Source organism: Schistocerca cancellata, chromosome 2, assembly GCF_023864275.1.
Source record: "Schistocerca cancellata isolate TAMUIC-IGC-003103 chromosome 2, iqSchCanc2.1, whole genome shotgun sequence".
NCBI classification, from domain to species: domain Eukaryota; kingdom Metazoa; phylum Arthropoda; class Insecta; order Orthoptera; family Acrididae; genus Schistocerca; species Schistocerca cancellata.
In genome coordinates, this window is record NC_064627.1 from 191,983,321 (window position 1) to 192,055,409 (window position 72,089).

The following is a 72,089-nucleotide window of genomic DNA, read 5'->3' on the forward strand; positions in this document are numbered from 1 at the left end:
AAACATATTGTTCAGTATGTGAAGAGAGATTATTTCATTCTAAATGAAAGACGTGTAGTCTCTGGATGCACTGCAGATCCACTTAGTTTGTGGCACTGAAATTTACAGGTAATCAAAGTGCTCAAGCTCACAACTTTCTTGTGGAAAGTTCAGTTAAAAAATAGTATCAATTGTATATCAATACCTGTTGTAGTCTTATGACAGTAAGGGAGAAGTGGTAGTTGAGGAAAACCGAGGACTCGTAAATTAACAATGCAAAGGATCCACCACACGCATTCATGAGCAATGGATACATTAAGAGGCAACATCTTGCGTTTCTCATAATACATCAGCTTAAAGGATAAGAAAATCACTATAATGACTACACCTACTATTTACACACGTGTGGTTCTGTCTCACAAAAAAAGACAATTGTTACATACGTATTCAACAACACTCGAAATAAGGTATTTCCTCATCCACGAGATTCTGTAGTTCAAATCCCTTCGCAAAACATCTAGTTCTGATTGACGTAAGCCGCAAATAAATTGTGTGTATCACTCATACATATAAGAAGCATCGAAGTAGAGCGAGACTGTGCGGCTGGTCCCGGCGGAGGTTCGAGTTCTCCCTCGGGCATGTGTGTGTGTCTTTGTCCTTAGCATAATTTAGGTTAAGTAGTGTGTAAGCTTAGGGACTGATGATCTTAGCAGTTAAGTCCCATACGATTTCACATACATTTCAACAAGTAGAATGAAGACAAATGCAGAAAATTTGAAAAGGGTTGCTTTCCCTAAGCGCTAACGTATTGTGCGATCTCATCGATTACAGCATCACGGGTCTTTGACCAAGTCTGCCTGCTCTCAGTACCGTGGATTTGCCACGAGATTTAAGAGAATAAACAGCCCATTCAATCTTTCGAGTGGTCGAGGAATTACTGGCCGCCGCTCTGTAGCCCTGACGCGCATCATCACAAAGGTAGTCGTGTAAGGTGTACCCTCCAACAATATATGCAGGCATCTTTGGGACTCATTGCGTATGCCAACTTGCACTAAGCAAGGAAAGGAGGCGAAATGGCAGCCACGTTCCGGATGTGTTTTTGTCACATCTACATTCCTTTACTACGTTTCCTTTCTTGTTGATGTTTTAAGGTAAGAATTCCTCATTTATGTTTTGTCCATAGTCAATCTCACTCTTAATATATATCGAGCAAAACATTCACGATCCTGTCATGTCTCGCTATTGCAAAACGTTTTGAGAAATACAGTGCCTGACAAAAAATGTGATGCACCCTGAAGGGCAGCAGGAAATGCAAAGAATCATTACACGCTGAGAGTGTATTTCAGCGATTGGAAAGTCGACTGAAATTTACAAAGAACTTGGCTGTGTGAGTCCGCTTTGACGTTGCACCCACTATGGTGTGGATGAATGCACTGATTCGGTTGTGAATGATATCATAAGGCCGTTCTATCCTCTCTTGAGGAAAGCTGAAGTAGAACTGTGACTGGTCTTCTTTATCCTGGATACTGGCAGTGGGGCGGTATGAAGATCCGAGCTGGTCCCACAGATGTTCTGTTGGGTACAGATCTGGAGATCTTGCTACCACTGGAGTTGCTCAACATCACGCAGACAGTACATAGACACTTGCCGTGTATGGATGAGCGTTGTCCTGCTAAAAATGGCCCCAAGATACCGTCATATCATAGGTAACACATGAGGACGCAGGATATATGCAACGTATCGTTGTGCAATCAGAGTTCGCATACTCACTTGCCAAAGTGATCTGAAGTCATAACCGATGGCTCCCCATCAATACTGGAAGAATGAGACCTCTTCCCAGGTCGCCGCCATTTTTGCCGACAGTGGTCATGCGGGGTAGTCCCAAAGCGGAATTAATCGCTGAACACAATGCGACGCCATTCATCAGAAAAGCATGCTTCCTAGTCACGGCAGAACCGTTTGTGTCGTGCTGTTAACGGCAGCTTACACGTGGGACTATTATTCCCTAAGCCAGCTGCTGCTAGTCTCCGACCAACAGTGCGGGAAGACACAGAAACTTGCGGGAAGTACATTAGTTTTTCTCGAACGGCAGGCGCAGATATGAAGGGGGTTCCATATGCCTGGTGAACAATACGGCGATCCTCCGTTGCCGTGATCAAACATAGTTGAACAGAACCTTGTCGACTAGTTTGTCTGTCCTCACGTTCCCACACAGTCCAACATCGGACCACTATCACATCCGAATCCCCCACAAATCTGGATATTGCACGATTCGACCAGCCGGCAAAATATTGGCTCAAAGTGAGACCTCCTTTCAAACGATGTCAGGTGCCGATAACGCTGTCTCAAACGAGTACGCGGCATCACCTCCTCCAGTGACCACTCATCACCAGAACGTGTTCATGCCCCTTACATTCCTATCAAGCCTGCTGACATCGCTAAACACGAACGACGTTAATGTACTCTAGCGGACGTTCAAGCCTGTCACAGTGAATTGTAACTCTGATCCGTTACATACCCGCTGATGGTGTGTAAGTATACGAAGTTGCGTTCGCGTCCATCAATGTCTTCTGGATGCTTGGTACTTTTTGTCAGGCAGGGTGTTTCACGTGTGACGCAACCGCTGTCTCCTGCACTGCACGGGAGCCATCACTGCTGTAGGCATTTTCTTTTAATGTTGAGTAGATGGGTCTAGTGGAAACGAAAGCAATATGGCAGCACTATTATCTACATCTACATACCTACACCGCAATCTACCATACGGTGCGTGGCGGAGGGTACCTCGTACCACAACTAGCATCTTCTCCCCCTGTTCCACTCACGAACAGAACGAGGGAAAAATGACTGTCTATATGCCTCTGTACGAGCCCTAATCTCTCTTATCTTATCTTTGTGGTCTTTCCGCGAAATATAAGTTGGCGGCAGCAAAATTGTACTGCAGTCAGTCTCAAATACTGATTCTCTAAATTTCCTCAATAGCGATTCACGAAAAGAACGCCTCCCTTCCTCCAGAGACTCCCACCCGAGTTCCTGAAGCATTTCCGTAACACTCGCGTGATGATCAAACCTACCAGTAACAAATCTAGCAGCCCGCCTCTGAATTGCTTCTATGTCCCTCAATCCGACCTGATAGGGATCCCAAACGCTCGAGCAGTACTCAAGAATAGGTCGTATTAGTGTTTTATAAACGGTCTCCTTTGCAGATGAACCACATCTTCCCAAAATTCTACCAATGAACCGAAGACGACTATCCGCCTTCCCCACAACTGCTATTACATGCTTGTCCCACTTCATATCGCTCTTCAATATTTAATCCACGTGACTGTGTCAAGCGCTACTCTGCTAATGGAGTATTCAAACATTACTGGATTCTTTTTCCTATTCATCTGCATTAATTTACATTTAGCTATATTTAGAGTTAGCTGCCATTCTTTACACCAATCACAAATCCTGTCCAAGATATCTTGTATCCTCCTACAGTCACTCAACGACGACACCTTCCCGTACACCACAGCATCATCAGCAAACAGCCGCACATTGCTATCCACCCTATCCAAAAGATCATTTATGTAGACAGAAAACAACAGCTGACCTACCACACTTCCCTGGGGCACTCCAGATGATACCCTCATCTCCGATGAACACTCACCATCGAGGACAACGTACTGGGTTCTATTACTTAAGAACAAGGAACGTATGTTTTCACCATTTTTAGCAACACTTGTATTGATACGACACTAACTACCTATGTTCTCGTGCGTATGTTCTCCTAGCTGCTTGATTGTTTACGTTGTGTGACTTTCCGTACCATTTGGAATGATGAAGGAAGTGTCTAAGTTCTGATTACCTTATCGCCTACAGTATGCCGTGACCTAGAAGTCCTAGAAATATACTGCTATAGAATATAAACATTAACCGTGTAAATTTTGACAAATATGTGATATTCAACAACATCAAACTGAGTTGGACAGTATTTCAATGATTAATAATTGAATATAAAGAGTAACTATCTGTGATATACTGAATAACTTCCTCATGAACAATCAGGGCTACAGTAGTTACTTGGCGCGTATTAAATCTGTATGCCGTTAGAAAATGCAGATGGGTTTTATGAAAAATGTACAAATCTAAACAGTTTCCTAATGCTTCCTCACGAAGTTCGTCTTGGCCCTACGGTTGATTCTTAACCTTCGAAACAGGAAACGCTGCTCTGTTCCGCTTTCATGAGTGAATTAAAACGCTAAGCAGCATGTACCTGAAAGAAACCACTTTGCAGCTGATAGCCTTAGAATTTATTGTAGTTGCTTCCAAATAAGGATTGATACCTAGCCAAGAATGCATCGTGAAGTTTCACTTTCAAACAGAGGGTGACGGGGGGGGGGGGGGGGGGAGTTGGGGTGGTTTGTATAGAACACTGCTGTCGAACTTCTTGCCGCGTTTAATGTTTCAGTTGCTCCAGACGAAGACGCTGGAGATAATCTTCGAAAGCTTGACATTTCACCATGAACTGTCCCGGCAAGAAGTCCGAGAAGGATTTATACAAATGAAAAGGTTGTTTCAAACTGAAATTGTATTTCGACTTCGAAACACACAGAATTTGAATCACATTAACATTGGGACTGTAACGTTCTTCACGCTTTATAAGAACAATGAAGCTGATTCACATTGAAACTAAAGAACACTTCGTACATAAAATTTTCTCTTTTCTTCCTTTTTCTCGTGCTCTTAAAGGTGAAAGATGAGAATAGTTTATCAGTACGCTCAACATATGATTGATAATTTAGAAATTAATACCAAAGTATGGCTTGCTGATCAGAATTTCGTGTTTATTTTATCTTAGTGGTTTGCAGAATGAATACTGATACTTTAGCAGCTTAGCGCACCTTAGCTCTCGCAGCAAATAAGAACTTTTCCCATATTACCTCATTCCAAACGAACAGTCACATCAGAAAGCATGTCAAAAAATTATCCTCTGTCTGCCATGTCCACCATCCACGCTGCTCTCTCATCGATCATCGACAACAAACTCCCGCGTGAGGCAAAATGACAGTTACGTCATCTGCTCCTAACACAAACTCTGGTAAGCATAATATCAGGCATGTGTTTAGGTATCCAAAGAAGCTATCTGTGGTAAATATGACAAATAAAACTGCCATTTATCATAATGTAGAAACCTTATAAATAGAAGATTCAGTGTCTATCTCGTTCAGTTTATATAAGATAAAACAAGTATGAAAACTTGAACCACACGAGAAAGCTGATAAAATAAATGTAAGCTAATAGCACGGTATGGAAAGGGGCGGATAATTTCAAGCAGTTTTTTTGTAGTGGCTGGAAGTGTCTGTTATATTACATCAGAACCAATTTATTAGGTAGCATTTAGGTTATAATGAACAAAGCAGTTTTCGTCTGCAGCAGTCGATTTCGAATAGATTGGTTGGTCGCAATCGTCCTCGGGTGAATGAAAAGAGGAATAGAATTCTATCACAATACCTATCTTCTGGAGCACGCTGCGAGCTCGGACACTCCCAAACATCTGCTGCATTTCTCATCTCCTTACAATAGTCTTAATAGACGTCAGTATACCACATGCTGCGGGGTGTAATGAATGCCTAACCCACGGTTTCATCTAATATAAACCCCCTGAGGTGTATAGCTACTTGAAACCGTGCCAGCAGAAACCAATGTTGACTGTGTGAGATGATATATGATACCTGGGAACATCAGAAGATTCAAAATGGTTCAAATGGCTCTGAGCACTATAGGACTTAACTTCTGAGGTCATCAGTCCCCTAGAACTTAGAACTACTTAAACCTAACTAACCTAAGGACACCACTCACGTCCATGCCCGAGGCAGGATTCGAACCTGCGACCGTAGCGGTCGCGCTGTTACAGACTGTAGCGCCTAGAACCGCTCGGCCACTCCGGCCGGCCGAACATCAGAAGAGATCTTTTTTAGGTTTCCTGGTGAAATTTAAGTACTATGTAGATAGACGAAAATCGCCGATGAATTGTGAAGAAATAATAATTTTGAAAGATGAGTAACAGCTTCCATCATCACTGGAATAAAATATTATTTGTTACAGATGGCATAATATGGAGAAAACAGGCCTCCGAGAAGCTAAAGAAGAGGAGAGCTCAAACAAAATGGCTGTACGCACGAAAAGTTATCATATTACAAGTACGATGACACTAATCACTTGTCTGCAGATTGTTCTGTCAGTTGGTCTTATGATACGTCTCGATTCATATTGCCAACATATGATCCTCGCCAGCTAACTGTAACGCCAAGTGGACTCTGATTCAGTACCTAACTTATTTGCGACCTCCGCGAAGAAGTTGATTATACGCGCCTGCATCATAATTGTCTCCATTTTCACTGGGGCTAACTACTCCGAGAGCGACGACTATTTGTAATGTGTTTATCGTCACATGCAGCTTCGTCCAGTGGGCCACATGCAATAATTAACGTATTGTTATTCTTCCCACTCAGGCAAAGAATTGTGATACACAAACTGATGCACCAAAATGTCATGAACACATTGAATAAAAACAATTAAAATGTCTTTACACCGATCTTCTTCAGGGCGACAGGAATCGAATCTGGATAATGCTAACTAGTGAAAAAACTCCAGATTCGAATATTGGTCCAGCAGAGCACCTGGAAAATAACTCCTATACTTTTATTATAGACATACATGATGCACTGTGTATCTCATCGTATATGACTGAGAAACATTTCAATAGATCGTATGTTTATAGTCTTAATGTGTAAACAAATACAAAGACATAATCTCTTCCTCCAATCCTGCTACTGTCTTCATGTTGTGAGCGTTACTGACGGTGAACGAAACCATCCCACTATGTTATCACAGAAAATTGCAGCGTTGCTACTACCAACATTCGACTAATAAAATTCATCAGGCACAAGGAACTGTTTCTATGGAATGACACTGTCTATAGAAGGTGCAATGAAAAAATAAAAATAACAAAAAACACAGTTTTATTTAATATGGAAATATATTTCGAAACAAAATTTGTTTTCCATTTGTCAATTAACATTTTCGTCAAATAAATAGAGGAAATATATTGCATTCAAATTTATAAAAATATGGCTACTATTTTTCAAAACATTAAAATCGGAACGTAACAATCTAATTTTCACACACAATACAGAAGTATTGAAAACTTTCTTACAATTGGAATGCTTCGACTAAAAGTGATAAATAACATCAGTCACACCCTAAGGATAACAGTCGATATTTAAAACAAATTTTGTGTTGAACTTATTTGAAGCATATCAGGAAACGAATAACTGGCAGTGTTCCTGTGATTCGGAGGAAGGTTAAAGTTCTACAAAATAATAATTAGGTAAATATACAGTAGTCTAAAGCTGTAAGTTTGGTTTTAGTACCTGTATACCAAAATTGTTTAGCACTGTGGTACAATGTCATCTACATTAACAAAATTACCCATGTAGTATACGGCGTTTGAGTTAATTCCGAAGCTGAGCATGCGTGTAATAAGTAAACGAGGAAACAAGTAGAGCATAAGAAGTCCGGAAATGTGAGTGATTAAAAGAAAATAGTGTTAGTGCATAGGAGACACTCAGGTTTTGCCGTTAGTTTGAAAAGGCTCAGTAACTATCAGCGCCTATCACATAGTTATCTGGGGTGTTGTAAGGTAGGCTGATTTTGTGTTCTATGGCTAAATGTATTAAAATTTCTGCACCAACTCCATAATGAAAAAGACAGATACATTGTAAGTTATGGCAAGTATACCTTTCAGTTATGTTATTCATTAAATAATGAACACAGCCGAGACATATGGAGATAGAAATATCGAAAATGCAAGGTTTTTTTTGCTACTACTATTTGGTGTACAGAATAAGCGTAGGAAAACTTTCCAGACTGCAATAACAGGACACACTTTACATGTTTAAACTACTGAAGTAGATCGTTCACTGGATATCGAACGGATGTGGGAGTATAGTAGTAAAGTTACAGTAAGAAAGTCCTTGAAAGGAATTTGCAGAAAAAGTTGTTTTATAGGCTTTGAACCGTGGAAGAGGTTATTCCATGCCAATGAACGTAGCACATAAGTACCTAAGAATAGTTAACTTTGCCGTATGAAAAGAAATTAGTCCTATCTTAATTTGTGTCAACGACGGAAATTAATTTTTAGTAGTGTGTTAAATGGGTACAGTAGCTCTATTGTCTATAGCTGTAACAAAACGAAGAGTATAACGCCCATCAAGAAAAGGACAGAAATATTTTAAGTTTTGTAAGTTAAAGTACACATAAGTTTCATCTACCGAAATGCAGTATATACTAAACCCATATCAGAAAGACAGAGACACGAATATCATAAATGTATGGTACGCCCTATCACCAAGAATAATAAAGAACAAGCATAAGAAAACTTTCCATGGCCCAATATGAAGAACCCGTTTTATACGTTTAAACTATTAAGTAGCTTGTGAATATCCGTGAAAACAAATCTAGAAAAGGTTTTTGGAGTCGAAGAACCAGGAGAACTGATTATTGCATTTCAGGAGACATAAGGCAAAGAGCAAGCAGGTGATTAACGTTGCTGCTTGTTACAAAATAACGTTTACGTATCTTGGGATTAGCTTCAGAAACTATTTTCAGTAAACTGCAACATATTAGTGGTTAATTCATGTGGAGAGAACGAAAAGAAATTCAAGAACGACTTTAGCATTATATAATGTCAACAGAGAAAGTTCACAGAAATCACAGACACACTGCCATTCGTTCTTTGCTGCTCCTTAGGAAACTCGGGTGTTTGTAGGAAACGGAAGGCTATAGGAACATTCAGATATAATTACATTAAATGTGTAAGAGAAGGTGAATAGATAGATTAGGAATTTATTGTGCGTCTTATTGTTCGCACAGCCCTCTGTTGAAATACAGGGCGAAAAGTGTATATGAGGACTGTGAAGTCTTTCCTTAAGCTCGCCTTTCAAATTGTACTACGGAAAAGTGTCTATAGAGTAAATCGTAGAAAGCGGAGATGTTGAAATGTCTGTACAAAAGAAAGGAGGAGAGGTTTGAGTACTGTACAAAGGTGGCACACGCCCATAAGGGGGCGGCGCACTGCACTAGTAGAAGGAGGAGAAGCTGATGTCTGTGAGCGGCGCGCTGTTGCTCTGCGGCAGAGCGTAGTCCTTGGCCAGCTGGTCCAGGATGCCGCCTCCGGTTCCAGCTTGCCTCACCTGGGGGGAGGGCCTCGGGGGCGGCGGCGGGGGCGGGCTGTGGTACACCGGGGCGGGGCTGCGGTGCTGGATGGGTTGCGGCTGCGGCTGCGGCTGCGGCTGAGAACATATGGTTCACGTAATAAAATATCATATTCTACCTTGAGATGACAAAAGTCACGGGATAGCGATACACACATAAACAGATGGCAGTAGTAGCGAGGAAACAAGGTACACTACTGGCCATTAAAATTGCTACACAACGAAGTTGACTTGCTACAGACGAGAAATTTAACCGACAGGAAGAAGTTGCTGTGATATGCAAAAAAATAGCTTTTCAGAGCATTGACACAAGGTTGGCGCCGGTGGCGACACCTACAACGTGCTGACATGAGGAAAGTTTCCAACCAATTTCTCATACACAAACAGCACTTGACCGGCGCTGGCTGATGAAACGCCGTTGTGATGCCTAGTGTAATGAGAAGAAATGCGTACCATCACGTTTCCGACTTTGATAAAGGTCGGATTGTAGCCTATCGCGATTGCGGTTTATCGTATCGCGATATTGCTGCTAGCGTTGGTCGAGATCCGATGACTGTTGGCAGAATATGGAATCGGTGGGTTCAGGAGAGTAATACGGAACGCCGTGCTGGATCCCAACGGCCTCGTATCACTAGCAGTCGAGATGACAGGCATCTCATCTGCATGGCTGTAACGGATCGTGCAGCCACGTCTCGATCCGTGAGTCAACAGATGGGGACGTTTGCAAGACAACAACCATCTGCACGAACATTTCGACGACGTTTGTAGCAGCATGGACTATCAGCTCGGAGACCACGGCTGCGGTTACTCTTGACGCTGCATCACAGACAGGAGCGCCTACGATAGTGTTCAAATGGTTCAAATGGCTCGGAGCGCTATGGGACTTAACATCTGTGGTCATCAGTCCCCTAGAACTCAGAACTACTTAAACCTAACTAACCTAAGGACATCACACACATCCATCCCCGACGCAGGATTCGAACCTCCGACCGTAGCGGTCACGCGGTTCCAAACTGAAGCGCCTAGAACTGCACGACCACACCGGCCGGCTAGGATAGTGTACTCAACGACGAACCTGGGTGCACGAATGGCAAAACGTCATTTTTTCGGATGAATCCAGGTTCTGTTTACAGCATCATCATGGTCGCATCCGTGTTTGGCGACATCGCGGTGAACACACATCGGAAGCGTGTATTCATCATCGCCATACTGGCGTATCACCCGGCATGATGGTACGGGGTGCCATTGGTTACACGTCTCGGTTACCTATTGTTCGCATTGACGGAAATTTGAACAGTGGACGTTACATTTCAGATGTGTTACGACCCGTGGCTCTACCCTTCATTCGATCCCTGCGAAACCCTACATTTCAGCAGGATAATGCACGACCGCATGTTGCGGGTCCTGTACGGGTCTTTTCAGGATACAGAAAATGTTCGACTGCTGCCCTGGCCAGCACATTCTCCAGATCTCTCACCAACTGAAAACGTCTGGTCAATGGTGGCCGAGCAACTGGCACGTCTCAATACGCCAGTCGCTACTGTTGATGAACTGTGGTATCGTGTTGAAGCTGCATGGGCAGCTGTACCTGTACACGCCATCCAAGCTCTGTTGACTCAATGCCCAGGCGTATCAAGGCCGTTATTACGGGCAGACGTGGTTGTTCTGGGTACTGATTTTCAAGATCTATGCACCCAAATTGCGTGAAAATGTAATCACATGTCAGTTCTAGTATAATATATTTGTCCAATGAATACCCGTTTATCATCTGCATTTCTTGTTGGTGTAGCAATTTTAATGGCCAGTAGTGTAGTTTGGTGGCTGGATGGTAGTGACCGAGTAGGTACCTGTGGGCGCGGCGGCCTCGGCTGCTCGGAGTAGACGACGCCGCCGACGGGGACAGCGCCGGGCACTTGGGCGCGGGGCGGCGCCGGTCCCAGGCTGGGTCCGTGGCTGTGGCTGCGGCTGGGCGACGGCGGGCCGGCGGAGAAGCGCTGCGCAGGAGCCGGCGCGGGCGACTCGTAGAACTGTACAGCAGCACGTAGGTCAGTGGTACAGTCTCATTGTCTAATGAAGAATCCAATGCACATACTTCATTCACTTCGTGATCCAATAACATTTTTCACCCAATACTGTTTTTACTTTTAATTACATTCATACAGTTATTATCGTATTATATGCTTATCTACTAATATAAAATGGATATAAAATGTTATATTTAGTGAAACATCTTAGTTTTAAAATCAGGAGATACGTTTGGTGTGTCCATGTAGCTAAGACATTGATTATTATTATTATTATTATTGTTCTTATTAATGATTATTATCAGAATTAGACTTTTCCTGCAGCTTCACGTGTGTACGCGTTCGACGCATACACTGAACACACCTCCCCCTCTTTGTGTCTAACTCTTCCTCACTTGTTCACCTCATCCTCCAACCACAATCTCCTCTTCCCCACTCACTCTCTTTGTCTCTTTGTCTCCTCCTCCCCTCTCTTTGCCAATTTCCTGCACCTCTCCCTCTGATCATATCTTCCTCCTTCCCTACCTCTGACCATATCTTGTTCCCTTCTCTCTTTCCATCTCTGTCTCCCCCTCTTTCTTTACCACCTGAGCACTACGCCTTTACACCTTCCCTCTGCCTTATGCATCTTCCCCTCCTCCCCTCTCTCTGTGCATATCCTCCTCCTGTCACTCTGTCCATACCCTCCTCTACCTAGGTCCAACTGTTCCCAGTCATGCTTGTCAGCGCATGTAGCCCCTGCAATATAATTCAGTAAAGCAGCAGTTACCACTTCCATAACATATATGTCATGCAGTGCAGGGTGGAGATCAGGAGCTTGAAAAATCATTTATTTGCCCCTGATGTACACACTGCCATGCAAAGCAACTCAATGAAGTCTGCTGATACTACTTCAACACTACATGTCTGTCAAGCAGGACAACCTATATGTCATGGCCTGGAAAACAATTTTTTGCCCCTGGCATGTAGGCTGCCCCACTTAGTGGGTTTATTTGGCATGCTGATACAGTTCCCTAACATGTCTGTAATGCAGGGCAGGCTGTATGCCGAGGGTGGGAAGAAACATGTTTTTGCCCATGTCTCTGTTTCTGTTAGAACTGGGATGTTATAACACCATAGTGCTGATCCTCTTGACACCTGCTGTCTCTGTGCGTATTTTGGCTGGAATTGACCCAGGGATTCTGGAGAAGATCCTGAAGTGAATACTGAATATTAAAATATTACCCCACAGGGTGTCGTGTACCTCTTGAGTAGTGAGTGACAATAAGTTGTGGTCGGCACATGGCATCTCTCATACCGGTCACTCCAGCGGTGTCAAGTGACCCTGCCCCTCCTCCAAATTGGGTAAAGTCGCCTAACACATGGCTTCATTTTCCACTGAGCTCTTGCTGCGATGCCTCTGGCGTACAATTCACTATACGCCACGTTGTGACTGAGTCAAAGTTGAATAACAAACGTGGAGGTTCTGGATCAGATTTGGGAGACAAGAAATTTATGGTACAATTTGAGTGAACGAATCTACTGTCGATAGGGCACATCCCGAGACATCAAGGAATAGTTAGTCTGGTAATGGAAGTGCGTAGGGTAGAAACTGTAGTGGGAGACAAATGCTTGATTACATTAAGCAAGTTCAAATGGATGTAGGTTACAGTTGTCACGCAGAGGTGAAGAGTCTTCTACAGGATAGATTAGAGTGGAGACGTGCATCAAACCAGTTTCCAGGCTCAAGACCACAACAACAGCAGTGTCCAGATGGCGCAGTAAGGAGAACGCACGTACCTGCTCGAAGGACTGCGGCTGCCTTATGGGAGCAGGCCTAGGAGGCGGCGGCGGCGGTGGGGGCGGTGCGGCTCGCACCGGCGCGGGCTGGGGGCGGGGAGGCGCCGGCCTGGGGGCGGGCCTCGGGGGCGGCTGTGGCTCGTAGTACTGGCCGTCGTCGTACTCGGGCTGGTCGCTGCTCAGCGCCGACAGGCGGCCGCCGAGACCGCCCCCGCCTCCGGGCTGCTGCTTGCGCGTTGTCTCGTCCACCAGCGTGGGCGGCGCCACAGTGATGCCCTCTCCAGATGGCTGGAAGCCGAACCTGCACCAAGCGGCACCAATGAAAACAGCGATGTTTTGTATTATCACGTAATACGATACGCGAGTTGGAATGGGAGTCATTAAAGCAAAGACGTTTTTCGTCGCGGAGAGATCTATTTACGAAATATCAGTCACCAACTTTCTCTTCCGAATGCGAAAATATTTTGTTGAGCCCAACCTACATAGATAGGAATGATCATCAAAATAAAATAAGAGAAATCAGAGCTCGAACAGAAAGGTTTAGGTGTTCATTTTTCCCGCGCGCTTTTCGGGAGTGGAATGGTAGAGAGATAGTATGATTGTGGTTCGATGAACCCTCTGCCAAGCACTTAAATGTGAATTGCAGAGTAATCATGTAGATGTAGATGTAGATGTTGGGGCTTACACCTCCATAGGACAAGTCAGGCAGGCTGCGTACATGAAGTCGTTACACACGGCGTCTGCAGAAATTTTCCAGGAGGGGGAAAGATACGGAAATTACCATTTTTTATATAAACTGTTAGGTCTATAACTTTTCTTCCACCGCTTTTTATACAGTTCTAGACTTCATTGTGAAAATCTTACAAAAAATTTACAATCGGAAGTACTGGTCGTCTCTGACCAATACTTTCATCTTTCGGGCAGAAAAACGAATCCGAGGGCGGAAGAATTAAGCGTCTTTTGAGGAGATCTATGAATCGATTCAATTTTGTAGTTGTTTATATGACTGGAAGTGCTGGCCAGCCTTGCCGTGTGCCATTGACCGGAAAAGTTGTAGTCACAGTTTCTGGAAAACACGGCGGGTGGTGTAGGACATTCCACTTCAACATATCCAAGTATATTTTGACAGGTATTGCGACACAGTCGAGCACTGTCATGCTCCAAAATCACCTTTTAAAGACGGTCGCTGTTTTGTGGCGGTTTATCTATCAGTGCTTGGCTCAATCGTATGGTTCGATTTCGGTAACGATCTCCTGTGATTTTTTCCATCGGTTTCAGTAGCTTCAAAAATCTGGGCTCATAAGTTGACATATCCAGTAGAGAATACCTTTATGGCGCAATCACAAATCGACTAATGTTTTGATGGCATTATGTTAACAAATGCTTAAGTTTACTATATGACCACATGCACACCACTTGCCGATACTGCCAGCTATTGCAAAACGGCTGAAGCAAAGTTGTCGACCTAATATACTGTTTTTCGGTTAGCTAAAGTTGGCAAAAGCAGTTACACATTCAATGTTTGAAAGATAGATTTCTTTGATACCTAAGTGGTAAGTATTTCTATTACTGTATGCAAATACGTATTATGATAATGAATTTTTACTGTAATGCTCAGGAGCTACATCTTGTTATGATTACTTCCAGGGTATCCAACGAGTTATTCATAAAAACATTTTAATTCACATGCTGATAGTGTTAGGTTGGCAATGAACAATAAAAGTATGGAATGCAAATGAAGTCTGGACGAACTGCAAAAAGAAAAAAAAAACGTTTCACAAGACAAAAATATCAAGAAAGAATCACCACAAAATATTCATAAACTGGAATAACAGGACATAAACATTAAAAACGGTTACTCAATTGTGTGTCCATTCATAAAACTTCACCCTTGCATTATTTTCATGCATTCTATTGTCTAATGTTGATTAGCATAATTAAAGGTAAACTTAATGTGCTTAGAAAGCTATATGTTTTTGGGTTGTTTCGGTAAGACGGAATTAGATGAATGTAGGAGAATCTCCCAAAACCACCTTCATATTCTCCGGTAAAATCGCCTTTTAATGGCCTTGGATTGAAGCAAGGCAGTCCTCATCTCCCCAGTTTGATACGTCATGTTCAGCCTTGTCAACTGAACTGCACGATTCGTCACTATGACTATAAGTTGCTCTGTGACACACGCCTTAGAGTTTGACAAGCTCCCAATAAGAATGTGACAAGATGCGTAGGTAACCGATCTCAGATCCACAACCTGTGTCAGACTGTTACGTAATATTATTTTCCCTTAGCTAGACTTCGAAATAATAACTTACCATTGTCAACATAGACTCACTCATAACTTAAAAGGGTAAAGGAAACTATCAACAATAGTTTTCTGTGACCGTAATTCTGCGAATTAAAATCAGTCTCACGTTCAGTGATTATAACTCTGTTAAATCTGTGCAGGTGTTCCGCCCATAAAGATCACGTTTTCAACATCAAGTGTGAAATACTTACAGTATGAACAATGTCTGCTCCCAAAACATCCGAAGAAAATCTTTATGATTTTTATTTGACGAACAAATAACTGTCACGACTGCTACCCTATTTTACTAATTTAATTATTACAGTGAATCGTAATTTCAACATCATTATATTCAGAGGAAACCTAGTGCGTGTGATTCTTCTCTTCCGCCTTAATACTCATCTGTACTGAAAGACGTCACTTTACTCAACAAACACAGACTAAGCAGCGCTCTGTTTATATGTCTCCGATTTCATTAAATTCCATCCATGAGTTTAGTAAAGACAGGTTGCAAATAATTTCAGTTTCAGATGAAATCACAAGTGAAGAAATTACCGTAGTTACAAAGAGAGAGGAATGATGTGAGAAAAATGAAGACAACAATAAAGACAGTGACATATCGATCTAAAAGCTATGTATAGTTAATCAACATAATTCCGAATAGTAGGTGGATAAACGATCTTGTAAATGTAACAAGTACAGGGTGGGCAAAATAAAACTGCCTGAGAAAATATTTCACGCGCCTTAAGGTAGACAGTCCAACTTACATCATCCGCTCGTGGGGTAGATGATGTAAGTTGGTTTGCCTATCTTAAGGTAAGTGAAATATTTTCTGAGACAGTTTTCTTTTGCACACCTTGCATATGAGGCAGCTCACCTGTTGGCGCCGTATTCCACAACTCGCACCTTGCCGTTGTCGTCGACGTAGCCGTACTTGCCCATTACCTCGCCTGTCGTTAGTTTGGTCTCAATCTTAAAGGAGCCGTCGGCTCCCTCGTAACCGTACGTGTATGAACCATCCTCGTTGTGCCTGAAACGTTATAGTAAGATGTCTCTATAGATGTATCTTTACGGTTTTACCTAACTAATATTCGCCTTTGTAAAGTGATGCAGTGTATTTACAATCCACTAATACTATGTTGGTGAACACTACAGGGACAACGAAGAGGGAATAATAAGAATGTAGAACCAAAAAAGAAGTACACTGATTAAAGAGAACGTACTGTTGGGACACAGTCCTTCTGCTCTGCCCTTCAACCTTTATACTGCAGAAGCAGTGAAGGAAATAAAAGGAGTTTTCAGATACGGTTTAAAATTCAGGGTGAAATGATATCAATAATAAGATAGGCTGATTACGTTGCTATCCTTAGTATTATCTTTAGTAAGTATATAAAACACAGATGCTGTCGAATGTAGAGAACAGAATATGACCACATAATATGGACTGACAGGAAACCGAAGAAAAAGTATCGAAAAACAGTGAAAATGAAATTATCGATAATTGTAACATAAAACTGGGGACTCTGTAGCGGCCGAAGTGAAGGAATTCCACTACTGCTCCTGGGAAGAAAACTAAATCGTGACGTACGAAGCAAGGAGAATATAATAAGCAGCTTAGTATAGGCAAAACAGTCTATCAGTATATTAAATAGGGTTCATCTCGAAAAAGAAATTTGTGTGAATTTACGTGTGAATGACAGCTTTTTAGGGAAGTGAATCATTAACTGTGGGAAATCTGGGAAGGAAGAGGTTTGAAAAGTTTGAGGTGTGGTGTTACAGAAGGATGATGAAAAGTGAGCTTATAAGCAATAAGAAAGTTGAAACTTCCTGGCAGATTAAAACTGTGTGCCGGACCGAGACTCGAACTCGGGACCCCTGCCTTTAGCGGGCAAGTGCTCTACCATCTGAGCTACCGAAGCACGACTCACGCCCCACCCTCACAAGTTCACTTCTGCCAGTATCTCGTCTCCTACCTTCCAAACTTTACAGAAGCTCTCTGCGAACCTTGCAGAACTAGCACTCCTGAAAGAAAGGATATAGCAGAGACATGGCTTAGCAACAGCTTGGGGATGTTTCCAGAACGAGATTTTCATTCTGCAGCGGAGTGTGCGCTGATATGAAACTTCCTGGCAGATATAACTGTGTGCCGGACCGAGACTCGAGCTCGGGACCCCTCCCTTTGGCGGCCAAGTGCTCTACCATCTGAGCTACCCAAGCACGACTCACGCCCCGCCCTCACAGGTTCACTTCTGCCAGTACCTCGCCTCCTACTTTCCAAACTTTACAGAAGCTCTCCTGCGAACCTTGCAGGACTAGCACTCCTGAAAGAAAGGATATTGCGGAGACATGGCTTAGCCACAGCCTGGGGGATGTTTCCAGAATGAGTCTCGGTCCGGCACACAGTTTTAATCTGCCAGGAAGTTTCATATCAGCGCACACACCGCTGCAGTGTGAAAATCTCTTTCTGGAATAAGAAAGTTCTCCACAAAATCGGCGACGAAGGGAAAATTGATTATAAGAAGGGATGGGATGACAGGACGTAGGTAAGGCATCAGAGACTGGCTTCATTGGTATTAGGGGCATCGATTGAGGAAGAAAATTGCAGGTGAAGACAGAATTTGGAATGTGTACAACAAGTAAGTGAGGACGCTGGGTGCAACTCCGAGACAAAGAAATTTGTAGAGATCAGGAGGAAGGGTGATAACTCACACATATGGGAAAAAGATAATTGTCATGTAAAGTGTCAAATGGTCAGGCTTGACAGGGATGCTGGGAAGATGATATTAAAGCTATATGTGCCTTCAGAGAGCGACAGAGCGCCTCCCTTTGACGGGAGTGTGTACCTGTTGATCTGCTTGAGGATGGGCACTGGCGTGGGGCGCGCGGCGTTGGCGGCCGAGCTGGAGAAGGAGGAGCGCACCGGCGAGGACTGCTGAGGCGGCCGGCTGTACGAGCGCTGCGGGGGCGGCGGGGGTGGCGCGGGCCGGCTGGGCGCCGGCTCCTGGTAGTCCTGGTAGTCGCTGTCCAGGTAGTTGCCGTTGTACTGCGCCAGCGACGCCGTCGCCAGCAACAGCACCTGCAACGCAACCGATTGTTTGGCACTCCTCTGGTGCACTCACTGCGACTGACAGCTGGAAGGCTGATTAACGGACCTTGAACGTAGTTATTCCACTACCATGTCAATGCTGACTTGTGTGCATTATCAAAATGAGAAAAGTTAATGCTCAATTCATCCCAAACCCAAGCGCTCCAAGATGGTACTATAGATCATTTCGGGTATTCCTATCGCTTTTGACCATAAATGGAACCGATAAATTTGTATGCCTCTACAAAGGAGTCTAGGAGTAATAACAGACGAAAACCTAAATTGAGCTGAGCACAAGACTACAGTTTCCGAGCAGGCATTAACATACACTACTGGCCATTGAAATTGCTACATCAAGAAGAAATGCAGATGATAAACGGGTATTCATTGGACCAAATATATTATACTAGAACTGACTTGTGATTACATTTTCACGCAATTTGGGTGCATAGATCCTGAGAAATCTGCACCCAGAACACCCACCTCTGGCCGTAATAACGGCCTTGATACGCGTTGGCACTGAGCCCAACACAGCTTGGATGGCGTGTACAGGCACAACTGCCCATGCAGCTTCAACACGATACCACAGTTCATCACGAGTAGTGACTGGCGTATTGTGACGAACCAGATGCTCGTCCACCATTGATCAGACGGTTTCAATTGGTGAGAGATCTGGAGAATGTGCTGGCCAGGGCAGCAGTCGAACATTTTTTGTATCCAGAAAGGCCCGTACAGGACCTGCAACATGCGGTCGTGCATTATCCTTCTGAAATGTAGGGTTTCGCAGGGATCGAATGCAGGGTAGAGCTACGTATCGTAACACATCTGAAATGTAACGTCCACTATTCAAAGTGCCGTTAGTGCGAACAAGAGGTGACCGAGACGTGCAACCAATGGCACCCCCTACCATCACGCCGGGTGATACGCCAGTATGGCGATGACGAATACACGCTTCCAATATGCGTTTGCCGCGATGGTGCCAAACACGGATGCGGCCATCGTGGTGCTGTAAACAGAACCTTGATTCATGAGAAAAAGTGATGTTTTGCCATTCGTGCACCCAGATTCGTCGTTGAGTACACCATCGTAGGCGCTCCTGTCTGTGATACAGTGTCAAGGGTAACCACAGACATGGTCTCCGAGTTAATAGTCCATGCTGCTGCAAACGTCGTCTAATTGTTCGTGCAAATGGTTGTTGTTCTGCAAACGTCCCCATCTGTTGACTCAGGGATCGAGACGTGGCTGCACGATCCGTTACAACCATGCGGATAAAATGCCTGTCATGTCGACTGCTAGTGATACCAGGCCGTTGGGATCCAGCACGGCGTTCAGTATTACCCTCCTGATCCCACCGATTCCATATTCTGCTAACAGTCATTGGATCTCGACCGACGCGAGCAGCAATGTCGCGATACGATGAACCGCAATCGCGATAGGCTACAATCCGACCTTTATCAAAGTCGGAAACGTGAAGGTACGCATTTCTCCTCCTTACACGAGGCATCACAACAACGTTTCACCAGGAAACGCCGGTCAACTGCTGTTTGTGTATGAGAAATCGGTTGGAAAGTTTCCTCATGTCAACACTTTGTAGGTGTCGCCACCGGCACCAACCTTGTGTAAATGCTATGAAAAGCTTATCATTTGCATATCACAGCATTTTCTTCCTGTCGGTTAAATTTCGCGTCTGTAGCGCGTCATCTTCGTGGTGTAACAATTTTAATTGCCAGTAGTTTATCTTCATACTCTACAAAAACATAAAAAAATGATCATTCCCTTTGATTTTATAAAGAGACTTGTGGAAACACATGTACTTTCAGTTGTTGGTTACAGCGATGTTATCACACAGCATTAACACACTTTTCCTTTGGGGCAAAATCCTTTCTGTACCATGTGGAGAACAAAACAGTCTTGGTTATGCTGTTGAAATTACTGTTTCTTTATTCATCAATGACTTCCGTTTCGCCTAACTCAAGTCATCTTCAGACTGACCAGTGCGTAGGTTGTCGCAGGATGTAGAACGTCGCTTGCAGCATGTTTATCATTTGACAGATTGTACAGGACTGTTCCTGCCTTGTATTCACTAGACCACGCTACGCGTCCCGGCAAGGTTATCGGACGTTAAGCTTCTAACACAGAAGGGAAGCATATATTTACTTCGACTATTTTCTTTGCACATGACAAGGGCAATTTATTTTTGCGGATGTTGTATCATCAGTATCCATAACTTGCTTATCAACATTTGTCGGCCAATCTAAAGACGCGTTGAAGTGGGTGAAACACGTGTCATTGATGAATAAACATATAGTAATTTCAACATCGTAACTATGACTGTTTTTTTCTCCTCATTCTACCTACTGGTTGCTGTATCACCATGCCATTGAGTGGAAAACCTTTCTCTGCTCTTTCTATCACTTAACAACTTGTATCTCATTCATCGTAGCGAGAACCCTATTCTGGAACGATCTGCCTCACTTCGTCAAAGAACTAAATGACATCTCCACCTTCGAAAGAGAGTTAATGGCATATATACTAAAACAATAATGTTAACCTTTACAACGTAGCGTTATGTCCCATCGCGCCTTCCTCTTTTCCCTAATTCGTTAGCTGGTGCTCTCTATTTCAATTACTCTCGCTCATATCTCACTTCCTTACAGCTGTAAATACATTATGTATCTATTACTGTCACTATTGTTATTATTCTTGTTAGCAGCAGCAGAAGTAATAAAATCGCTTCCATTATTTGCGATAGGTCTTAGTCAGTACTATCACTCCAAATAGCGTTAAATAAATTCATATCTTGTTTCAAATGGTTGTCGTTTCATTACTGTCTATTATATGATAATTATTATCATTAACTACTAGCGAATGTATTGCGTGTAAGAAACTTTTGTCCAATGTAAGGCAGGGCCTTGTGAACATTGCATCATCGGGTTAAATAACGAAATTAATGTCCTCAAGTTCCTTTGAATGTATGTATCTATAGAAACTTATTTCCCCAGATCTGAAAAAGAAATCAACAACGTGTAGCAATAGGAAAATGGGTACTTATGAGAACCGTAATAACCATGGCTGTATCAACTATTTTGCACGGTGAGAAAATGATCGTAAAGGAAATAACAGTGACGAAAAACCGAAAGTACTTACGAAGGATTTCGCAGATGTCTTACTGTACAATTGAAGCCGATATCAGTTTACTTGTGCTTGTTTCCAACAATCACTTTAAATCACGTTTATTCCTAATTTCATTACTGTTGCTGTTGGAGCTAATTTTTATAGTTTCAAGTATGAAATGTGCACTTGCTCTGGAACACACATGGGTAAAAACTTGTGTTTCTGAGAAAAGAGATACCTTCTACCCTGGTAAGCTCTACCTTCACTTGCTTTTCGTACAGTAACACGTTTCAGAATTGAGTATTGTTTATTCACGTGAACGGCCTTCACGAGGACATAGCTAGACGTAGATAAAAATGTAATGTCACGACATGCAGGCAGTTGAAGGTATAGATTTCCCGCAGTATAGGAATGATGAATGGGTTGCATGCACCGCAGGGGAAATTTGTGCTGCCTCAGAACGTCCTGGTTTCCTACAAGACTGACATCTGTAGAAGGAACTGTACCGATACGATATGAGAAGTTTCATCTAAATCTGTCAGAAACGCGACACTCTTTGCTGAAATTTCTTCTGTCAGTCCTACCTGCTAAGAGTCTCAGGCTGATGGACAAGGTTCAAGAATCGGTACAACAGCCTGCCTGTAAACCACTTTTTTAGTGGATGAATTATTAAATTTCCTTGAGATTGTACCTATGAATCTCATCTCCTTTTCCTATTATTTGTTTTATTTGGTGATTCCACTTAAGGCCGCTCTGGATAGATACTTTACGATGGATGATGTTTCCAGTAATTTATCATCTATAGTGTAGTTGCAGGGTAGCGGATTTCTTTTCCTCTGTATGCTCAAAATGTTTCATTTACATATGTTACAGCCTCGAATTTTTTACCCATGGACTAACGAAAGAGTCAAAACCATCTGTTTTCCTTGTTCAGATTATTTACCCATGGTCTAACGAAACAGTCAAAACCAAGTATTTTCCTTTTATTATTTTGTGGGGCTGTAACCAAGGTAATATTGAAAAGGTTTCAAATTATGTTAAAAGCTTGTTGGAAGCAGCTATCTGCTCTTATTATCAAAGACAGGATGAGTATAATCTGACTAGTTTGCACTCTGTTTCAAGAAAAGCTAGTTTTTCAGGCTCCTTTGTGATTATGATGCCATGTCTCCTGCACTACTGTGTCAAACTGTGATATAATTTTGTAGGTCCATTCAGCGGCATGTGTGGACACTACCTGGAAAATGTGTTGCGAATAGAGTTGGTACTAAAGAAGTAATAAACTAAAGTGTCATACTTGAGGCTGAAGTTTTAGTACTGGAAATGTAGTAAGCGATAAACATTTTTCCTTTCATTATTTTGAGGAGAGTGTCAGCAAGAACACGTTTTGAAAAATGTGGAATTTATATGTAAAGTTTTTTGGAAGTCGCTATGTGTTATCATTATCATTATCATTATCATTATATGAATGAATCCTGGGAATTTGAGCGCCGTAAGCTATGCAGCCTTACGATATATACTTGGTGTTTACAAAAGAAGTGTCGAATGTTTTGATAGGTGGTAGACCCTTCCGAACAAGAAAAAAATGTCTAGTATACATGGGCTCTAAAATGCATACCTTAAGAGATTTGAGCAGTTACTCACCTTCGAAACTGTAAAACGCGTATCTTCGGTTCAACAAGTGAACACATCTCTTAACGTATGCATTCTAGAGCCTGTGTTCTCTAGAGTTCTGTCTTGTTGTTTTGGTGGGTGCTACCATCCCGCAAAATATTCGACACTTCTTTTTAACAGCCTGAGTAGACAGTTTCTAACTTTACTACTGTTGTTATTGTGTTAAACCTTTAAGGTAAGGTTATACCTTTTAATGATAAGACTATGACAGCAAAATTTCGGTTTGTTATTACACTGAAGAGCCAAAGAAACTGATACGCCTCCCTAATATCGTGTAGAACCCCCGCGCCTACGCATAAGTGCCGCAGGACGACGTGGCAGCTCATTGCAAAGCATCGCAGAGAAGTTCAATAATGTTCATGTCTGGGGAGTTCGGAAGCAAGCGGAAGTGTTTAAACTCAGAAGGGTGTTCCTGGACGTGTGGGGTGCCGTGTTGTCCTGAAGGAATCACCCAAGTCCGACGGAATGCACAATGGACATGAATTGATGGAGGTGATCAGACCGGATACGTACGTGTCACCTGTCAGAGTCGTATATAGACATATCAGGGGTCCTAATCACTCCGACTGCACACGCCCCACACCATTACAGAGTGTCCATGAGCTTGAACAGTCTCCTGTTGACAAGCAGGGTCCATGGATTCATGACGTTGTCTGTACACCCGTACTCGTCCATCCGAATGATACAATTTGACACGAAATTCGTCCGACCAGGCAACATGTTTCCGGTCAGCAACAGTCCAGCAGGTGTTTACGGGCCTAGGCGAGGCTCAAATGGCTCTGAGCACTATGGGACTCAACTGCTGAGGTCATTAGTCCCCTAGAACTTAGAACTAGTTAAACCTAACTAACCTAACTAACCTAAGGACATCACAAACATCCATGCCCGAGGCAGGATTCGAACCTGCGACCGTAGCGGTCTTGCGGTTCCAGACTGCAGCGCCTTTAACCGCACGGCCACTGCGGCCGGCTGTAGGCGAGGCCTAAAGCTTTGTGTCGTGCAGTTATCAAGGGTACGCGAGCGGTCCTTCGGCTCCGAAAGCCCATATCGATGATGTTTCGTTGAATGTTTCGCAGACTGACACTTATTAATGGCCCGAATTGAATCTGCAGCTATTTGCGGATGGTTTGCTCTTCTGTCACGCTGAACGATTCTCTACAGTCGTCGTTGGTCTGATTCTTGCAGGATCTTTTTCCGGCCGCAGCGATGTCGGAGATTTGATTGTTTACCGGATTCCCGGTATTCACGGTACTCTGGTGAACTGGTCGTACGGGAAAATCTCCAGTTCATCGCTACCACGGAGATGCTTTGTCCCATCTCTCGTGCGCGGACTATAACACCATGTTCAAACTAACTTAAATCTTGATAACATGCCGTTGTAGCAGCAGTAACTGATGTAACAAGTGCATCAGACACTTGTCTTATATAGGCGTTCCTGACCGCAGTGCCGTATTCTGCCTATTTCATATTTCTGTATTTGAATACGCATGACTATACCAGTTTCTTTGGTAGCTCAGCGTATTTGAAACACGTGCAGTGAAAATGAAACTTCTACATCTACATGTAAATCTATATTTATGCTCTGCAAGCCACCCAACGGTGTGTGGTGGAGGGAACTTTACGTGCCACTGTCATTAGCCCCCTTTCCTGTTCCAGTCGCGTATCGTTCGCGGGGAGAACGATTGCCGGAAAGCCTCCGTGCGCGCTCGAATCTCTCTAATTTTACATTCGTGATCTCCTCGGGAGTTATAAATAGGGGGAAGCAATATATTCGATACCTCATCCAGAAACGCACCCTCTCGAAACCTGGACAGCAAGCTACACCGCGATGCACAGCGCCTCTCTTGCAGAGTCTGCCACTTGAGTTTGCTACACGTCTCCGTAGCGCTATCACACTTACCAAATAACCCTGTGACGAAACGCGTCGCTCTTCTCTGGATCTTCTCTATCTCCTCTGTCAACCCGATCTGGTACGGATCCCACACTGATGAGCAATACTCAAGTAGAGGTCGAACGAGTGTTTTGTAAGCCACCTCCCTTGTTGATGGACTACATTTTCTAAGGACTCTCCCAATGAATCTCAACCTGGTACCTGCCTTACCAACAATTAATTCCGTACGCACTCCAAGATATTTTAGAAGTAAAAACGTTAGTTTGGCAAGCTGCGAGAGACAGAGTGGCTTTTATGTTTGTGTTGACATTTGTTCAGTGCCTGTGTTATTAATTACGTGACACGCCGCAGGTTTTTGAGAGTGCCATCTTCAATCAACTCGGTCGGCAGCGAAAGTAGCTGAACGCGTTCCGCCAGCGCCAGCGGCAGCGGCAGCCGCGCCCGCACGCCGTCATCCTTGGCGGCGGACAGCGGACTGCCACAATTGCTGTCCGGCTGGCCTCTAACGGGACCGGCACCGGTCTCGACGGCCTTGGGGCCTCCGTGGTCGCCGCGCCCCGCCTCGCCTAGCCTGCAGGGCGTCAAGGGCCGGCGGCGGCGTAACCAGCGGCAAGTTGCAACTTCCAGTTAGAGTACTCGCTAACCACAGTGCGTATTTACTGTTCCTGGACTTTTCACCTAGCTTACACGCAACAGAGTATTACAGCGGCGATTACACTACTGGGCATTAAAATTGCTACACCAAGAAGAAATGCAGATGATAAACGGGTATTCATTGGACAAATACATAATACTAGAACTGACTTGTGATTACATTTTCACGCAATTTGGGTGCATAGATACTGAGAAATCAGGACCCAGAACAACCACCTGTGGCCGTAATAGCGGCCTTGATACGCCTGGGCATTGAGTCAAACAGAGCTTGGATGGCATGTACAGGTACAGCTGCCCATGAAGCTTCAACACGATATCACAGTTCATCAAGAGTAGTTCAAATGGCTCTGAGCGTTAAGGGACTTAGCATCTTAGGTCATCAGTCCCCTAGAACTTAGAACTACTTAAACCTAACTAACCTAAGGACATCACACACATCCATGCTCGAGGCAGGATTCGAACCTGCGACCGTAGCAGTCCCGCGGTTCCGGACTCCAGCGCCTAGAACCACACGGCCACCGGGGCCGGCTCAAGAGTAGTGAATGGCGTATTGTGACGAGCCAGTTGCTCGGCCACCATTGACCAGACGTTTTCAGTTGGTGAGAGATCTGGAGAATGTGCTGGCCAGGGCAGCAGTCGAACATTTTCTGTAGCCAGAAAGGCCCGTACAGGACCTACAACATGCTGTCGTGCAGTATCCTGTTGAACAGTAGGGTTTCGCAGGGATCGAATGAAGGGTAGAGCCACGGGTCGTAACACATCTGAAATGTAACGTCCACTGTTCGAAGAGCCGTCAATGCGAACAAGAGGTGACCGAGACGTATAACCAATGGCACCCCATACCATCACACCGGGTGATACCCCAGCGTGGCGATGACGAATACACGCTTCCGATGTGCGTTCAGCGCGACGTCGGCAAATACGGATGCGACCATCATGATGCTGTAAGCAGAACCTGGATTCGTCCAAAAAAATGACGTTTAGCCATTCGTACACCCAGGTTCGACGTTGAGTACACCATCGCAGGCGCTGCTGTCTGTGATGCAGCGTCAAGGGTAGCCGCAGCCACGGTCTCTCCGAGCTGATAGTCCATGCTGCTGCAAACGTCGTCGAACTGTTCGTGCAGATGGTTGTTGTCTTGCAAACGTCCCCTTCTGTTGACTCAGGGATCGAGACGTGGCTGCACAACCCATTACAGCCATGCGGATAAGGTGCCTGTCATTTCGACTGCTAGTGATACGAGGCCGTTGGGATCCAGCACGGCGTTCCGTATTATCCTCCTGAACCCACCGATTCCGTATTCTGCTAACCGTCATCGGATCTCGACCAACGCGAGCAGCAATGTCGCGATACGATAAACCAGAACCGCAATAGGCTACTAATCCTACCTTTATCAAAGTTGGAAACGTGATGGTACGCATTTCTCCTCCTTACACGAGGCATCACAGCAACGTTTCACCCGGCAACGCCGGTCAACTGCTGTTTGTGTATGAGAAATCGGTTGGAAACTTTCCTCATGTCAGCACGTTGTAGGTGTCGCCACCGGCGCCAACCTTGTATGAATATTCTGAAAAGCTAATCATTTGCATATCACAGCATCTTCTTCCTGTTGGTGTAGCAATTTTAATGCTCAGTAGTGTAAAAGATGGTCGCCGCGCGAGTCTCAGTAGGAAGAAATAAAACTAATGTTAATGAATATACCTCCTGTTTTCAACTGGATGAATAGCTTATTATTCAACTGCACTCATATTTTTTTTACCAATGTGCGAGGGGCGTTCAATAAGTAATGCATCAAATTTTCTCTCGACCAATTTTGGTTGAAAAAAATGCGGAATTTATTGTGGGACATCGTGGTATTCCCGCTTCAGACCCGATAGTTTCATGAACTTCCGATAGTCGGCTTCGCCATACGTGGCCTTCAAATTGCGGCCTGTAACGGAAGTGCGACCCAAGCAGGTAGCTGTCACTGAAACACTTTTGGTGGGAAAACAGAGAGTCGCATATATTCACAGGTGCTTGCAGAAGTCTTTGGAGAGCTGGTAGTGAACAAAAGCACGGTGAGTAGTTGGGCGAAGAGTCTGTCATCATCGCAACAAGGTCGCCCAAACCCGTGCGATCTCCATCGTGACGGCCGGCCGCGCACAGTTGTGACTCCTGCCATGATAGAATGTGCGGACACTCTCATTCGAGGTGATTGATGGAACACAATCAAACACCTCGCTGCACAACTTGGCGTCTCTGTTGACAGTGTTGACACACTTGTCCATTAGTTGGGGTACGCAATGATGTGTGACCGCTAGGTTCCTCGCCTTCTAATAGAAGAGCAGAAAGAGCAACAAAAGACCATCTGTGCGGAAGTGCTTGCACATTTTGAGGCTGATAGTGACAGGTTTTCGCCTAATATCGTCACAGGCAAAGAAACATGGGTTCATGCCATGGGGTGGCCTACAACTACTCTCTTCCGAAGAAAAAGTTGAAAAATGTATAACTCAGCCGGTAAAGTCATGGCGACTGTCTTCTGGGACCTTGAAGTGGTTATCCTGTTTGATTTCTTCACTCATGGTGAACGATCAACTCGGAAGTGTGTTGAGCTACCCTCAGTAAATTGAATAAACTTCAGCGTATCTGTCGCCATAAAATTGACATCGCAAGGCCTCACGAAAGTCTGCACACCTGAGAGGATCTCACATAACTTCTTTTTACTTTTCTCCCTCACCCACCCTACAGGCCGGGTCTCGCACCTTCCACCTTCTATCTGTCTGGCCCAATGAACGATGCACTCTTCGGGAAGCAGAATGCAGATGATTGGTGTGTGTGTGTGTGGGCGGGAGGAGGCTTATCGATGCAGCTCATCGTCGGCTCAGACGTCGACTAGTAGAGTGGTACCATGTGGGAATCCAAGCCCTCTCAGGTAAGTGGCGTAATGCGGTCGCATTGAACGGAGATGATGCTGAAAAATGTGGTTTAGTAGACAAGAGGATTGGGAATAATATGCTGTATTGGAATGTCGAATAAGACCAGCCTGCTTTCAGAAAAAAATGTGTTGCGTAACTTATTGAACGACCCTCATATATATAGAGTGATTTTGCTGAACGGGGACTAGCTGCAAGAAATGATCCCTGAACGCAAAAGATGTGACAAGCACATGGCTAGAAATGCTTTCAACGCATGTGTACTCTCTTGAAGATGGAGATAAATGTTTGGCTTTGTAGGTTTCAACGGAAGCACACATGAAAACACACCAGACAGCTGAGATTGTTATGTGTCTACTGGTGTTTTAGTTCCACACTCTAGAGGATAGTGAACTGGAGCATCATAATGTAGTAGCCAAATTGCCCTTCATACCACCAAAACGACATCTTCCAGCTAGGGAGACAGCGTTTCCCGCAGGAAGTGCAGATATGCCTCGCCTATGAGACGTTGTGGAAGGATGACTGCGGATGACTGCACCTGTGATACGATACGCCCCAACACTGAGGTTGAACGGGTGCAGATGGTTCGCTAACACCATGCTATGGGGACTCTCCTTGGTCCACAGTTGGGTGCTGTGAAGGTTCACGATGCCACCCTTTCTAAAGATAGCCTCATCTGTCAACATTAATGCATGACAGCAATCCCAGCAGCACGGTGCCATGTGCGACGAACCAGAGACAAGCAAGCAGAGGGAAGTCCATAGGTAATAACCTCTGGAGGTGTTGTGTGTGATAAGGATAGCGGCAGTTATGAAGAACGTTGTATACTGATGAGTAGCTTACCACATCCTGGCGGGCCACCTGCGTAGTGCTCACACTGGGGCCACTGTCAAAGATGTTTTATCTCCACTTTCGAGTCGGTGTATCTCCCTTGGAACCTACTTATGGCCATATGTGGCAAGGTTGGCCCTCGACAAGAGTGCCGGTACAGAGTACACAAAGGGTTATCGAAGAATTTAACAATTAACTCGGAGAGGTATGTGAGTTCTCATACAACTAGTGCTCTTATCTTCAGCGTACTAGAAGAAGTTCTTCCCTCAGACAGCGACTGTAATCGGACGCTGTTGTCACAGTGTCGTTTTTGCACTGTAATTTTGCATAAGCAGTTCATTATCGAGCAGACGTCTGTCTCTAAGGTAGTTTATGCGACAGCACTGCTGTTCATTCTCACAGCTACCGTCCACAACTACACAGTTCGCTCATCTTCTACAATAGTGTTCTTGAGTCTTCTCGCAGGTACAGTACTTCTCAACGGTATTGTAGGATCTCAGAACTGGACGAGTTTGTAACAAAACTTTCTAATGCCAATATCGCGTAAATAGTTCTTTATTTTCAACAACGAGTTTCGATAGGCTTTTCTCTCATCTTCAGGTCTTCCAAATTTTTGTTAACAAACGTGTTCATTATATGTTGGAACCTCACGCCAGATTGTCATGTTAATGTCTAAAATGTAACAACTAACCACTAACATGACAATTTTGGCACTTTGAACCTCAATTTCTCTGAAACGCTTGAGATGCGTGTCGTGCTGAAGTAGCATCTGGTACATCCGTGTATATATTAAAATCACTTATAAGAGCAAAGCTATAAATCGTTGTAGAAAATGCTAATGTTACGCTGACAGGAAGTATGGTGTTGTTGACTGGCATACGTTGAGGGGCAGGTTCAGCCACTTGATCGGTTTTTCTCCGCCGCGTGCAGTGGCTGTAATGATGATCAGGTAAGTAGAGAGTGAAACTCAATGCTAACGTATAGCCGACTCCTTTCGAATAGCACCAAGAGGACCTCAGGGCTTCAAGTAACGTATTCGATGGACGGATCCCCGTAACTAGCGCCTCATACACTCACTTCATGAAACACTACGGAGGGGTTTGTAATTTAATGCTAGACGATGGCACGAGCTATGGTGATTAGGAACTTTCCGGCGCCAATTTATTTCTCCTGCAAGGGAAATATTCGTGGTGAAAATTTGTTCCATCGCCAGGACTGGAACCGGCTACCTCCGAGTCCAACGCCATTACACCAGAGTTCGTAAGTGATTGAGGCTGGTATGCTACGGTAATGTCTTCAAGAAAAGAGTTTTACTCTCGACTACTGTTTCCGATTATTTCTGAGCGGCACGATTCAGAATTCAGTGTTTGTTAAGTACAGCCACTTACATAAAGTATCAGAACCAATCAGTATCGAACTACGAAAATTGTTTTAGATCCAGTTTCTTGCCATGTCACTTCAAGAGTCATCAGATCCATTTAACATTGACAGTGATGGGTATGAACCTGGTTCTAATCCTACTCCCTCCGAAACTATGTTTTATTAAGTATTGTTGATGGAGAATGCAACCAGCCACAGATACATATACAGGGTGTTAAGGAAACAAGGAAACAAGTGTAGATAATGCGGTCATTAGTATCTTAGTGTGTACCCACTGCAGTGTGTTGCTTGTTTTATCTCTGCAGTCTTCTCATATACAAGTCACATAATTTACTACCTGATATTTTCTGCACAGTCATAATTGCACTACTAAGTGGACTATGCCTGTCAGTATAGACTAAGGTTTTGTACCCACGTGCCCACACTTCAACTCCTGACGTACTACCCAGGGTAAAATAAGCATTAATGGCTTGCTCTTTCCGCATGCACCTGGAGGTACTACACAACCTAAAATAATACTACACCGCATTTTTTCAATTTCTGATGCATTCAAAGAGCACACAATCACTTCCATATCCAACAATAAAACGCACGAAATCAATAAATGTAACTGATGTATTTCAGTGTGTTCTTGTCATTGAGCCACTAAAGATATGTTATATGAAAATTTCCTTGACCAGTATTTATTTTGATTTCAATGTTATCACGATGAATTTGTAAGTCACTATCAGGTGAGATGAAGTTTTGTATTTCAGTATCAGATTTACTGAAATTACTACTATGATTGCTATTGTGCTGTGAAGTATTCATCTCACTGTAATAATAGGATAATTTAACATAATACACTAATGGCACTACAAAATTTTCAACGAGAAAGCTTTATACTGTCACGAGATTAGTTGTGATATCTGAAGTCAATTGACATTTACATGCACGTTTACAGATGACTCACGATGCTCGCCGCTCTAGACGCTCAGTAGATTAAAATAATGCATGAACATATAACAGATTAAATTCATGTTCTGATGAATGAAGGCAATTTTATACTGTCGTAGACACGAAATACTATAACAGGGAAAATATGGACGAGAGCCACGAAACGGGAACTAATCGCTGGCATTCTCAACTCTCAGTAAATCACTTGGAAGAATGCTTCCACTACTCACTTATTTCTTGGCGGACATAGATGGAAAATGTCATCAAGTGATGGCACCTTCGGATAATAAGTTCAGTTTACGTACACTAGGAATAGGATTACCATTTAAGCGTGGTGCAGAGATCGGTGTAATGGTTACACGTATTTACATATATGAGTAACTAAAGTTCAAGAGGTGATAATTGTTTGTAAATGTGGGGATAATAAGACACTTGATTATTTATTTAGTTTTTTCTTTGGTATGTTTACAGTGCCCAAAACATCATAACGTTAAATTCGTGTGGTTTAGGGGCAGCTGGCAATAAACAATGTGGCAGGGTTACCAAGGATATTCTAGTAACTCTCGATGCTAATCAGCGCTACCCGACAACCACAATGATAACTGGGATTTACATTTTTTATGAAATTGACCGTGATTGTTGTGGTGTCACCACCAGACACCACACTTGCTAGGTGGTAGCCTTTAAATCGGCCGCGGTCCGTTAGTATACGTCGGACCCGCGTGTCGCCACTATTAGTGATTGCAGACCGAGCGCCGCCACACGGCAGGTCTAATCTAGAGAGACTCCCTAGCACTCGCCCCAGTTGTACAGCCGACTTTGCTAGTGATGGTTCACTGACTACATACGCTCTCATTTGCAGAGACGACAGTTTAGCATAGCCTTCAGCTACGTCATTTGCTACGACCTAGCAAGGCGCCATATTCAGTTACTATAATCTGAACAGATAATATTGTGAAACATGTACCGTCAAGAGCGGCGTTCATCATTAACGGATTAAAGTTAAGTATCAAACTAATTACGTTCGCTTTCTGAATTCTAATCCCTTGTCATGTTACAGACCTCACGTCAGTATAGTTCTTCCCTTCTCACGCCAGCCTGCGTGAGCTAAAGCGCGCGCATTTCGGCCTCCATTAGGAACACGATGTTGGCTCTTTTGCCAACGCAACAATTGTCTACTTTCCCCGTATCTCAAATCACTCACTCCTCGATGGCAGATCCATAAGGATATGATAAAAAACTGTTATTGGCTGATGCTGGTTAAACAGAGAGATTAGTATTACGATAGTGATAGTCAGCATCTGCCCCATAGCTTCAACTGCTTCTGTAGTGAAAGAAACTGTGTACAGGCGTAAGGAAGGGTTGTATTTGTGTGCGCAATAAACAAAAAGACTATTGCTGTCACTATTAATGCTTTCCTTCTTATCAATATTTGCTTTGTGAAAGGTACTTGTAAGAAAACAATTATACTGGAGTTCTACAGGCACGGTTTCTTTAAATCATCAACTAAAGCGATAAAAAACCGCTATAAACAAAGCGAAACGTTTTGTGTGATATTTTCTTCTTTTTAAGGAGTCTCTGCCAGGCACAAAACAGAATAACGGGGTTAGCAGCAAACAAGGCTGTTACCGCGAGCGCTGGTGCGTGCAGTATGGGACATGTGTAACAGCAGTCGTGCGCCGTGAAGGATCATAAAACGCGGTAGAAACTGCGGACGGAAAGGGAAAGAATGCCGCCGGCCGTGGCCAGCACGCCGCTGCACGCGTGCGCGATGGCTGCAGCGATACGCCAGACACTGGACGGCCGCCAGGCACTTGCAGACAACGGACAGTGTGGCTGGAGGGCGGATATCCGGACGAGAGAGAAGGGCTGCGCAGTGTAAACACATCTGTGACGTCTGTTCCTTTAGTAACCACGACGAAGTGTTCTGCTGCTTTTTGTGCATTTCAGCTGCTGCACGCTGAAATAAATACTGAAGCTCTGACGCAGCATCGAGGTTTGCAGTAGAACGAGATGGTACGTTTTTGAAATTCCCCTCTACATTAAGTTAAAACTCAGTTGTCTATCCTCCCGAACGGCCTGACGCCGTTTTCTAGCTTTTTTTATACTGTGCCAATTTCCTCCTATCAGCATACACTCTACACTCAGTGACAACAGGAGTCTATAACACATAAACTGCTGTTTGTCATACTCCTTATTTTTTCCCGTTAGCCGGCCGGTGTGGCCCAGCGGTTCTAGGGGCTACAGTCTGGAACCGCGCGACCGCTACGGTCGCAGGTTAGAATCCTGCCTCGGGCATGGATGTATGTGATGTCGTTGGTTAGTTAGGTTTAAGTACTTTAAATTCTACTGGACTGATGACCTTAGATGTTAAGTCCCACGGTGCTCAGAGCCATTTTTGAACCAATAACGGGAAAAAAGGTTCAAATGGCTCTGAGCACTATGGGACTTAACATCTAAGGTCATCAGTCCCCTAGACTTATAAATACTTAAACCTAACTAACCTAAGGACATCACACACATCCATGTTCGAGGCAGGGTTCGAACCTGCGACCGTAGCAGTCGCGTGGTTCCCGAATGAAGCGCCTAGAACCCGTTATTCTTCGTTGCCAAACTACCTACTCCTGCCCGGCATTGGTCACATATGTACCATGCTTGGTGAATTTATCCCACCTGTTCTTCAATAACGCTCCGTATGTCGACCCTCACCGTTCCCCCTTCCTCGAAGACTTCCATATTTGTTGTCAGCTGATCAACCACGAATACTTTCTACGCGACACAGAAAAGTGTCCTTTACATTTATTTTTACCTCTTCCGCTTTTGTACACTAACCCCACAACACCACTAGGGGTAAAATGTCAACATAAGTGACACCAGTGAGCCTAAAGCTAACAGTTGTGCGTCTGACACTAATGTCAGTTCATTTTGGTTATTTTTACGCCTCACGCTTTCCCACCAACACGTCCGCTCCCATCAGCGGTAGGAATGTCTCAAATGTTTCAAATGGCTCTGAGCACTATGGGACTTAACATCTGAGGTCATCAGTCCCCTAGAACTTAGAACTACTTAAACCTAACTAACCTAAGGACATCACACGCATCCATGCCTGAGGCAGGATTCGAACCTGCGACCGTAGCGGTCTCGCGGTTCCAGACTGAAGCGCCTAGAACCGCACGGCCGCACCGGCCGGCAGGAATGTCTCACTCCCACAGTATGTTTCCCTAGGGAGTAGGCTGTATGGTTGTGCTCCTTACATCTAACTTCTAAACGATAAAATCATTTTAACACTCTGCCGTCCGGCGACACCACAGTGGTGTCGTGAGCATAGCATCGCGCAGTGGCCGGCGACAGCACTTTAGTATCTTTTGCGTTCTGTTGGTGTTTCGTTTAGGTAACAATAAGTTACACACGTGAACAAGTTTTTGTTTTTATCGTGGGAGACGAAAGAGACGATACGATTATTTACGACGAATACGCGGATGTCTTGTCTGACGTTCCGGACGACTTGGCCGATTGGGAAGAAGACATTGGGTATCAAAGAAATGGAAGTGTAGCAGAATCGTCGGAAGCTAAGGAAATACGTTCAAGAAGAATTCGGCGAGCGCTACTGTTGCCAAGTGATTCGGATGAATCAGACGAAAAAGACAGTGGACAGTGGTCATACTTTGATTTACCGAGGACCAATAATAAATTGGAAGGATTTCCCACAGGTACACAGAGCGTCGGAGATATCGTAGAATTATATATTGCGAACGATCTATTTCAATATATTAGCAACGAAACCACAAGTACTACAGTCAGAATTGCAATAGAAGGAAACTGGATAAAAAATGCCAAATTTGTCGGCTTTAGGGGACCGAAACGTAGAAAATGGTTTAGGCTTGTTGTCCTTATGGGAATTGTAAAATAACTATGGATCGATGACTATTGGTCAACGAATCCGTTGATACACAAACCGATGTTTCGTAAAACGATTTCCCGCAACCGATTCAGACAAATATTTTCATTTTTTCTTTTTCCCGACAAAAACAATGAACCGAATAATGCCGACCGACTTTACAAAGTGCAATTCGCAACTGATTATTTTTCCAAAAAGTTTAAAGAAACTCTTAATCTAAGTCAAAACATCACAATTGATGAAGGACGGTTAAATTTTAAAGTTTAAAATCCGTCGAAAACTACGAAATTGTAACGTCTTCACCGAAGTTGCGTGGGTGGCACAGAGGGTGTCGCCGACCTGAGGGGTATTACAGAAATCCTTTGCCGATTTATTCACGCACATATTAAGGTTGCACTCCTACACGATCACGCCACTGGAGGGTGGAAAACAGGAGGATTGAAAAAGCATAAATACCCTTTGTAGCTTCGGATCGCGATCAAATTTTGCTGAACGGTTTTGAACCATCTCTTGTGGCTCCATCCTGTAGAACAGAACAATCACTGAGGTCTCGCTGCACTCCAAAGTGGTGCCATCACTTTCAATAGGGGTGCGGCCCCACAATGTCCTTATAGAAGCGTTGGAAGGTTCGAGAGTGACAGCAGTGTCAAAGGTTGTCAAGAATATCTTCTTGTTGCCCATCGCACTACGAAATGTCGAAGCAACGCCCCAGGGAGAGTGTTGGTTCCGTTGACGCCCTTTATGCAACCCCCTAAGGCCTTTTCGTGTCGATCCTGATCGACGATGTGTCCGAATTGTTTTCCTCCGCCACCCATAAGAAAACTGCGTGATTTCAACTCCAGGCGTCACGGCTCTGACCCCCTTGGCAGAGACGTCAAAAGGAGTGAAATGTGGGTAAGAGAGGCTGTGACAACCTTCTAATCATGTGACACGTCCGCGGCAGCGTTGGGCGGTATTATGGCAAAATTTGGTGCCAATATTACATCGTTAACCCACCTTACATCTCACATGAACTACTGAGCTCTGAGCTTTTTTTTTACGTGTGTCGACTCCTCGCTGCTTGAAATGATTCCAAGCCCGAGGATTACGTCACAGGAGGTCGTGCTTGTGCACCGTCACAGAGGAAGGTCATTGGCACCTTTGACACAGATTTTAAACTTATGTGTCATCATGGGATACAATTAAGGAATATGAAAAAGTGAGCATTTAATTCTGCTGCGCAATGTAGTTCCACTTAAAAAAGTGGGTGTCATAATTCGGATGCTAGAAGCATTAAACACTACTCGCAGATCTCATATCCGTCACCTCATCAAACGGACGCTTTACTCTTAGTTGGAGGTGATGAACGCGGTTGGTTGACGGAGGAAAGTGTTCAAATGTGTGTGAATTCCTAAGGGACCAATCTGCTGAGGTCATCGGTCCCTAGACTTACACACTACTTAAACTAACTTATGCTAAGATCAGCACATACACCCATGCCAGAGGGAGGGCTCGAAGTGATGTAGGATGTAAGACGGTAAGGGGTGTGTGTGTGGGGGGGGGGGGGGAGCCTGCTGCTGGGCTAGCCGGTAAGCTGCCGGCACAGAGAATGAGTTAGCTAATGTTGACGTAGCGCTCTACGAATTTTGTGACGTCACTTCCTGCTATTTAAAGGTGAGGAGTCAGTTCATTACGCGAAACATAAAAGTAGTTCTGCGATATTTCGTCAACATACCGCGTAAAGTAGAACGAATACGAAGCAAGAGCGCTCCCTATGTCACAAGCTCTAGTGCCGCAAAATGTAAGACGCCATATAGTATTTGTCCTGTTCAATTGAGGCCCATATTCGGTGGGTCTTACGTTGTACCTTAGATCCCATGAATATATGCTATTTCCTAGCCACCAGCACATTGAACGTCTCGAGAATGAATTGTTATTACTACGATTTGTAGCAATCAAACGACGGGAAATATCATACTGGTGGTTAAAGAATTTTCGTATTTAGTTATTATCGTGTTATAAGTAGGAATTTTACGCGTATCCATCTTCGTGAACAAACTGTATTATTTGCTAGCCAAAGAGCGAAAAATTACGTTAATCGTTCATCCCGTGTGCCGAAGGCACTGTTTCTCGTGACGTTGGACATCCCGTTTGCGTGTACGTCAATGTTAGTTGCCTCGTCCAATATGCCGACGGCTGTAGGCAGCAACACGAAACAATAAGCTGGCAGACCGACTTTTAGATGGCATCGAGTGCATCCACACCTGTCACGACGATACTGTAGAGACTGTTAAAGGCAGTCACCCCAAAGAATAGAAATTCAGACCATACACGAATTTCGATACGTAAATATTGACACTTCCGTTACATATCAGAATAACGACAGTTACTTCACGAGGTTTCTGTTCGTAGAAAAAGCGTTCGACAGTGACAAATGGTTCCAGATCGTTGAAATTCGGAGGAAAATAGGAGTAAGCTATAGGTGAATACGGGTACATGAACAGGTACAAAAACCTAGAGGGAACGGTAAAAATAGGATACCAAGGACCAAGTGTTCGGATTAAAAGGGTGTAAGTCAGAGATGCAGTCTTTCGCGTCTACTGTTTAATCTCTACATCGAAGAAGCAGTGACGGAAATAAAAGAAAAATTCTCAGTTGTGGGATTAAAATTCAAGGTGATAGGATATCAGTGATTCAATTCCCTGATGACACTTATATCCTGATGAAAGTAAAGAACAGTCTAATGAGTACAGAATATGGATAGCGGGTGAGCCGAAAAAAGATGGAAGTGACGAGGAGCAACAGCAATGAGATTAGCAATAAATATAACACCAAGATGGGTGACTCCGAATTAGACTGCGTCTGGCTCAATGGTCGGGTTCGTCTGTCAACTGGACACCACTTAGGCGACTTGAGTTTATCTAATCTACCACAGTTCTGCTACGAAGAGTGACCTACAGTTTACGTGGAATTCGAACCATGTGACGTTGCTGGGACTTCGTACATCGTCGGCAGGTAAGGGCTAGATCGAAGGCAGATTAAGAATAGTGTATTGTGGCCGATATTCGATCCCATGACCATTCTGTTTCCAGGCACAAGTTTTGCCTCTAGACCACAAGAGCCGACATCGATTAAATGAAGTGAAGGAGTGCTGTTAACTTTGAGCACATGAGAAGATGAGATTCCTGCCGAAAAGAAGTCTGTTAGTGTCGACCGCCGGCCTTAATTTGAGGAAGAAATTTCAGAGCATATACGTCTGGAGCAAATCATTGTATGGAAGCGAATAATGGACTGTAGGAAAACGGAAAAGAAGGGAATCGAAGTGTCTGAGATGTACTGCTACAGAACGATGTCCAAACTTAGGTGGGCTGATAAGATAAGAAATGTGGATTTCCGAAGAGTTGGTGGGGAAAGGAACGTACGGAGAATAATGACAGAAGGAAGAGAGAGGATGAAAGGACATCTGTTAAGACATCAGCGATTAACTTCCATCGTACTAGATGGAGCTGAAGAGCGTATAAAAACTGGAAAAAAAACGGAGACTGGACTAAACCTAACAATTAATTGTGGACGTATGGTGCAAGTGGTACTCCGACATGGAGAGGTTTGCACAGGTAAGGAAGTCATGGTGGGTTACATTAAACCAGTCAGAAGACAGATGACAAAGTATTTGCATTATACGTCTAGGGGTGATAGATTAAGTCGTGAGGAACAACTTTTGTTAGAAGCAAAATGTCCGTTGACGCTTTCCACCCACACTAGACATACCTTTGTACAGGTTGTGCCCCTGAGAGGCGGCGGAATACAGGCACTCGGCTGTGTGTGTACACAGTGTGTGTTGCCTATAAAGCAGTCATCTGATCCAAATGAAAGTGGCTGGGCTGAGCCACATTAAAGTTCCCGGATCGCTTCTCAAATATATTTTCACCCACTTACAGGCACTCATTCTTACGGTTTTCTTGCTAAAAATCTTTCTATAATTTTTTCTGGGGTGGGTAGTAGGCAGCAGAGGGTTATCAGAAGCTGCTAGTTGGCAGAAATTTCGTCGTCCCATGGCGAAAAAGCCTACAAAAGAACGCCTACCCTCGCTGGGAAGCGTCAGCGAACATTTTGTCTGTAACTGGACGTTTGATACAAAGATTTTGGAACACCCAATATACCAGTAATAGCGCGTCCAAAAACAGTCTGAGAAGCTTGCGAGGGTATTGCAGACGAGGTTGTGCAGAGAAATAATTGTTAAAAAATATCGATACTTCTCGCCGTTTCGAGTTGTTTAGCACTGGCGTTAGCCAGTCATGTCGTTGTGCGCGCAAATTAAAGCACTTGGATAGGCTACAATGCGGTAATGCACAGACATCTGCGAGTCTATGAGTTACCACTTGTTGCAATGATCAGTTAAAATGTGCCTCTTTCGAAAGTGATAAACGTAACTCAAAAGAACACATTTGGCGACACTGGCTCTGGCAGGCTGCTTGAATTTGCGCACACGACGTTATGACAAGCTAACGTCAACGCTAAATATCATGGACAGGGAGAAATGTTTCTAATGTTCTCATTAAAAAATATTTCTCAGTGAAAGCTTCCCAGCAACACAATTACGAGCTCTTCAGACTGTTTCAGAACATCCTATACATACGCCTGTCGATACACTGTCGTGTAGCTAGAGTCGCTGGAGGCAGATTCCCGTACGTCTGACAAAACCGGCTCGCCATCCCCGTTCGGCCGGCGCGTGTCGGACGGGTGCCCCGGCGTTGCGAAACGCGCGGTGTGAAGGCCGCGGTCTGACCTTTGCTGGGAGTGTCCGCTAGCGGGCCGACCTCGCCGGCCAGGGCGTGGCTGCCCGCCATTGTGGCCACGGACTCGCGGAACTGCCAGCGATCTCCGCCGGATCACCTTATTCCCCCAGTCGGCACTTTTAATAGTCTATTCTCGCCGCTCCGAGATAACGCCTGAGCCAGCGTCTCAGCGGTCTGTAAAACAATTGGAAGTTTGCGGGGTCTCAACACTTCAGATGTATACCAGAATACGGCATTTCGGTTCCGCAATTTCACGCCCTTTTCGACGCTGATGCCCTTTCTAAAACTGCATTCTGCAGCGGAGCAGTGAACTGTAGCCGCGTGATTCACCGAGTGCATCGGCCACGCCTTGTGCCTCCGTGAGAAAGGAGCTAAGTTAAAACTTCCTGGCAGATTAAAACTGTGTGTCAGACCGAGACTCGAACTCGGGACCTTTTCCTTTCGCGGGCAAGTGCTCTACCATCTGAGCTACCCAAACACGTACTGGCAGAAGTAAAGCTGTGAGGACAAGGCGTGAGTCGTGTTTGGGTAGCTCAGATGGTAGAGCACTTGCCCGCGAAAGGCAAAGGTCCCGGGTTCGAGTCTCGGTCCGGCACACAGTTTTAATCTGCCAGGAAGTTTCACATCAGCGCATACTCCACTGCAGAGTGAAAATCACATTCAGGAGCTAAGTTGTTAATAGATTATCCTGTTTCCCGCAGTGCAAGAATCGAGGACAGTACCAAAACATCACGCTGAAACACGAAGGCACAGCTGTGAAAGCATTATTGGCGGGGAGGTGCTTTCTCGGATTGATCGGCGACCCGGCGCAACTCTTTCTGTTTGACGCCCTTTCGGCGACTTGCGCCTCGACGCAGATGAAATGAAATGATGAGGGCAACACCAACACACAGTCCTCGAGCAAAGAAGATCTCCGATCCAGCTAGGAATCGAACCTCGGACCTCCCGATTCAGAGGCAGCGACGCTAACAACTTTCTTCCCCTTTTAATTTTATTCGTTATTGTTCTTGACATTTGGTCTGGGTCTGGGTGGACAACACATGGCACCTCTTCCAGTTCATCGTTGAATACTTCACTCAGTTTTTTTTGTTTTGTTACAGACGACAGCCAGCCCTCTGACCAAACACGCTGATCTACCGCTAGACCACGATCTGTGGACTTCCACTCTGTCACTGGAAGATATTATGATTCCTAATATTTCTTTAAGGCCGGCCGCGGTGGCCGTGCGGTTCTGGCGCTGCAGTCCGGAACCGCGGGACTGCTACGGCCGCAGGTTCGAATCCTGCCTCGGGCATGGGTGTGTGTGATGTCCTTAGGTTAGTTAGGTTTAAGTAGTTCTAAGTTCTAGGGGACTTATGACCTAAGTTGTTGAGTCCCATAGTGCTCAGAGCCGTTTGAACCATTTCTTTAAGAATGTATCATCGTGCTACCATACAGGTGAACTGACTACAAGCGAATGTACCATCCAGAATGGACCGATCGAGGTGGCGCTGTGGTTAGCACACTGGACTCACATTCGGGAGGATGAAGATTCAAACACGCGTCCGCCCATCCCGATTTAGATTTTTGTTTGACTTCCCTAAATCGCTTCAGGCAAATACCGGTATGATTTCTTTGAAAGGACACGGCCGACTTTCTTCCCCATCATCCCCGAATCCGATGGGACCGATGACCTCGCTGTTTGCTCCCCTCCCACGAATTAACCAACCAACCGATAAGCAATGCAACGAGCACGTAAGGACGGTAGTAAGAAACGCCACTGGTCGATTTTGGTTTATTGGGAGAATTTCAGGAAAAGTGTGGTTCATCTGTAAAGGAGACCACGTATGGAACACTAGTGCGACCCATTCTTGAGTATTTCCCTAGTGTTTGGGATCCCCATCAGGTCAGACTGAAGGGAGTCATCGAAGCAATTCAAAGGCGGGCCGTTACATTTGTTAATGGTAGGTTCGATCAATACGCAAGTATTACGGAAAGGCTCTGTGAACTTAGGTAGGAATCCCTGGGTGCAAGACTACGTTCTTTTCGCGGAAGACTATTGGGGAAATATAGGGAACCGGTATACAAAGCCGACTGCAGAACGGTTGCATTGCCGCCAATATACATTTCACGCAAAGACCAGGAAGGTAAAAGAAGTTAGGGTCGTACAGAGGCTTATAGGCAGGCGTTTATCCCTCGTTCTGTTTGCGACTATACCAACTTCTCTGAACATTTTCATTTTTTATTGGCTTTGCCAAACGTTCTATTCGTAAGACATGAGTTCATATGAATTCCAGCTTACTTACGGAAATTTCGTATATGGAAACGTGCATCGTAACACAATTCATCTTTTTATTAAACTTACATAAATTTCCGGAAATGAGATATGTTTTTCAATTTAAAGGTACAAGAAAGGAAATGTCTACATATTATGCTTTTATAAAGTCATAAATCTATAGCTATTAAAACCATTTTTCTTAATATATTGCAGATCAGTCAGAACTGCTTCAATAACTACCCTGCTGAAAAAAATTCAGCTGAAGTAACAGATCGAAATGGTACAGAGGTACTCCGGCGGTAGGGATCAGGAGATAATGATGAAGAAAGACCGATCATGCATGAGATTTGCTAGCCGAGAAATGGATTCCAGGCCTCGAAGAAGTTCTCTTCATATACTGAATCCGAGAAAAAAGATACTCACAAATGATGAGGTGGGAATTACAAGATAGAGAGAAGTGATAAAAGAAATTCTCATTTCTAGTTCCTGAGCATTACGTTAGGTAAAAATAAAACAATAATGATAATAATAATAATAGCAGAAGTACTACTTATATTCAGAAAGCTGCAAATCTCAAAAACATCCACATCCGCGAGTCTCACAAACCAAGCTAAATTTGGGAGTATTGTTTTACAGACTGCGTGGTTCCTTTTTCAAATTTCTACTTTTATTTTTCGAATATAGACACTGTTCCGAATAAGACTCGCTGCAACACTTGTGCAAAATGCATTGTTCCTGGACGCACTTGACGAGCTGTCTGCATGTCGAGTCCTTTGTCCAGGGCACGGCCACTCTGGCTGGCTACTCTAGGAGGCGAACCACTTTTCCTTTCACTCGATGGCTCGGTTCCACGTCCTCGTTCATAACGGTAGCCGCCGACCGATGAGGGCGGTTGACGATAACTCAGCAACGCAGCAAATGCACCGTTACTTGTAGCAAATGTTTTTTCTTTTACTCGGAGAAAATGTTTTTTCTTCCTCCTTTTACCTATGATGCGTGACCTGAGAAATTGATTGCATGCAAGGAACCTGTATACTCAAGCTATTTAGATTCATTTTCTGCTAGCCGGTATTCGTTGTGGGCTGGAGACAGAGAGGGCGGGGGGGGGGGGGGGGGGAGAGAGAGGGAGTATAGGAGTCTAAGAGAGAGGCAACAGATTTCTTCGCTTAAATTCTCACGAGCTCCAGTGTGCAAGATGCCCAAACAAAGTATTTTGTAAAATTCTTTCAACACTTTTTGTTCAAAATTGTCTTTACCCCACTGGATGGACTTACAACACTTAACAGGTTTCTGCTCTTACAAGTCATCATCAGAACCAATATCTTGATAGAAAAGTAACACATCAAACATAATGCCCATCTTGGTCATTTGAGATCAACTAATTAGTCAATGTTAAGTGACCTATATGGACGCCAGATGAGGTCAAGTTACCCAGATGGGTACTAGGCGACAGTACTACGTGTGATCAAGACCAGTGTGATCAAGGCCAGTCCTGGCGCAACTGACCACTGTGCAGTGCTCTGCCAATGATGTCATTTGGGGATTGAGCACCTAGCACTCGATCAAGTAGCTTCTCAGCCGACATCACGAGGCTGAGTGCAACCCATTCCAGTTCTCCCACTAACGAAACATCCCTGGCTGCACCAGGAACGAGTCCCCCGAATGGCAGTCTGCCACCATGATAACTCAGCTAGGGAAGTGGACATGCTTGAACATGACAGTGACATATTTCTTTGAACTTCTCTTGTTTTTTTATATTTTGTCTGTTGTAGTTAACTGAAGAGTAGTGATGATCTACTTAACACTGGAAAATAATTGCAGTTGCTCCTACATCTTTCCTCCCCAAGTGCCATCTTCCCTATGAAATGTGCTTGTGTCACAGTCGACCACAATATAGCATCCAACAAATGCCGCACATTCGTGCCTTACTTGTGTGTAGCTAGAGTTTACGTACGTCTGCGGTGTTAATACTGACGGAGTTGACCTTACATTGACTGCTCATGTTGCTTCGAGTGATACGCCGAGTTATTTTGCAATTAGATTTACAGTTTTAGCAAAATAATGCGAATAACTCGTAACTTATCTACAGTAGACTTTCTGCCTGAGGGGACGCAGTGATCGTCTTGTAACAGAATATTTTAATTCCCTATTTCAACCTCAGTCACACACATGATTACATAACCGGTTTTGACTCCTTAGCAAGTCATCATCTGATGATTTGAATCCATTACGTACTAATTCGCTAAAGTTGCACTCTGGCGAATTACTATGCACCGTATTCAGATCATCTGATGATGTATTTTTAAGAATTCGAAAGCGGATATGAAACCATTTGAACGACATGAGGTTGATTAAATAATAATATAATATTTCATACTGTAATTGTTTCACCCAGCCCCAGTATCAAAGACTTGAATTGTCTCTCGCTCATAACAACACATTTTCAGTGGAAAAATGCATTTGCCTAACTAAGTGCAATCGAGATATATAACAACACTACCAATAAAACACAAAACTTAATGAATGAGTTCTCCAAGTATTTCAAATAAAACTATCTTTAGATACTGTGAATTGCGATACACATTTGCCACTTGTTTGTGGGACAAAAGCACACTAGGGCTGCCAAGACGGTTCGAGAGATGTTATCTGATGGCGCTCGAGTTTGCTTTTCGGGTCTGTCTTCCATGATCGCGGGAGGTGGCGCAGTGGTTCACACACTGGACTTGCACTCTGGATGGTCTCGGTTCAAATCCGCGTCCATCCATTCTGATTTACGTTTTCCGTGGTTTCCCTAAATCATTTTACGCAAATGACGGAATGGTTCGTTTGAAAAGGACAGATCCTTCCCCATTCTTCATCATTCCGAGCTTGAGTCTTTGATGACCCTGTAGTCGACGAGACGTCAAATATTAGTCTTTGTTCTTCTAATTTTTGTTTTCTTCGGGCATCCCTCTTCAAATATCAACAAGTTTTTCCACTGATAAACTGACCAGGAAAATAATTTAATTGTAAGTAGATAAATCGCATCTGAATGCATATACGATTTGTTTGTGTATAAATTTCAACAGGATGGTAAGGATAACAGGAAGTAACGTGAAATAGTCGTTAACACATTGAAATTTAGAAAACGAATCCAGTAGCTTCATAAATATTAAGTACCAAGAAACCAAAAGAGGAATCTGAACGTTTCATTTCGAAAATTCAGGTACAGTTACTATCTGTACATGGAGCCAGGATTATCATTGGGAAAGCTGTTGTCATGCAGAAAATCTGCTCTAAAGGAACCTTGTGAAACTCAGCTCGTTCTATTCGAGCATATGATCCATACGGCTGTAGATAATGAGCCCCCAGTTGACAGCGTATTTGTTGACTTCCGCAAGGCATTCGATACGTAATAAATGGTTCAAATGGCTCTGAGCACTATGGGACTCAACTGCTGAGGTCACCAGTCCCATAGACCTTAGAACTACTTAAACCTAACTAACCTAAGGACATCACACATATCCATCCCCGAGGCAGGATTCGAACCTGCGACCGTAGCGGTCGCGCGGTTCCAGACTGTAGCGCCTAGAACCGCTCGGCTACAACGTCCGGCGATACGTAATAGAAGAGAGTACGCTTTCGCAGGAGAAGCCATTTTTAATAAATTCATTCTGGCTATGTGACAATGTCAAGGTCTAATAACGCTACCAACGTTCCGGACGCTATGGCAGAAAGCCACCATCAGGGTGATGACTTGTGTAGCCATATCATGACGAAGACTGTCGATGGTTTTATCACACCCTGCCGTCATCACACAACCAGATGGATTTTATTGGAAAAAAGAAAAGCCTTCCATACAGTTCCGCACTGTTACGTACTGGATAAAATAGAGCTTATGGAATATCGGAGTAGCTATGTATTCAGTACATATTACCATGCAGAACACTTCGTTCGTATGGGGGGCGAAGAAGCAGGTAGCCCTTTCCACACTTTCTTCCTCACTACAGTCCACGACTGTAAACACGGCTCCAGAATCTTACACATAATAGTACTACTCTTCCCACGTGACTTCGCACTTATCAATAATCGGTTTGCGATTGTTTTTACAACCTTGCAATGTGGTTTGTACCGGTGATACATGTTCTTCTATTACAAACAGTAACTGAATTTTCTATGTTGCTTTGCAGAACAGGAACCATCTGTCGGCTTCCCAGGCCACCATCAATAATGGCTGAAGCATACGACCGTCGCTATAGTCGTTTGGTCAACTACTCTGTCTCTGTTTTGGAAAATCTTCGGGAGCTTTAGGTGAGAATATTACGCAGAATGACGTGTAGTAACAACAATTCTGTTCCCTTTAAGAAATCACTGCAGTGGGTACTCACCAGAGCCAGGGTCCTCATGTCTGTAGCGGTGGGTGTCCGGTGGCTCTGCTTGGCGGAGCCGGTCGGTAACTTGACAGAGCAACTACTGGGCCGGCTGGCGCGGCCTCCAGCCAGTTTTATACGGGGCGCCGCCGCCGCGGCTGGGAAAAAGCAAAATGCCACCGCGGCCAGTGGGAGGGGTGCAGCCGTCCGTGTGTGTCTGTGTGCGGGTCAGACAAGGTCCGCCACTGGAGGAGAACACAAGGTCCTCTGCCGGACCGCCGACAGGCGCCGCACCGAGACCTGCTGGAGGAAGAACTGTGGGGCCGTCACGTGACTGTCCACAGTTCACACTATTCTATATCTGTAATAAATAGGGTCGTGTATCAGATACTACAATACTGTTTTAGTCCGTGTATCAGATACTACACTACTTTATTTCACGATCAAACGTTAGCAAATAAAACCGATAGACAAGTGACTACACGTCCGAATGGTTTCCTCGATATTTATGCTTATACAATTTTCTAATTTTCACTTTGTATTCTCGTAGACTGATGAAGAAAGAAAGGTTTCTGACGATCAGTAATTGCAGCCATGTTGGCGAACGTCTACGTGTCTAAAAGTAATATCTTGAGGAACAATTCGTTCTCGTCACTATATAATTCACTTCGTCAATGACCACCTATTCTGTAAAACACCGAAAAGCGAAAAAAAAGTAAGGTATACAAATTGATACGTGGCCTAGTGAAACAGTTGGCTTCAAAAATTTCTTATTTTTGGGAAGTTATTACCTTTCGATAATTTATATCTCAGTGAAAAGATTAAAGCACAAAGTTAGTAAAATGCGTTTTAGATTATTTCAAATATGTCCAGTTGGAATAAAAATCAAGTATTACACTACAGGCCATAAAAATTGCTACACCAAGAAGAACTGTAGATGATACACGGCTATTGATTGGACAAATATATTATACTACAACTGACATGTGATTACATTTTCACGCAATTTGCTGCCCATGCAACTTCAACACGATACTACAGTTCATCAAGAGTAGTGACTGGCGTATTATGACGAGCCAGTTGCTCGGCCACCATTGACCAGACGTTTTCAATTCGTGAGAGATCTGGAAAACGTGCTGGACAGGGCAGCAGTCGAACGTTTTCTGTATCCAGAAAGGCCAGTACAGGACCTGCAACATGCGGTCGTGCATTATCCTGCTGAAATGTAGGATTTCGCAGGGATCGAATGAAGGGTAAAGTCACGGGTCGTAACGTATCTGAAATGTAACGTCCACCGTTCAAAGTGCCGTCAATGCGAACAAGAGGTGACAGAGACGTGTAACGCATGGCACCCCATACTATTACGCCGGGTGATACGCCAGTATGGTGATGACGAATACACGCTTCCAATGTGCGTTCACCGCGATGTTGCCAAACACGGATGCGACCATCGTGATGCTTTAAACAGAACCTGGATTCATCCGAAGAAATGACGTTTTGCCATTCGTGCACCCAGGTTCGTCGTTGAGTACACCATCGCAGGCGCTCCTGTCTGTGCTGCAGCGTCAAGGGTAACCGCAGACATGGTCTCCGAGCTGATAGTCCATGCAGCTGCAAACGTCGTCGAACTGTTCGTGCTGATGGTTGTCGTCTTGAAAACGTCCCCATCTGTTGACTCAGGAATCGAGACGTGGCTGCACAATCCGTTACAGCCATGTGGATAAGATGCCTGTCATCTCGACTGCTAGTGATACGAATCCGTTGGGATCCAGCACGGCGTTCCGTATTACCCTCATGAACCCACCGATTCCATATTCTGCTAACAGTCATTGGATCTCGACCAACGCTAGCAGCAATGTCGCGATACGACAAACCGCAATCGCGATAAGCTACAATCCGACCTTTATCAAAGTCGGAAACGTGATGGTACGCATTTCTCCTCCTTACACGAGGCATCACAACAACGTTTCACCAGGCAACGCCGGTCAACTGCTGTATGTGGTTGAGAAATCGGTTGGATACTTTCGTCATATCAGCACGTTGTTGGTGTCGCCACCGGCGCCAACCTTGTGTGAATGTTCTGAAAAGCTAATCATTTGCATATAACACCTTCTTCTTCCTGTCGGTTAAATTTCGCGTTTGTAGCACGTCATCTTCGTCTTGTAGCAATTTTAATCGCCAGTAGTGTAGTTACTTAAACTGCGTTTCAAATCGAAATTCTAAAACACGCTTAATTCGCACAATTACTGGTACTAACGTTGTATTTGGATTTTTCGTAACACTGAAACAATATTTAAAACTTGAGGAATCGTCTTTATAAAATAGACAACATTAAATTGTAAGTCTGACTTTATGGGTATCCACAATATCTACCGTAACCAAGTTCCAGGAACTGTTGAAAATAGGAATGCTAAATTATATTTGTTCAGACTATGATCACCGTGGGGCAACGGCCTTGCTGCAGTGGATACACCGGTTCCCGTCAGAACACCGAAGCTAAGCGCTGCCGGGCGTGTCCGGCACTTGGATAGGTAACCATCCTGGTCACCATGCTCTGTCGCCATTTGTCGCGTTGCACTCAGCCTCGTAATGCCAATTGAGGAGCTACTCGACCGAATAGTAGCGGCTCCAGTCACAGAAAACCACCAGAAAGACCAGGAGAGCGGTCTGCTGACCACACGCACCCCCTATCCGCATCCTCAGTTGAGTGTGACACGGCGATCGGATGGTCCCGATGGACCACTTGGGGCCTGAAGACGGAGTGAAATGATCACTGCACGAAAACAGAGATGTTAGATTGAAGTTGCCAGCATCTGTTTAATATTTAAGCCTATTATAAACAGTTATCCATCTACACCAGGTGGGATTAAAGAAAGACATGGAAGCAATTCGGAGGCAGGTTGCTGGAGTTTATAGCCGTAGGTTCGAACAACATGCAAGTATTACGGAGATTCTCCTGGAACTCAAATGTGAGTCCACGGAGGGAAGGCATATTCATCTCGAGAACTATGTTGAGAAAATATAGAGAAGCGACGTTTGAAGCTGCCTGCAAAATGATTCTACTGCAGCCATATATTTTGCTTGAGGATCACGAAGATAAGAGAAATTAGGGACTGTACAGAGGCATACAGACAGTCGTTTTTCCCTCGCTCTATTTGCGAATGGAACAGGAAAAGAAATGACTGGTAGTGATACAGGGTACCATTCGCCATGCAGCTATGTGGCTTGCGGAGTATGTACGTAGATGCACATTGAGAAGTAGATGTAGACATATGGAAGGATTGTACTGACTTTGGAGAGGTATCTCATGTTTGGCACGGAAAAGAGGAACAGGGAGTCGCTTGTCAGTTGAGTTATGTTCTATTTGTGTCTTGTGAATTATAGATATTTTATAGTGTTGCGCAATGTTAGCGCTTACGTTGAAACTTCAATAAGTTTGATACATAAGTGGACCCAGAAGTACCAATAAAGCATGAAGATTATTTAAACTAGCGGCCGTTTCTTAATTTTTTTCAACTATCAAAAAAATGGTTCAAATGGCTCTGAGCACTATGGGACTTAACATCTGTGGTCATCAGTCCCCTAGAACTTAGAACTACTTAAACCTAACTAACCTAAGGACATCACACACATCCATGCCCGAGACAGGATTCGAACCTGCCACCGAGGCAGCCGCGCGGTTTCAACTATCATCACTAAATCCATCATGTATTTTCTTGCATAGCTGCGACTATGGAGCTGGAGATATTAACTACTCAAGTTCGACGTCTACGAGATAAGCAAGAACAAAGGTACGTGTGTTGTGTTCCCTCTTTTCCTGGGCAGAAAACGAGTCTGCAGTGATGAACTCACGTCATGCGTGACAGCACATGCGATCTGCACCGAGAATTGGAGAGGAGATCACAGTCATCAACTATAATCTGGGAACTCGCTTATTGCGTGAGCCGAGCTAACGCAGAAAAGAGAACTGCTGACAAAACCAGGCAGTTTTCTGAGTTATATTTATATTCTGGTACAAAATTTTAATATGCCAGGAAGTTTCAGAGCGTACTCTGCGCCACAGAGTGAAGGATTCGTTCTGGAAACAATCCCCTACGCTCTGGAAAAGCCATTTCTGTGTCCTTTATTAAGTCGGTGAGAGCACTGCTTATGATAGATAAGGTTCCAGGTTCAAGTCCCTGTTGGGTACATAGTTTTAACACATTAACATAGTTCCTCAGGGTGGCATCTTACAAAAAATTCTGTTCTTGATACACATAAATAACCTTTCAGATAAGTTAGGTAATAACTCTTCACTGATGATAGGAACATTACAACACAGATGTAATAACAGAGCTACTGGCAAAGAAAACAAATGATATATCCAACAGTGTTTACATTATGATAACATGCAATTAATTTACAATGAAAATAAACAAAGGAACAACATGAACTGTATATTAAAGATGGGATGTAATGCTTTATAATGTATTCTGTTGAACTGTTATGAGCTAGCAAATAGTTATAAACTAATCTGAGTTGACTACTTTTGAACACGGATTCATACTGACTCAAGAGACAACTATGCAATTCTAAAACAGCTAATGCACTGAAGATATGTCAACATGATGAACACTGACTGGAATACTAGAAATTTTTGAATAAAAGTGTAATTTCTGGAGTTGTGGAAAATGGATTAAAGTTTTGCTGAGTCACATCCTTCTGGTACATGCAGCATATTGGGAGACTGTTACATAAAACACCGCTGTCATTAAAAAGTCTGAGAGTTTAGTGTCAGTATCAAGTAGTGTATGCATTGTCCATTATAACAAGCATAGTGATGCAGATGTTTAGGCTGTAATATGAATAGAATGAATGATGTGTTTATAGAACAAAGTGCATTACAGATTTCATAAATGTGTAAATTACTGATACATGTCACATGAGTGTAAAGTAAATCCTGCTAGAATCCATTGTTACTCAGAAAATTTTGAGAAGAGCACAAAAAGATCCACAGATATGCTCAGAAGCTTGCAGTCATGAGTGGGAAGCAGATCAGTGGTAAGGAAAACACTTGTGTGATATTTCAGTTTTAGGTCAGCTGGAACTAATTTCATTTATCAATTACTGAAAAAGTAAAATAGGGTGTTAAAATACACTCCTGGAAATTGAAATAAGAACACCGTGAATTCATTGTCCCAGGAAGGGGAAACTTTATTGACACATTCCTGGGGTCAGATACATCACATGATCACACTGACAGAACCACAGGCACATAGACACAGGCAACAGAGCATGCACAATGTCGGCACTAGTACAGTGTATATCCACCTTTCGCAGCAATGCAGGCTGCTATTCTCCCATGGAGACGATCGTAGAGATGCTGGATGTAGTCCTGTGGAACGGCTTGCCATGCCATTTCCACCTGGCGCCTCAGTTGGACCAGCGTTCGTGCTGGACGTGCAGACCGCGTGAGACGACGCTTCATCCAGTCCCAAACATGCTCAATGGGGGACAGATCCGGAGATCTTGCTGGCCAGGGTAGTTGACTTACACCTTCTAGAGCACGTTGGGTGGCACGGGATACATGCGGACGTGCATTGTCCTGTTGGAACAGCAAGTTCCCTTGCCGGTCTAGGAATGGTAGAACGATGGGTTCGATGACGGTTTGGATGTACCGTGCACTATTCAGTGTCCCCTCGACGATCACCAGTGGTGTATGGCCAGTGTAGGAGATCGCTCCCCACACCATGATGCCGGGTGTTGGCCCTGTGTGCCTCGGTCGTATGCAGTCCTGATTGTGGCGCTCACCTGCACGGCGCCAAACACGCATACGACCATCATTGGCACCAAGGCAGAAGCGACTCTCATCGCTGAAGACGACACGTCTCCATTCGTCCCTCCATTCACGCCTGTCGCGACACCACTGGAGGCGGGCTGCACGATGTTGGGGCGTGAGCGGAAGACGGCCTAACGGTGTGCGGGACCGTAGCCCAGCTTCATGGAGACGGTTGCGAATGGTCCTCGCCGATACCCCAGGAGCAACAGTGTCCCTAATTTGCTGGGAAGTGGCGGTGAGGTCCCCTACGGCACTGCGTAGGATCCTACGGTCTTGGCGTGCATCCGTGCGTCGCTGCGGTCCGGTCCCAGGTCGACGGGCACGTGCACCTTCCGCCGACCACTGGCGACAACATCGATGTACTGTGGAGACCTCACGCCCCACGTGTTGAGCAATTCGGCGGTACGTCCACCCGGCCTCCCGCATGCCCACTATACGCCCTCGCTCAAAGTCAGTCAACTGCACATACGGTTCACGTCCACGCTGTCGCGGCATGCTACCAGTGTGAAAGACTGCGATGGAGCTCCGTATGCCACGGCAAACTGGCTGACACTGACGGCGGCGGTGCACAAATGCTGCGCAGCTAGCGCCATTCGACGGCCAACACCGCGGTTCCTGGTGTGTCCGCTGTGCCGTGCGTGTGATCATTGCTTGTACAGCCCTCTCGCAATGTCCGGAGCAAGTATGGTGGGTCTGACACACCGGTGTCAATGTGTTCTTTTTTCCATTTCCAGGAGTGTAGTTCTTCCAATCACATACCTGAAAATACTGTTTCCACAATGTATATATTCACTGATGTTAATATTATCATTTAAGAGCATTCAAATTATCTGCTCAATGACTCCAGCTCAGTAATTATATGATTGTTGGAAAGTTAACTTCAGCTTAAAACTGGTTCCCTGGTATGCAACCAAACACTTCTACTTGAGTACACAATGCAAAAATAAATAATGATAACAGTTATTAAAACCATCTTGGATGTGCTAGACTAAACCAGCAATATACTGTTCTGTTTCTAGAAGTGTAACATCAGTAACTTTATTCCTAATATGGACTTTATTAGGTGTTCTTCATATAATACCAGGGAACCAGTTTTACACTGGAGTTACCTTTTCGACAATCGTATAATTACTGAGCTGGAGTCATTGAGCAGATAATGTAAATGCTCTAAAATGATAATAATATTAACGTCAGTGAATATATACATTGTGGAAACAATATTTTTCAGTTTTGTGATTGGAAGAACTATTTTAACACACTTTTTACTGTCACTATCATCAACAGGTATTTGTGACATTTTAGTTTTCAACTCCCAGATGAGTTTATTGATTTTGAATAGTGTAAGAACTTTTACTTTATACTGAAGAAAAATCTGAGTATTATTCCATGTAACTCGAGATCAACTTAATAAGATATTGTGTAATGAAGAGGTTCCCCACTCATGTCTCATTTTCTGATGAAAAACAATGTATAACACTAAACAATATTATTTTATATATTTACTAAATCACACTACAGCCATGTAGTTGCAGATTGCTGTAAACCTATGAGAGCAAAACTGCATAACACTAGTTGGAAAGGAAATTCTTTAAAAGCTCTTTTAAGGCAGAATTAGAATGCTCTATGTTTAATTATACCATGAACGTTTTTTATGGACAATGACTGTAAATGGGAGAAACATGAAAAAATTAAAGTCCCATCATGAGACAGAGTCCACTCTGTCTATAAATAATAATGAAGAACAGGGATGTATATGAAAAATAATGAAACATGGGCTACATAAAGGAATGGAAAGTCAGAAGTTCGACAAATCAAACAGGATCAACAAAGAACATGAAAGACAGCAAAAACACGAAAATACTTGCTGTGTAATAAATGTTTATAAAATACCGTTCAGTATCAGCAGAAAAATAAGGGAACATTGTCTAATGAATTTAAAAACTAGAATGAATTGTCAAAGAAACACATTAATAAGTAGATATTACAGTTGGAAAGGTAATGTTAGAGTTAAGGAACTAAATAATGATATTTCTTCAGATGTATCCTATTTGTAATTTCATCATTTGCATGATTGTCACTGTCAAATAAAAGTGTACTTAAAATGCTAGTAAAGTATCTGATCATGAATTATAATTATGGAATTACTGCTAACTGGATTCTATGTTTTGAGAGACGGATGAGGTTCCAAGGTTTTCATAGCCTACTTTTTATATATGTATAATTGTAATATGTAAAGAAATAGCCTTTATGAACAATCGATATATGTCAATTAAGACTTTAAAATGTTATTATCAACAGATATATAAATATATACATATGTATATCCACAAGATAAAAAAGTGTCAGAACATAATTTATAAAAATGAGTTCTCACGGAGAAATATCAAGCCTTAGAGTGGTCAGAAATCTGCACAATGTTAGAGTAGGTATTGCTAATGGAAGTGCCAAAACTATAGTGAAAATGTTGTCAGCTGATGCTACATGACTTTGTGTGAGCTATAGAGAAGGAATATCAACATATTTACGATGTATGTGAAGTGTAAGAGATGTAACTGACTGGTTAATTGGTGTATATAGTCTAAAATATCTTTTATTAAAATTACTGTAGTTTACTACAGATTATTACGTATTTATTGTATACCATAGACTGTATATGATGGTACTTCTAATTTGTATTAGCTTTGTTATCAGAACAAAGAGAGGTGTTACACATTAATGAGTACTAGTGAAACTTTGGCCAATTTTTTAAAAATTAGTCTGCTTATTTTAAACAATATCTAAATGTATTGTTAAATAAGTACTAGTGAAATTTTAGACGCTTTCTATTTAAATTGGTCTGTTTGTTTTAATACGAGGGTTGCCCAGAAGGTAATGTAGTGCATTTTTTCCTTCAACAATTCTTTATTGAATATAGCGAGTGAAAAAATGATGTTTTATCTGACACCCTCTTTTTCCATGTATTCTCCATCCCGTTCTATGGCCTTCCTCCATCGTGAAACAAGGGGGTGTATGCCCTGTCGGTACCAATCCTTGTCCTGGTGGCGGAGCCTGTGCTTCACTGTGTGAATCACCTCATCTTCCACAAAATGTCTTCCACGAATGGCATCCTTTAATGGCCCAAACAAGTGGAAGTCGGAGGGGGTTAGGTCAGGGCTGTCCCCGACCACTGCAAATAGTGGAGCTCCGCCGAACCGTCTTCTGATGACCTCACCCTCCGTGCCTAGCGATTAATTGTACTTCTGTCGACAACAGATGCTCCACAGACTTTGCACAAGCGTTTGCGAATATCCCCCACAGTTTCTTTCTCTGCAGTGAAAAATTCAGTGATGGCACATTGCTTGCAATGTACATTAGATACAGACGCCATTTTGAAACTGTCCTGCAGCTATGCTATCTGTCGGAAGTGATGGAAACTTGGCTCACTCACTCAGGACACTTCAAATAATGGCTGTCCGGAGTGGCCGAGCGGTTCTAGGCGCTTCAGTCTGGAGCCGCGTGACCGCTACGGTCGCAGGTTCGAATCCTGCCTCGGGCATGGATGTGTGTGATGTCCTTAGGTTAATTAGATTTAAGTAGTTCTAAGTTCTAGGGGACTGATGACCTCAGAAGTTAAGTCCCATAGTGCTCACAGCCATTTAAAACATTTTTTTTCAAATAATGCATATGTAACGTTTTACACTCGTAGCATTGTTTCCAGCTGAGAAAAAAAGCGATGCGTTACGTTCTGGACAACTCTCGTAATATAAAGATGTATTATATGAAAATTTTTATGTCTTCAATTATTTTTGAAATTGCCTTTCCAGCAATATGTCGATTTGATGTATATTGTGTCACGTCACTGGCATAATGTTTTTTTTTGTTTTTTGAGTTTGTACTAAATGGAGGTAGGTTTAGCTATAATGGTTCAGATGTTCTTTAAATATTGTTTGAAAATCTAATTCAGTTTGCCCTATGTAAATTTTATCACAGTTATTTCACTTTAAATTATAAACACCTGAGTGTACAAATTAACAGGAGTGTTCTGTGCTATGGTTAATTTGTGATAGTAGTGTGCTGTGACAATTTTTAGTTTGGTTTGCGGATTTTATCTGCATTTTATCTGTTTATTTGCTATAATTTGTCATTGTTAAGGTAATGACATCTTTTTCATTCTTTTCATTTGTGAGTGGTTTTCTGTTATATATTTCGTCGACATTGTTGGTCAACAGGTTCGAAGTTATAGCCTTTTATGTGCTTTAGGATGATGAGAATTATTGTGTATTATACAGTCTGTGACTCACTGTTTTCAGTAAACGTTGAATTTGTGCACTGGTCCATTTATTATGATGTCAAGATGTAGAAAATTTATTCTACTGTCTTGTTCATGTGCAACTGTTCAATGTTCAGTTGTAATATCTTTCTGTGTAGCTGTACAGTCTGAGAGGCCTTGCTACAGTTTGTGTCACTCCCCCTATCGGAGGTTTAAGTCCTCCTTGGGGCATGTGTGTGTGTGTCGTCCTTAGCGTAAGTTAGTTTAAATTAGATTAAGTAGTGTGTAAGCCTATGGGCCACTGACCTCAGCGGTTTGGTCCCATAGGAACTTACAATAAAAATTTTGTGTGCAGTTTATTCCATTGTGAGAGGAAGATATCTGTTTCGTTTTCTTTTCCTTCAAGTGAAAATAATTTCATTTCTACATAACTGTGACAATATTAAATTTCATAGTCCATTATGGTTGATAAGAAACAAATTTGTTCCCAATATGGTGAAGAAAAGTGCTACCTAGCGTAAAAGTAAGGCAATTTCCAACTACTAAACTGCATTCCTGGATACATAGTTGGTTGTTGCACATAAAATGGATATGAAAGAGTGTTAATATGAATGAAGTAACGAAGTCTTCTATTCAAACTGAGCACATGTTACCATGTGTAGGTAAATTGTTCTCAATAATTTCAATAGTTCCATTAACTGGTACATTAGTGTACATGTTGGTTACATCTTAGAAAATAGATTTTACATTGCATGTAATGTGAACATATTTAATTTGATGTATCAAATCACTTGAATTCTTGTTTATGTACTGATTATTGTACACATAATTTTGAGTCAAAATATAATTTAATTTGTTGTTAAATCGGTATGCTGTAGTGCTCATACAGTTAAATATAGATCTGAGAGGGGTATTTCCTTTATCAATTGCAGTTGACTTAGGTGGAGATCGGCTCATCATGGTGTAGTACATGTTTTATTTTTTATTATGAGGTAAAATGCGATAACTGTCACAAAATGGGATGAAATTTCAAAACAAGATAAATAACATCTGAACCTAACAGGTATGAATCTATTTAGTGCAACTTAAAACAATAACACCACACAGCCAGTAATATGACACAATGACCATCAGTTCTACACATTGCAAAAAAGGCAGTTTACTAAATGTATGAAAAGAAATAGAATTTTTCACATAAGTAATGAAACATCATAACACTATTTTAACTGAAAACACTGATTTAAAAACAAATATTAATTCTATTATTATATGATTAATATGAAATATAATAACTGATGTATCATAAAAGCAGTACATACAAGTCAAGTCGTGTTATAATGATACGAAAAATCATGTACTCTGGAAATACTATTATCCATACCATAAATAACATACTATAAGGAATATTTGTCATTTTTGATATAAATACTGCTGATGATGGATGAATGCCCAAAAGTATTCTGGTGAAATAAAAACTCTGTACAAACAGGTCTCACAATGTCCAGTAGAACTGACAAACCACTGTGTCATCCTCTGCTGATAGGTGTCACTGGATGCAGCTATGGAGGGGTACGTGATTAGTGCGCCACTCTCCTGGTCGTTATCAGTTTTCGTTACCAGAGCTGATACTTTTCAGTCAAGTAGCTGCACAGTTGGCCACATAAGGGCTGAGTGGAAGGCTGGTGAAGTAAAAGACTATCAAAACGCAGCTAGCATCAAACAGATAATATTAGCATGGCAAATTTGCAGGTTCTACAAGCTGCAGAGCAGTCTTATTACTCCCAGACATTATAAAAGGTGCTGTTCTCTCATACCAGGAGACATGATCGAATACAACAAGGAACAGCAAATGCAAATGTTTCGATACGAAATGATGCCAAAATACGCAAATATCAATATCAAATGTCAATGACAAAGATAAGCATGTGTGTAAGGAAAGAAAGTGAAATGGTGTGGATAAAAAACGAGATCCGAGACAATCATCACTACCTAAGACAGTCGCTAATTTCTGTGTGGAAAACAGTTCCATTAAAGTAGCATTTGAGACGATCAAGCAGGCACTGGTATGCTATTTCACGAATGCGCTTGTTTACTTGCCTCAAATTGGCTGTCCATGACATACAATCCTGGGAATGTCACAGGAAAGCAGTGCAACTGTGAACTGGTTTGAGGGCAGTTTTCGCAACATTGGTCCATCAAGGTGTATACGACTGGAACCCATATACCGACACAACAAACGTGCCATTAAGCACTATAAATACCCTTTCATTCTAGCACAAATATGCACAGTCTGGCAGTACCCTCCACTAAACCACAGTCATGCAAGTCTGCTGACGCCGGTGTGGGCTGCCATCTCCACCAGACTAGCTCAAGCGGCTAAGTCCGCAACTGTGTACTTGAAGCAATACAACAGGTGGTCGATCTCCAGGCTTCTGCCTTGGAGATCCGTTGTTCGTGGCTAGAGCACTACCACTGCTATCTACCCACACTGGGGTGAGCTGCTCTTCTGGTAGCAATGAACCTCTATGAGAATCTGGGCAGATGTTTGCATCACAGGCACTTCTAGCTCACGGCTGCACAGTGATAATTGGAGCAACCGCTGTTGAGCGAAGAAAAAAGCGCCAGCGAAGCAAACAAGGACATCACATGTTCTTCAGGACTCCATGACCTTTCACAGTTCACGGCGCAGCTGGCAGACAATAAGCTGCCGCAGTAAGTGTCTGTGACGTTGCAGCACTTCCACTATTGTTGCGCAAAATTTGATAAAGGAGTTATACCTTGAAGCCAAGTTTTCCTTGCCATCACCGGCCGGCACCCCACGACGCGACCACCTCTGTACAGTACTTGACCCACACTGGGGTGAGCTGCTCTTCTGGTAGCAATGAACCTCTATGAGAATCTGGGCAGATGTTTGCATCACAGGCACTTCTAGCTCACGGCTGCACAGTGATAATTGGAGCAACCGCTGTTGAGCGAAGAAAAAAGCGCCAGCGAAGCAAACAAGGACATCACATGTTCATCATGACTCCATGACCTTTCACAGTTCACGGCGCAGCTGGCAGACAATAAGCTGCCGCAGTAAGTGTCTGTGACGTTGCGGCACTTCCACTATTGTTGCGCAAAATTTGATAAAGGAGTTATACCTTGAAGCCAAGTTTTCCTTGCCATCACCGGCCGGCACCCCACGACGCGACCACCTCTGTACAGTACTTGACCCACACTGGGGTGAGCTGCTCTTCTGGTAGCAATGAACCTCTATGAGAATCTGGGCAGATGTTTGCATCACAGGCACTTCTAGCTCACGGCTGCACAGTGATAATTGGAGCAACCGCTGTTGAGCGAAGAAAAAAGCGCCAGCGAAGCAAACAAGGACATCACATGTTCATCATGACTCCACGACCTTTCACAGTTCACGGCGCAGCTGGCAGACAATAAGCTGCCGCAGTAAGTGTCTGTGACGTTGCAGCACTTCCACTATTGTTGCGCAAAATTTGATAAAGGAGTTATACCTTGAAGCCAAGTTTTCCTTGCCATCACCGGCCGGCACCCCACGACGCGACCACCTCTGTACAGTACTTGACCCACTCACCCTGGCTCGCTACAAAATGGTTTCAGAAGTGTTTTGGTATTAATCGCCCCGGTCTGGCAGCTACTGTCAGCACAGTCGAGCTCCATACAGCATGGTTTCACAATCACAGCATCCAGTTTTGTCGCACCATTGGCTATTGTGGTTGTTTCTCCTGTCCTACGAGTAAAGTGTATGGAGTCTAAGGGCCGGACGTTGTGGCCCAGCGGTTCCAGGCACTTCAGTCTGGAACCGCGCGACCGCTGCGCTCGCAGGTTCGAATCCTGCCTCGGGAATGGATGTGTGTGATGTCCTTAGGTTAGTAGTTCTAAGTTCTAGGGGACTGATGACCTCTGATGTTAAGTCCCATAGTGCTCAGAGCCATTTGAAACATTTTTAAGTCTAAGGGGATTTCATAAAAATTTGAGGATTTAACTTATACAGTCAGTGGAAGAGCCGATCTTTCGCAGTTTCGTGGTAGTAAAAAGCAGTGATATGTGGTCAGCATAGTATGCTAGGGCCCTTTGCACCATGTACGGAATCAGTAACTGTAGTCTGTTTGTGACTATCATAAATATTGACATGTGGCTAGTGAATGTACAGAGTCAAGATGATTGGTGAGAAGACGAAAGATGTAAATGTTTGATTGTGATCTATGACATGTTATACGTTTCATACGTGTTAATTAGTGTCTACTGCAAATTTAGGTTTCATCATGATCGGGTCACAGATGTGGGGTGTAAGTAGTCAGGAAGCAGTTCAAGTACTGGTTAATGAAGTAGTGCAGTTGAGAGCAGATAACATGGACTTGCATAACGAGTTTGTAGCTAGTGATGAACAGTTAGAATTAGCCAAGCAACTTAATGGTTTACTAGGGACAGCCACCACCAGTGTGATCATGCCTTTTCCTGGAAAGTCACTGATGATATTGCGTCTTTTTTTCGATGACCAGCAGTTAGCAACCAGAAATCGGAGATGGTCGCAGGATCAGATACTACAGGTGATGAAGCTAGGTTTAGCACTAGGAGCCAAGAATCAACCTCCAGGTAGTCGGAGACCATGGCTGCGGTTACCCTTGACGCTGCATCACAGACAGGAGCGCCTGCGATGGTGTACTCAACGACGAACCTGGGTGCACGAATGGCAAAACGTCATTTTTTCCGATGAATCCAGGTTCTGTTTACAGCATCATCATGGTCGCATCCGTGTTTGGCGACATCGCAGTGAACGCACATTGGAAGCGTGTATTCGTCATCGCCATACTGGCGTATCACCCGGTTTGATGGTATGGGGTGCCATTGGTTACACGTCTCTGTCACCTCTTGTTCGCATTGACGGCACTTTGAACAGTGGACGTTACATTTCAGATGTGTTACGACCAGTGGCTCTATCCTTTATTCGATCCCTGCGAAATCCTACATTTCAGCAGGATAATGCACGACCGCATGTTGTAGGTCCTGTACGGGTCTTTCTCGATACAGAAGATGTTCGACTGCTGCCCTGGCCAGCACATTCTCCAGATCTCTCACCAATTGAAACCTCTGGTCAATGGCGGCCGAGCAACTGGCTCGTCACAATACGCCTGTCACTACTCTTGATGAATTGTGGTATCGTGTTGAAGCTTCATGGGCAACTGTACCTGTACACGCCATCCAGGCTCTGTTTGACTCAATGCCCAGGCGTATGAAGGCCAGTATTACGGGCAGAGGTGGTTGTTCTGGGTACTGATTTCTCAGGATCTATGCACCCAAATTGCGTGAAAATGTAATCACATGTCAGTTCTAGTATAATATATTTGTCCAATGAATACCCGTTTATAGTCTGCATTTCTTCTTGGTGTATCAATTTTAATGGCCAGTACTGTAGAAAAGAGGGTATTGAGCACATTTGTGTCTTGTCTCCTGTCGAGAAGGATGAAAATGACTATCTTAAAATATTTGTACTATACGGTCAAATTAATCACACAGTTTGAAGAAACAGATGTATCAACATTAATCCAAGATAAAAGGGAAGTATTTTCTGCTAACGTGAGGTACTACAGATGTGGGAAGATGCAACATGTACAGAGGCAATTTCGCCAGCCTCAGTGTAGTAGACGTGGTGTGACGGGACACCACCATCACGGTTGTAGGCATGGTAAGGGGAAGCAAGGGCTGAATAAGCAGGTGTTAAGATGGAAGGATACGGCAGAATATACACAACGTTAGTGAGGTTTTTAGAATGTTACGAATGCATTTAACACTGAGCTTGGAAAAATGTCACATTGCTGTAGAAGAAGTAATATATTTAGAGCACATGATTAACAATGAAGGATTTAAGATGGATTCGAGGTTAGTATATGCAGTACGGAAACTTGCAGTTCGCAGTAATGTTAATGACTTACAATCTTTCCTGGGTTTGGGGAGTTTTTTGCAGAAATCGCGTGCAAGAGTTTGGGGAGGTGGCCTGACCACTTATGCGACTGTTAAAAAAGGTTGTTAAGTTCGAATGGATGTAGGAATGTCAAGATGCGCTCTAGTAGTTAAAGAGAGCTTTTGGATAAAGCCCAATAGGAATTTTTATGTACTATGGGAAAGAGTTCTTCTTGGTGTCTCATATTTCTAATCAAGCTGTGCCGTGTGTTCTCAGTCAAGTAGTAAAAGGAGAGGAGCATCCAGTAGCATAGGCCTCCAGGCAACTGAGCAGAAATGAGAAAAAAATTCACTGCTGCAGAAATAGAGATGCTTAGTGTGATACATGGAATCGCATATTTACAATGTTACTTCTGTGGAAGTAAGTTTAAAGTAGTAAGTGACTATGCAGCTCTTAAGAGGTTGTTGGGACTCGAAGACGCTTCTAGTAAACTGACAAGACGTACATTGAGGTTGATCAAATTCGAGTATGAAGTCGTACACAAGCTTGGTAAGAAACATACAGAGATGGTTTCAGCAGAAAGGTAGCAGTGATGCAGACGCTGGGTCATGGACTTACAGAAGGGCAAGCAGCACAACAAGGTAATGCGAAATGTAAACAGTCTGCATCGCAGCTGCAATTCACTGTGTGTGATGAGTTATTGTATAAGACAATGACAGTGGTGTTAGTGGAACTAAAAGAAGAAGTTCTGGAAGAAGTGTATGATCGCTGATTGTCGGGACATAGCAATTGTAGAACAACATGCAGGAAAGTACTGGGACACTAGTGGAAGAAGTTAAGGAAAAAAGGTGTGGATATATATATGTCAGAGGTTGTATGCAATGGGTACAATGGGCATAGCTGGGCTATAATTAATACCCTTACAGAGTGAGAGAGGATGAGTCGCTCTATCACTATTTTCCATATTCAGAGCTATTAATGTTGATTTTACACCCAAGGCATCGTTTATAAGAGACGACAGGAAGTTACAGCATGAGCAAGTATTGATGGGAGTGTGTACGTTGTTAATGCTCTCCTTCAAATAGTATTTTCTGGAGTTGAGAACGAGCGGGTTGTTTGGTCAAAGCTTGCAGTGGACATTTGGGGCTTGAAAGCCATGTGCAGCTATTACGGAAGGAACATCTCAAAGCACTTACTAGGGACAGAATGCTGGTACCAAGAATTTCTCGCACCAAATGCGGACAATACATTCCGCCAAAAAGGCAGAAAAACTGCTTACGTGGACCTACCTGTTAGACTCCTCTGGCAGGGGCACGTTCGCAAGAGAAATCCAGATGGCCTGGTCAATATGTTTTCGACAGTGTCATAACCGCCCATTGCGAAAAGGGATGGCAGCCATAAAAATTCGTGAGTTTCCTTGTTCACCGTGGAATGTACGCTATCGAGGGAGCTGTCAGGTGGTGTCGTTCCTTTGCCTGGAGAGTTTCTCGGGAAGCCTCAGGCCTTCGAAACAAGTTTAGAAGGAACCCAACATTTATGGCAGTTGTGAAAAGATCGACACTGGGGCACCAAAGCACTTCTCTTTATTTGGCCGATTCCTCTGGTCGGACACGCTGTAACGTTCAGACTGTCCAGACAATGATCTCTGTGATAAATGTAGTTTTTCGCTTTAGAATTATACAGAAACTTAAGACACGCTGCCTAAAGTGTCCATGGGGAAAAAAAAACAAGATTGGGAGCACTATATATATATGCGAGTCAGGGATTGGCTGCCTCTCCAGGAAAAAGAAGAACGTTGTTAACTTTGATTAGGATTGGCCAATAGGTAGAGCAGACGAGTTAGAGGTGAGACATGCAGCTCGTAGCGTATTGTGACTGGCCCTTGTGGGTGCAGCTGCAGGATTGCTATTGTGGAGTTTCCTGAGCTTTGATGGAAAATGAGGAGAGGAGAAACTTTGTCTTCCGATTCAGACTCCAGATCTGGAGTAGGTCTTCTGATTCAGACTTCAGTCTAGGGAGGATTCTGGTCTTGACTTTCGTTATGAGTGATTTGCACTTGGGACACTTGTTCTGAACGTGACTTTACACTAGCACTGGCCTTGACTGGGCAGCCTGTGGTGAGGACTTAGCTGTACCAATAGTTGAGACCTCAGTCATCTTGGATGACTCACTGTGCTGAGGACAATCTTATTCGTGACAGATCTGTCACCTTGGCGTGTGATAGCCTTTTGTGCACAGGCGAGATTTCAGTGCTCCAGGCTGGCCGCTGTGGCCGAGCGGTTCTAGGCTCTTCAGTCCGGAACCGCGCTGCTGCTACGGTCGCAGGTTCGAATCCTGCCCAGGGCATGGGTGTGTGTGATGTCCGTAGGTTAGTTAGGTTTAAGTAGTTCTAAGTCTAGGGGACTGATGACCTCAGATGTTAAGTCCCATAGTGCTTAGAGCCATTTGAACAATCAATGCTCCATTAGAGAGGAGAAGAGGAGTTTGTGGCACAACTTGACTAGAAGAAGGAATCGATTGGTAGGACATGTTCTGAGGCATCAAGGGATCACAATTTAGTACTGGAGGACAGCGTGGAGGGTAAAAATCGTAGAGGGAGACCAAGAGATGAATACACTAAGCAGATTCAGAAGGATGTAGGCTGCAGTAGGTACTGGGAGAGGAAGAAGCTTGCACAGGATAGAGTAGCATGGAGAGCTGCATCAAACCAGTCTCAGGACTGAAGACCAAAACAACAACAACACTAGAGAGTAACTGCGATCCGTCAAACAAATCGCCAGTCCTGACAGCATATGTTCGTGCTCGTGATAGCGAATCAGAGGCGCCGCACACCACTGCTCTGCAGATGCTTGAACCACGATAGCACTATACATCAGAAAGAGGTATAGTATTGCTGCTCTGGGTTCTTAGGGTAAACAGAATCACAGTATCGCCACTTGTTCTCAGCTGGACCAACGGAGTATAGCTTCTGTGTAGAATAAATCCATCATATTCTATTGAGTGTTAGATAATTTCAGATTGTGTTATCCATGTTTTGAGCCAGAGGACACAAGTCTATCAAACAAACCTTAGTCTATGCCAACCAGTTGGCACCCAGTGGAGTGTTAACTACACTATGTGATCAAACGTATCCTGGCTGAAAATGACTTACAAATTCGTGGCGCCCTCCATCGCTAATTCTGGAATTCAATACGGTGTTAGTCCGCCCTTAGTCTTTATGACAGCTTCCATTCTCGCAGGCATACGTTCAATCAGGTGCTGGAAGGTTTCTTGGGGAACGGCAGCCCATTCTTCAAGGAGTGCCGCACTGAGGATAGGTATCAATGTCGGTCGGTGAAACATGGCACGAAGTGATCCTTCCAAAATGTCCCAAAGGTGCTCTTTAGGGTTGAGGTCAGGATTCTGTACAGCCCAGATCATTACAGGGATGTTACTGTTGTCTAACCACTCCGCGATGGGCCGCGCATTATGAACAGGTGCTCGATCGTGTTGAAAGATGCAGCCGCCATCCCCAAATTGCTCTTCAAAAGTAGGAAGCAAGAAGGTGGTTAAAACATCGGTGTAGAAGGTGCTTAAAACATCAGTGTAGGCCTGCATGCGCCCTCCACGAAAAACACGACCACACCGTAACACCACCGCCTCCGAATTTTACTGTTGGCACTACACACGTTGGCAGATGACGTTCGCCATACCCACACCCTGCCATCGTATCGCCACATTGTGTAACGTGATTCGTCACTCCACACAACGTTTTTCCACTGTTCAATCGTCCAATGTTTACGCTCCTTCCACCAAGCGAAGCGTCGTTTGGCATTTGCCGGCTTGATGTGTGGCTTATGAACAGCCGCTCGACCATGAAATTCAAGTTTTCTAACCTCCCGCCTAACTGTCATAATAGTTGCAGTGGATCCTGATGCAGTTTGGAATTCCTGTGTGATGGTCTGGATAGATGTCTGCCTATTACACGTTACGACCCTCTTCAACTGTCGGCGGTCTCTGTCAGTCAACAGACGAGGTCGGTCTGTCCACTTTTGTGCTGTACGTGTCCCTTCACGTTTCCACTTCACTGTCACATCGGAACAGGAGTGTGGAAATCTCGCGTACATACGTATGACACGAGTGACACCCAATCACCTGACTGACCATGTTCGAAGTCCATGAGTTCCACGGAGCGCCCCATTCTGCTCTCTCACGATGTCTAATGACTACTGAGGTCGCTGATATGGAGTACTTGGCAGTAGGTGGCAGCACAATGCACCTAATATGAAAAACGTATGGTTTTGGGGGTGTTCGGATACTTTTGATCGCATAGTGTATTTGTTGCATCTGTTTGTGTTGCCAACAGTCATGTTTTATTTGTCATCACACTAACATGTACTGCTTTTCCTGTTATTTTGATCAATAAACTTGCACCATAACTTTTATAAAAGATAAATCCTGTGTTGATACATTAATCACTCATCAACAATTGAATAAAATAATGACAGGGCCCCCATTTCATAACATTATTTTAGCACTCAATGTCATATAGATTCGGATAGACGTGGTAACCTAAAAAGCGGGCTCACAACAACAAACACAGTCAAAGGGAAAAATCAGTTTAGCAAACACATAGGCCAGGTAGTCAAGTGAAAGGATTACATGTTAAAGTGACAGCTGTCAGGGCGTAAACTCATAGTCGCCTGTAGCCTTTCAAATCGTATTCTGAGTCCTGTGAAGTCTTGAAATTTGGTGACTGCTGCCAAGATCCTGAACTGATTGCACGTTCTGTGACCGTCAGATGCGATTTCCGTTACTAGGATTCTGTTTTCTCATGTCTAAATTCAGTTGGTGCACTAAGGTAAATTAGTTTCGCGCGACCATAAGAATTGCTGGAGATAAATACTTTGATGGCTTGTAAATTTGTTTGTGTTGTTTGTTTGTATTATCATTTATTTGTTGTTGTCATTTGCGTGTCACTTATTGATTGTTCCCGACGGAGAACGGCGTTATGTTAACGTGTGGGATGGTGGGGTATCGGTGGCTTTCGCATTTTATCGTAGATTATGGTTGTTTTTATTTTATATGCGTTGTCAGGGATTCAGAATTTGTGGTTCGCCAGAGCAAATTTTGTGGTAGAATTGTGTGGCATTGCGACAAGGACCAATAGAAACCTCCCGGGAGCAGAAACCTGAATACGTGCTCACATTTGCTACAAGGTAGTGAGAATATTCGAATCTCGTCACAAGTGGATCAATGTCAGACTGGTGGCACTGATAAAAAGAAAGTAGCGGACAATTTTCAGTCGAATGTCGTAGCTGACCTTCCGGATATGTCGAACGCGGAATTCTCGGATTATGACGAGGAAATTCAGTCAGACAACGAGCACGAAAATGAAACCGCGGCAGAGCGTCATGTAGAATTTGCAGGCATGGCAAGACGTACCATTATTGAGACTGGCAGATCAGGCTGACGAACAAATCGTCGCAGAGCGATGGAATCGCGTTCGTCTAGTCCTGGAGGTATTAGCGGAGGATCTCGAGGCCCTCATGCGATTTATGCAGGAGGCGGAGAAGAAGCAGTGGGAAACGGAGAAGAAGGGAGAAGATAACCTTAAAGATATGAAGAAGATGAAGGAATTAATCCCAGAGGAGATGAGGGAATTAGCCACTAAGGAGACAAAGGAGATACGGATGGTAGCTGAACAGCTTGTTGAAAGTATAGAGCAGGTTAAGAAGGAAGTCGCGGATGTTACCGAAGAAGTAGAAAGCGTCAAGAAAACATCGACATAGACATGAGGGATCGCGAACGAGACAAAAATTTATATCAAGACGTCAAGATTAGTAAGCCAAGGTGCACGCAAGGACGCTTTGTTAGTTAAAGAACAAGTAAAACAGGCCAGAACCGAAATGTGCAAAACCAAAAAGGTTCTTGCCACGCTGCTAAAAAGGGGAAGAAGGATCGTCCAGTGAACACAAGAACTATTAGCGTGAACGTGAAGCGCCTCGAACAGATCGAGAATAAACGGGCAGAAATATCAGAGGTTAAAGAAAAGCAGACTCGGATCACCTCACAGCAAAAAGAGATAGCAAAAGACGTCCAGTAAGCACGCCAGCTGGTGGCGCAATTGCGCAATTGGAATCACGGTCTGGTTCGGTAGCTCTCCCGCATGATCAGAGAAGGAGAGGAGAGCATGTATTCCGACATTTCGATGCGCAATATAGAGGCTATATCACCAGCACGTAGGCGAATGCCGCAGGAAAACATACCAGCCGCCATAGGGCGCTCTGAGCACAATTGTGTACGTCTTTCGGCAAACGGAAACATTACTCCGTGAATCTGACGACACAACAGGAGGCCCTAACAGTGCACAAGGATTGTCTGAACACCGATTTATGGAGATGCGTGCTGCAGAAACGAGGGAAAGTTCGTTCGCAGGAAATGTGAAACTACTCAACCACAGTCGTTTCTTATCAATTCAAAATTTCCAAGTGTACAAAGAGAATAACGGTACATTACATCCAAAAAGTTGAATAGCTCAGTACGACGGAGAACTACCGAAATCGTGGCCTCTGAAATACAAGCTGGAATTTATCTGCGGATTTTTTGAGGGATCGATTGCAGAACACATGTCGCTCATATAAAGTGTTCAGGGACGCGTTCCTTAACACATATTGGCCGCAAGACACGCAGGAAAGAACGAAGCAGGAGATTATGCTGGGAAAACATCTAGATGCGTCAGGAGTCTGTATTCCGATGAAGTTCTTTGAATCGCTAATGAAGAAGAATAAATTTTTTGACCAGCCGTACAGTCCCAAGGAAATTATGGGTTATGTCAAATGACCTCAGCACTACCAACAGTTCCTCATCGGAAGGTGCGACGATTCCATTGAATTATTCAAGAGCGCAGTAAGTGAATTCAAATATGTCGAAGAAACAAAAACGCAAGAGACAGGAACAGAAGCAATGAGTGCAGTTGGAAAGGCTGGTCAGGAAGGAACGACAACAGACAAAAATGGGTGAAATTATCGACTCTGGGGAAACAACCTCTCGAGCTATATAGAGGGAATAACCGGCCACCGTAGGAGAACAGAGGTAGACGAGGCAATTGCAACGAATAGCAAAACGGAAACTGGAGAGAACAACGAAATACAAACCAGTTCCAGTGGGATTCTGGAGAACCATAGCAGCAGAGAAACAACTGGCAGAGCAATAATCATTGGCAGCAAGAAAACCAAGAAGCTCCAGATTAGGTCGCTCAGCCCGTCACAGGGGAAACGTAGCAGAGGTCGTAATAGAAACTGTTCTCGGCTGCTGCTGACACAGCTAAAAACAAGGCATTAGGACCCACCACAACGAGCAACATCAACATGCTAAAATATGAAGACACGAGATTTATAGAATAGGTGTTTATGGCTGTTCAGCTAGGTTAGAATTAATTTGTCCATAGGTGTTCAATGGAATAGCAAATTAAATTTCTGTCATTATTTTAGTCAATTGTTGATGGGTGGTTTATGCATCAACCCATGATTTATCTTAAATAAAAGTATGGTACAAGTTTATTGATCAAAATTACAGGAGAAGCAGTATATGTTAGTGTGATGACAAATAAAACATGACTGTTGACAACACAAACAGATGCAACAAATACACTATGAGATCAAAAGTATCCGAACACCCCCAAAAAAATATGTTTTTCATATTAGGTGCATTGTGCTGCCACCTACTGCCAAGTACTCCATATTAGCGACGTCAGTAGTCATTAGACATCGTGAGAGAGCAGAAGGGGGCGCTCCGCAGAACTCACAGACTTCAAACGTGGTCAGGTAATTGAGTGTTACTTGTGTCATTCGTCTGTAAGCTATATTTCCACACTCCTAAAAATCCCTACATCCACTGTTTCCAACGTGATAGTGAAGTGGAAAAGTGAAGGGACACGTACAGCACAAAAGCGTACTGGCCGACCTCGTCTGTTGACTGACAGAGACCGCCGACAGTTGAAGAGGGTCGTAGCGTGTAATAAGCAGACATCTATCCAGACCATCATACAGGAATTACAAACTGCATCAGGATCCACTACAAGTACTATGACAGTTAGGCAGGAGGGTAGAAAACTTGGATTTCATGGTCGAGCTGCTGCTCATAAGCCACACATCACGTCGGCAAACGCCAAACGACGCCTCGCTTGGTGTAAGGAGTGTAAACATTGGACGATAGAACAGTGGAAAAACGTTGCATGGGGGCTTAATTATAAAAAAAATATGAATGCAAATATTTTTTAGTAGCTGTAAGTCCGATTACGCAAGTCTCGTAAACGGCTGGCCCTGACTAGTATTAACACGCTATCTGACTGCATAGAACAACAACAAGGAATTTAAGAAAATTACTGTTAACACAATTAATTAATTAAGTCCCCAGCAACTATAAAATCTACGAAGCCAACATAGCACAAGTGTAGCTGTTCTGTGTGTGGAAGTATGACTCAACGTACACATCTGGCACGGTTCTTCTTCAACAAGACAAGAAATTTTAAATACCATTTATACTGACGTGGTAAAAGAAAATTAGAAATACTATAATTGTGCAAGAAAACCAAAATTACACTCTAATACAAGAACACACGCCAGATGCTTTGTTGACTGAACCTGTAATGACACATTATTCAGGTCACTGAAAGAATAAAAGAATAAAAGAAAATACCTCCATATATATTGACGAAATGCACTCTGACCATTACAATATCTCCATTAGAACAACATCTGCTATCTCTCCCATCAAACCACTGCATAAAACATGGAACAACACTCTACACTAACACATCTCACTCTGACTTCACGACAAGCAGTGTCCACCACAACTTCTCGGTAAGAACTGCTTGCCGCTACGTCTCAATAAGCACTGCTAGTGGAGGCGGCGGAACAATACTCTCTGGCGCGATCTTTGGCGCTGTGGCTCAGTGTAGCCACCTTTCAACGTTGTGTGGAGTGCCGAATCACGGTACACAATGTGGCGATCCGACGGCATGGTGTGGGTATGACGAATGCTGGGTG

General features: G+C 43.7%; 1 protein-coding gene across 1 annotated transcript; it reads right to left on the bottom strand.

The window, feature by feature from the left end:
- Positions 1-6,966: 6,966 nt before the first annotated feature.
- LOC126161509 (wiskott-Aldrich syndrome protein family member 2-like) lies at positions 6,967-47,304 on the bottom strand. Its single transcript, XM_049917413.1, has 6 exons — positions 47,095-47,304; positions 18,167-18,399; positions 16,201-16,353; positions 13,040-13,340; positions 11,084-11,263; positions 6,967-9,308 (listed from the first exon to the last, which is right to left on the bottom strand). Exons 1-6 carry the CDS (start codon positions 47,110-47,112, stop codon positions 9,102-9,104), a joined length of 1,092 nt encoding a protein of 363 aa, XP_049773370.1. The 5' UTR covers positions 47,113-47,304; the 3' UTR covers positions 6,967-9,101.
- Between the last annotated feature and the right edge of the window lie 24,785 nt (positions 47,305-72,089).

Excerpts from the sequence above, each read along its gene's own strand:
- LOC126161509 (XM_049917413.1), bottom strand. Across the intron at positions 16,354-18,166 it reads ATCCTCAAGCAGATCAACAG|GCACAACGAGGATGGTTCAT; the intron begins GTACACACTCCC and ends ATAACGTTTCAG. Across the intron at positions 13,341-16,200 it reads GTGGAATACGGCGCCAACAG|GTTCGGCTTCCAGCCATCTG; the intron begins GTGAGCTGCCTC and ends CGCTTGGTGCAG.